This window comes from Mastigoproctus giganteus, chromosome 3 (genome assembly GCF_048544385.1).
Source record: "Mastigoproctus giganteus isolate SK-2022 chromosome 3, ASM4854438v1, whole genome shotgun sequence".
In the NCBI taxonomy this organism is placed as follows: Eukaryota; Metazoa; Arthropoda; class Arachnida; order Uropygi; family Thelyphonidae; genus Mastigoproctus; species Mastigoproctus giganteus.
The window spans coordinates 194,610,117-194,682,205 of NC_143577.1; the positions used below are offsets into that span (position 1 = coordinate 194,610,117).

Here is a 72,089-nt window from a genome sequence, read left to right on the forward strand (position 1 = left end):
CTTATCCGGCATTAAGACGTTTCAGTCCTCTAACATTAAGATTTCTTTGAATTTAACTTTTAAAAATCAAAATAAGTTTTTGACGCTTGCAGCAGCTGTTTAAAGTCGTCCACCTATCTCTGTATATCACACCACATTACTGACTGGTGGACGTAGTTCCTTCAAATCTACATTCCATATCCATTGCACGAGGAATACATGTTATCCTTCCCTGAGGAGAAGGTTAGGCACCACTGCTAGATAGATTGCCAAAGATCATCTTTAAGACATCCTCCTTTATCCTTGGGATACGCGTGGTCCTTCAATCATCTGTACTATGCATCGTTCGCTACATCATACCAATTTCTGGAAGTCCCAGAAGTAGTAAAATACGGTTCTTAAAGGAAAACATTCCTGCTACAGTTGAGCTCTTATGTTGTCATTAGTTTGTAAGATAAACATGGAGAGTTAGAGTTTATGGGAAATTTTTGTGATTTGGGAATAAATTATTCTATGATATGGTAAATCCTTGATATGGAAAGGTAATTTTTGACATTTAAGTGATGCATATATGAGAAGGATACTGAATTTAGAAATAAGAGGTTATAGATGTGGAAATTGAATAGCAGTCAAATGGACGAAAAAGTAAATGCAATTTACAGGTACTGAAATTGCAGATGTGTGGAAAAGGGGTGAACTGTGAGTAAACAAAAACAGCCGCCCGTACTAGGGCAGGAGTGGTGATTAGCGAACGGGCGGAAAAGCGTTACTAGAAACAAAACAATGGGACAGTGAAATGCGGGTGATTAAGAAACGTGTGATCTATGCGGCATCTGGACATAAGTCCCATGGGCTGGCATTTGTGTCGGAAAAGACAGTCACTGTGGCGACTTTTTGGCATTGTTTAGCAAGTTGACATTTCGCAAAGGTAAAAATACTAAAATGGCTATCCTGGGAGACATGAAAAGTTTGTGCTGCCCTGAGAACTAAAGAAAAAGGCTTGATTTGCACATGGGGCAAAAAGGTTATGGTAATTTTAACAAATATAAAAGAGGGAAAGTTAGAATTCTCGGGATTAGTAGAGTCCTGTGGGAGGAGGTTCTAACGAGGGCGAAAAAGTAGAAAGTCATGAGTTGCGGAGTGGAAGTGGAGTTCACATCTCGTGATAGCAAAAGGGAAAAGAAGAAAAATGGGTGAGAGAAAGGGGTAGTGAGGCATAGGGGGCGCGAGTAACTGCAGACTGAAAGAGATGTTTTTTTGGAAGTATGAAAGAGTGGGAAAAATGTGTTGAAAAGTTTAACGTTAAGGTAAAAATGAAAGAAAGCCTGTCCGGCACAGAAGGCAGTCATCGGGTGATCGGAGTGGCCAACAACGAAATCGCAAGCTGTACCTGCGAAGTTATGTCGTGTAAGAGACTACACTTGTATCTAAGGTCCGGCCTGTTGAGAAATAGCCAGCTGTGCAGACATGTGAGCAAAGAAAAGAAAAAGCCTGTCCGCGACTAAGGAAAACAGAGTGCCCAAGAAATGGAAGGCAGCCATTGGGTCATCGGCGTTCCTAGCAACGAAATCGCAAGCTGCACCTCCGAAGTTATGTCGTGTAAGAGCCCTACACTTGTGTCTAGGGTCCGGCCCGTTGAGAAATGGCCAGTTGGTCAGACATGAGCCAAGAGTTCTGGAAAATTATCTGAAACAGATTCAGGAGAAAGCAGATAATGGAAAGCCCTAGATGACTGGAGAGCCTCCCTGGAGAAGAGAAGATAAGATAAAGGTAGGCGAGCAATATATTAAATACATTCTAAATTAACAAGGACTGCTAGTAAAATAGTACGGTAATTAATGAGAGTGGGTAGCACTAGAAAGTAAAGCGAAAGATAAGTTCTCTGAGGTAGATATACTAACATGAGTTTATGTTAAAAAGGGATTAGTGTATAATGCAAGGGAAACGAAGGAATGAGTAATAGATGAAATTGATGTAGAGATAGTTGTGTTAGAAGGGAAGTAAAAGGGTTTAAAGAAAGACGAGAACACCTCAATCGCTGCTGAGACTGAATCGGTAGAGTACCTTATCCCATTGCGCTGCTGTGCAGTCCTTGTGTTCGATGCACCACTAAACGGTGTCTCCGACGGCCGGTGTTAAAGGGACACAGCACACTATCCGTCAGGCAAACAGGCGACCTTTATGGAGTCGCCCGGCCACAGTAAACCGTGATATCTTGCGTCCTGTGCAGCTGGGTTGCAATGGATCCCGCTGTCTGGTGTCGGTCCCTCTTGGCCTCTAGGAGTATATAGCTGTCATCATTGGGCGTTATTTTTCGTGGACGACCACCACTGGTTCTTCGAACAGCTGTACTCTTTCTGAAGGCTGATCACGCACGTGAGACGATGCAGAACTCTGCAGCCACACTCCTCGCATTCGACCCCGGGTAAAGTGATCCAGCGTTGTTTACTGGCCATTTCGTTGTCTGTAGCACTATATGGAACCAATACAGCCTGTAACAATCGTGCTCACCATTAGGTAATTTGCACATAACTGCTGCTTTTATCTGTTTATGTGAGCCATCTCAACAGATTCAAATTTTTTGCATGTGCACCTGCTTTCTACTGAACGGCTACAGTTATGCAAATCGCCACAGGCTGTTTCGTTTGATTTTGTGGTTGTAACCTTTAGAAAGTGTTGGTCCTTAAGTTTTGCACACCAGTGTATGTGTTAGAAGGGAAGTTTAGGATTCTGACTATGCTTTAAATGATAATTAAATTATATGAGCAAATCTGAATAGTGTCTTCATTGAAGATATGTACAATTATTTTATCTGAATGATTAGTAACAAAGAGGGAAATTAGGATACTGAAGATTTGTCTACAAGTATATTGAGAACAGAGTTGAATGATGAATGTAGCATTTTGATTATGAAAGCATATATGAAACAGGATTGTATCCAGGAGTAAAGAAAATATGTATAGTAAATGTATAAGTGTTAGGAGTTAATTAGATAAGAATGAATCGTGTTTTTTATATTATTGTAAAATCAGATTAACAAGTGAAGAGAAATAGAATAAGAATCTATGCAAGGTATCTCCGAGTCAACTTTGTATATCATGATCATAGTTATTATTTCATCAGTTTATTCCCATAAGGAAATCACTCCGGGACGGCAAAGTGCCAGGAGGGTGCAAATTACATATCAGGGTACGTGATGCTACGTGCAGTGGGTTACATATACTGAACACGTAGTCTCGTCCCGAAATATTATATACATTTTATATAGTATTTACAAATTAAATGATTCTGTACATACATTATACAACTCATATTTACAATTCAGTAATTCCATATATATTTACACAGCTGTTAGGGAAGGTATTTTGCCAGTCAATAGCTTACCAAATTATTGTTATTCTTAAAGTGGAAAGAATAATTTTTACTCAATTCTTTGGAAGTTGTCACTTTGCAGCCGATTCATATTTCGGTAAGTCTGTAAGATCTCTTTTCGGTATGTTGCATCCTCAGTTTTTCGGCATCTATGTGCAGAGAGTTAAATGTTTTTGCTGCATTTGATGGGAAGAATCTTTGCAGAGTACTAAGATTGTTCAGGACTGGACGCAGTGGATGATTTACTCCTCCGCAACGTCTATCAGTGGCACCTGGTTTGACTAGAATATTATCCAGGACTGGAGCATCCACTCTGCCTGTGAGCATTTGTGCGAGAGTATGTATGCTCCTGTTAATTGTCCGCTGCATCCAAGGTGTGATGTTAAGGTTTGAGTAGAGAATGGCCCTTGAGATAGTAAAAGGGTGGCAAGCAACTCTGTTAAGCCATCGCAAGAACAGTACTCGATCCCAAAGACGGACTTACGTGAATCGGGAGCTGAGGACCAGATTTGAGAGGCGTACATTGCAATTGGCAGAACACACATTAAAATGTACTTGGTCGCTAGCTGAGGATCCCTAATTTCTACCAGTTCTTGTCTAGGCCCATAAAGCAGCGAATATTTTTGTATTCATATGGGCGAAGTGTTGAGCAAAGGTGAGTGTCATCCCACTTAAGACCCAGGTCAAGGTGAGCTTGCACTTTTTTCACACTAGGCCCGTTCACAGAGATCGAGATGTTTTTATTCTGTTTGAGTTATGGTCATTTGGGCAGACTTCTGTGCATTATTTCAGAGCCCCATGCAATCAAAATGACTCTCAAATTCTTATTCGCCATCTGACAAATACCTTCTGTTGATTCGTGGTCTTTGGAAGTGAAGAATTTTACATCGTCAGTATGTTATAAAATTGCAATACTGTGCAAGAAACGGCTCTAGGGCGGCCGCAAAGAGGGTAGCCGAAAGGACCCCCTCCCGTGGCACTCCTCGCGAGATAGTAGAGCAAGAATGTAGCTTTATGTATGTAATAAATTTCATGTTTTATTTCCACTTTGAGTCGTGTTATTCTAAATAATACACGCCTTGCTTGCCTAGTTAAAAATTTGCTCTCCCCTGATTTGGCGAGAGAATCCTGGACGTTAGGGGAACAAAGGAAATTGCCCTCATGATCCGGAGAATCTTCCGTGAAATAGTGTATAGCAGTCAGGTGCCTAAAGTGGGCCTTGGAAAGTGAGGGTGCCTAAAAAAAATCTAAGATTACCAATAAAAAGAAATAAATTCTATCCCCCCCACCACAATCAACTCAGTCGGGCGTGTTCATATAAGCTATTTCTTCTAAGCGTACTGCTCCATTTCGCGTGAAGTTATACAACCTGGTAACATCTGCATGAAGGAACTAGCCCTACAGGACCTCACTGTTAGGCCAATATATCATTGGTGTATAGAATGTCCTCGGGTGGAAACAATTCCCGATTGATTCACTTTCCGGTGAGAATTCACCTATGAAATAGGTGAAGAGCTATGACTATGAAATAAATTTCGTATTTTAAAATGTTAAATGACTTCATAAAGATTTCTAAAACCAGTTGTTAGATATAAAGTACACAAGAATTTCGATAACAAAGATATCGAATAATCTTAAACGATTGTTCGCTCTGGGTTGGTGTGTAATAGCTCTGATTTTTATTCGCTTGCGATTTAAGTTTTTTCACCGATTCGAGATCATTCGCATATGTACCTACAAATGCATTTGCTATATTTGTGTCCGCAAAACTTAAACCTCTTGATAGATAACGGAAAACGAGACAGTCACAGGATTTTTGCCTACATAGAAATGAGCTACCTTCAATGTAATAAAAACAGTATATGAAAATTTCTTTCGGGGATTACACAACTTCGCTTTTATACCCGCCTTGAAAAGTTCCGTTTTAAGCAAAAATACTTAATTTTAGTAGAATTAGCTCACTGTCCAGCAATATCACCTGTTGCTTAAGCCAGTGCATAGTTACTGCCGTAGTAACATAGTACAAGGTGAAGAGTAAGAGCTTCCCTAAACGCTTAATAGCAGTCTTTAAGGAGTACCAGTAGGGGAGTTGAGTTTAACGGCTTTGCATATAGCAAATTTCATTTACTACCATAAAATGGAGAGAGTTTCCCTCTTCCATAAAGAGGGAGTCTAATTAGTTTGTTCACAGAGGCCTCTACCAAATGCAAGAAACCCACCGCATCTTCCAAGTCTATCAGAATATTGTATCATTTCCTACAACGTTGATAGATTATATTAATCAAAGATAAATGCAGCTAGCTAGAATTGCTTATTTTCTAAAGCAAGTTCAAAAGACAATCACTGAGATCTTAGTATAACTGTATTCGTGTTTCGAGTGGGAGGAAGACAAGGCTGCATAACATGATTTGTATCAAACTCCTGTCAGTTGCAAGAAAAGGAACTTATCAGTGAATTAATGTTATGTGCCTTTAAAGTTATTTACTGCGACTTAAGAATCTTGAAGATTACTAGGTTTCATTTATAGAAAACCAATCTTCACCTAAATGCTCATAAGCATTTACATACTACAGTTTTCATACCAACATGTCTTGTTTTTGAAAGATTTCCAGCTATCTACCGAAGAGAAACATTTAGCTGGTCTCGTTCACTAAACATCCATTGGTAGTCCAGCTTGCTACTGTGCCTTCCATTCATGCGAACATTAAATAGTTCATTGCATTACACCTAATAGCTCATTAAAATTGCTTGAATAGTAATACACCTAGCCTGCTGTCCTTTGAAACTAAGTTGTGTGCTGATCTGTGTAATAATTTACAATTAAGTGTTCGGAAATTCACTGGAGAACTTCCATTTCGAATAACGATCGATAGACGCTCGACTTGAGCGAGTCAATTCAGTGACTTACAATAGTAAGCGATATCGGAATGTTTATTGACCTTAAGACGAGTGTTTCACTGCTAGATCTTACTTTAAGAGCTAGATTTATTTCGGAAAGGAATACTGAAATACAAATTTCAGTTTCTCCACTCCCTGGACTTACATTTTGAATGAAAGATGTAAAGATTGAGTCTGCTTACATTTAGCATATCAGCAGTAGCTGATATTATATCTGGTAGAAGTGTTACTTTAACTCAATTTGCAAGTTTATAAGAGTAACGTAGAATATTTAACTTGCTTGATTAATCTGAAGAGCTGTACTAATTTCTCAACAGGCAAGTTGAAAACAGCTGTGGTGACAATTGCTGTCATTTTAGCAATATTCTTAATTAATGCTAACCATAATTAGAACCAGTTTAGCTGTATGGAAAAGTTAGGAAAGAAAGATACTTTTAGACTCACTGGGAGAAATCCTGATTAACTATAGCTTCCAGTATAAACAGGCGTACTCCAAGGAGTGTTCTGTCCCCGTTCCTTTTGTGGCATCCCCCAATCCCTTCATGTCACTGCATAAGAGTTTTTGCACGCAGACTGCCCAGATGTTAATCTCCTCACCAGAGAGCTAAAACGCTCTTAACACGCCAGATTAATTAGCTTTGAATTAAATTCCACCAAGTCGAGATATTTTCAAACACAGAAAAAGTCCTAGATGGCCTTTCTGTCAGCGACAGGTTTAGGAGTCACCTGGTACAAGCTTTCTCGTGGAACTTTGCAAATAAAGATGTTTGCAGCCCGCTGGAGAGCAAAGAAAGCTTACTGGTGTTTACCATCATTGCCTTATTAACCTATATCCCGAGATGCTTCCCTGGTTGTACTCTGCACATCTTTGTTCCTCTGCATCGTCCAATCGACTCAAGAGCTTCATTAGCATAGAATACATCCTAATGTGGCCAAACAGGACACTGGAATCTTTCAATCTCAAGAAGTATCCCACCTTTAAGAAATTAATCTTAATCAGACCAATATCATCCTGACAAAACTGCTTACATTCAGAATAGACCAAGCCTTCCGAAATTTCTTCCTCGCAGCCAAAGGGTCGCATACCGAACAGGGGCGATGCTGCTGCGCTCCAGCTATAACCAGCTCAGAAGCCTACAGGGGATGTTCCTACCAATGAGGGTAATCTTATTAACCAACTGGGTATAGATAGTAATTGCAAACAAGACCTACAGAACTGCCCTTTTTCAAACTTAGCAGCTGATGTCTCTGAGCAGCTTCATCAATAGTCATTTATTTTACTGTTGTAAATACAGTGTGCTTAATTTATTGTTCAACTCTGCTGTGAAATTTTTTATTCAGATTTTTACTTATTTAATCCTTTTCTAGCATATACTGCCGTATAGGGATAAAGTTGTATAATTTAAATATAGTAAATAAGTTTGCAGATGAAATTAATGGGATTGGGGACTCCGATTCTTCCAGTTTAATTCAACAAAATGCATAAATTCCTGAAGAACAGTATTCGATAGGAATATTGTAATTAACTTGCAGGGCGAGAAAGTAAAAAGGAACCAAACAGTTAATATTCGGGAACAATTTTGCATCGCAAAGCTTAAGATTGAAGGAATAAATTTTCCCCATAGGGATTACAGAGAATCTAAGGATTAGGTGACACTACAAGTAAATATTGCTTCTTTACCAAAAAAGGCCTTTGCCTCCGAAATTATGGTTAACAGAATTTTAAAATTGAACTGTAGTTATCCGGTACAGTAATGATTTTACCGAACTTTGATAGGAGCTTCCCGTGTTGTATGGGTTTCATTAATGGTTTATGTGTATAGTATTTGAAGTTTTACTTCAAAGGGAGGTGGCAACAGTTTATTCCTAACTTGTAGGTGCCGATAAATGAAATATGGGCAGGTTGTTAATTTCCTACAGGATGAGATACCAACTGGAAGGAATTACCGAATTAAGTCCCCCCGAAATGAACTTTACAAGAGATTAATTACATCTGAATTCAATTAGAAGGAAAATTAGTCATCCATATTTTGGAAAATGTCATTTCCAACAGTGCAGGAAAAATTTACCACCCATCCCGTTGCACAAATGTCTACTTGCCCATGGGGAACGCTTTTTCAATGTGACTGAGCTTCCACTCAACTTTGCCTTAATTTCTCAGTTAATTTATTAAAAGTACCAGATTATGCACGGAAACGAGCATCTACAGTAAAAACCCATTCCATCCATCGCTTTAATAATTTGTCTAATCTAACTTATTCAAACTACCCGTTTCACTTCTTTAATGCTGCCGAATGGCGTTTGCGACTTCGTTTTGATATTGTTCTCTGTCTAGCGCTGCGTGTAGAATTTGTGCTGTTGTCATGTGAAGCCAGGTGTTGATGTTATCTAGCCATGCCATTTTCGGCCTGCCTGGGCGTTTCTTGCCTTCGATCTTTCCCTCCAGGAGGAGTGGTAGTAGGCGATATTTTTGTTGGTTCCTAGCGATGTGACCTAGGTATTTGCATTTCCTGCTGATGATGGTTTTGAGCAGGTCCCGTTCCGTGTGCATGTCCTGCAGGACCTGTGCATTGGTTATCTTGGCTGTCCACGGAATTTTCAGCATTCTTCGGTAGAGCCACATTTCGAAGGCCTGGAGCTTTTTTGTAGTGGCTGATGTTAGAGTCCAGGTTTCTACACCGTAGAGTATTGGCCAGATGTAGCATTTCAATGTGCGTAATTTGAGCATGATGTTCAAGCTTCTGTCGGTGAGGAGAGTTCTCCATTTGGTGAATGCCTGCCTGGCATGTTCAATTCTGCTTTTGATTTCGGCCTCATGGTTCAGCTGGTCATCAATGAGTACTCCGAGATACTTGAAGCGGTGTATTTGCTCTAATTTTTCGTTGTTTAGTTTGATCGTGATTTTGCTTGCAGTCCTGCTGACCTTCATCACCTTTGTTTTCTTTTTGTTGATTCGTAGCCCCCATGCTTGGCTTTCTATGTCCACTTCGTTCAAGATGGTCTGTAAATCTTGTTCTGAATCCGCTATTAGTGCTGTGTCATCGGCATATCTTAAGTTATTGATGTAGTGTCCGTTAACTTTTATGCCGATGTTCTTGTCAGCCAGTGTTTGGTCGAAGATCATTTCCGAATAGATGTTAAAAAGAATGGGAGATAATGGACAGCCTTGCCGGACGCCTTTTTTTTTATTGGAATTGGGTCTGTCAGGTCGTTGTCATAGCGAAGCCGGGTTGTTTGATTCCAGTAGAGAGTTGTAATAAAGTTGATATCATTGTTTTCAAGCCCAAGTTTTCTCAGTCGGTCAATTAGGCGGTCGTGGTCTACTGAACGAAGGCTTTCTCGTAGTCAATAAAACATATATACACGTCTTTTTGATATTCATAGCACCTTTGTAGCAATATTTTGCTACAAAGGTGCTATGAACCGTTTCACAACAGGCGGAAATACACACCAAATGGGATTGAGTGAAAGCAAGTTTTCGCACATCTATTCTGCAGCCATTATTCAATATATCCCAGTGTGTGATCTGAGAAAGACGTCTGTCATCATTTAGTTTACTTAATCCATTAAAGCCTTAAACGCTTCAAATCATGTCTCCTTGCAGGGGTCTAGTTTCCCAAATATAACTTTCAGAAGTGAAGCTTTCTTGGTAAGAGAACCTTGTGCCTGCGAGTAGATCTTTTCCTTTGCACCCATTCCAACAGATCTCCATCCTTAAAGGATGAGATGGAGGACTGCCCGACCCGTATGCAGTTCTCAAAATGCGGTCTCACCATTGCTTTATAAAATAGCATGGTCACTTCGTTGCTGACTAAGTTCTTTTATATTGATGAAAAACCCTCTTGAGTTGTCCTAGTAGCCTGTTTGAAGTATGCCTTCAATATCGTTAAATATTGAAAGTAAAGCAATCTAAAAGCTACTAAATTTTTGTAGTTAAATGGGCCTGTAGTACCGGATTCCATGGCGTTAAATAACTACTGTACGACCCAGAAAGTTTAATAAACGACATCTTTCGGGGTTAAATGGACCTCGAAATTTTTAACGAAGAGTTGTGCTGCAGTGGTTAAACATTCGCCTACTAGGTTGCTGCACAGACGTGTGGATTTGCTACCAGCGTTTATTCAGTTCTAAGATAGGGTGTAGCCTTGTGCCCTTGTAGCGATTCATAGTTCTTAAATTGCACGAGATGTTAAGTGACTAGCCAGAAGCGGTGGCGAAAGTGTCGGGATTGGTCAGTCACTTCGTAATCGCGCCTGGGATTAAGGTTCAAACAGTACAATACTTGTTTACTAAATTTTCTTTATGCTTTGGAGATCATTAATTTAATAGTACTGTTCTGAGAATCTCAGTAAAAGAATCTTTAAGAGAAGCACACGAGTTCCCGACCAGTCGTAAAAATGCCATTGGGACGGTTTAATCTCATTGCTTGTGGAATAGTGTTTTTAAAAAATTTCTCAAATAAAAATAATATGGTTGGGTTTATTAATAAATAAAAACGTTACAACAACTTAAATCAACAAACATTTCGTTATTAGCCAATATACAACAAATTAAACTTAATAGGATTCCTTGAGTCATAGGCAAGGACTAAGCTGTCTTGGATGTAGTCGAGAACCTGAAAAAAAGAAACGCATTAATCAATAACTTAAATTTGAAATATCTTAATTAAATTAGATCGATAGCATACAAGGTTGAATTTGGCTGCTTATTTAACATCCATTACCAAATTATGGAAATTACGCTACAATTGTTGCCAAGTTGTACTGGAAACTGACCAGTAAGTTAGTAGCAAGTGATGATACATCAAGTTTGATTGTTTCAAATTCAAAAAGTGCCACAGAGCATTAGATTATCATCGAATATGGTCAAGATCTGTTTTAGTATATAGAATTAAATTTGGTGAAATAACCTTAGAAGCATTCCATTTAAAAAGCTACCACAAAAAACCTTTGTGCTATAATCTTCAATCTTACGAAGAATCTTCGTAAGATTGAAGAATCTTACGAAGAATCTTCGTAAGATTGAAGAATCTTACGAAGAATCTTCGTAAGATTGAAGAATCTTACGAAGAATCTTCGTAAGATTGAAGAATCTTACGAAGAATCTTCGTAAGATTGAAGAATCTTACGAAGAATCTTCGTAAGATTGAAGAATCTTCGTAAGATTGAAGAATCTTCGTAAGATTGAAGAATCTTCGTAAGATTGAAGAATCTTCGTAAGATTGAAGAATCTTCGTAAGATTGAAGAATCTTCGTAAGATTGAAGAATCTTCGTAAGATTGAAGAATCTTCGTAAGATTGAAGAATCTTCGTAAGATTGAAGAATCTTCGTAAGATTGAAGAATCTTCGTAAGATTGAAGAATCTTACGAAGAATCTTCGTAAGATTGAAGAATCTTACGAAGAATCTTCGTAAGATTGAAGAATCTTACGAAGAATCTTCGTAAGATTGAAGAATCTTACGAAGAATCTTCGTAAGATTGAAGAATCTTACGAAGAATCTTCGTAAGATTGAAGAATCTTACGAAGAATCTTCGTAAGATTGAAGAATCTTACGAAGAATCTTCGTAAGATTGAAGAATCTTACGAAGAATCTTCGTAAGATTGAAGAATCTTACGAAGAATCTTCGTAAGATTGAAGAATCTTACGAAGAATCTTCGTAAGATTGAAGAATCTTACGAAGAATCTTCGTAAGATTGAAGAATCTTACGAAGAATCTTCGTAAGATTGAAGAATCTTACGAAGAATCTTCGTAAGATTGAAGAATCTTACGAAGAATCTTCGTAAGATTGAAGAATCTTACGAAGAATCTTCGTAAGATTGAAGAATCTTACGAAGAATCTTCGTAAGATTGAAGAATCTTACGAAGAATCTTCGTAAGATTGAAGAATCTTACGAAGAATCTTCGTAAGATTGAAGAATCTTACGAAGAATCTTCGTAAGATTGAAGAATCTTACGAAGAATCTTCGTAAGATTGAAGAATCTTACGAAGAATCTTCGTAAGATTGAAGAATCTTACGAAGAATCTTCGTAAGATTGAAGAATCTTACGAAGAATCTTCGTAAGATTGAAGAATCTTACGAAGAATCTTCGTAAGATTGAAGAATCTTACGAAGAATCTTCGTAAGATTGAAGAATCTTACGAAGAATCTTCGTAAGATTGAAGAATCTTACGAAGAATCTTCGTAAGATTGAAGAATCTTACGAAGAATCTTCGTAAGATTGAAGAATCTTACGAAGAATCTTCGTAAGATTGAAGAATCTTACGAAGAATCTTCGTAAGATTGAAGAATCTTACGAAGAATCTTCGTAAGATTGAAGAATCTTACGAAGATCTTCGTAAGATTGAAGAATCTTACGAAGATCTTCGTAAGATTGAAGAATCTTACGAAGATCTTCGTAAGATTGAAGAATCTTACGAAGATCTTCGTAAGATTGAAGAATCTTACGTAGATCTTCGTAAGATTGAAGAATCTTACGAAGATCTTCGTAAGATTGAAGAATCTTACGAAGATCTTCGTAAGATTGAAGAATCTTACGTAGATCTTCGTAAGATTGAAGAATCTTACGAAGATCTTCGTAAGATTGAAGAATCTTACGTAGATCTTCGTAAGATTGAAGAATCTTACGAAGAATCTTCGTAAGATTGAAGAATCTTACGAAGAATCTTCGTAAGATTGAAGAATCTTACGAAGAATCTTCGTAAGATTGAAGAATCTTACGAAGAATCTTCGTAAGATTGAAGAATCTTACGAAGAATCTTCGTAAGATTGAAGAATCTTACGAAGAATCTTCGTAAGATTGAAGAATCTTACGAAGAATCTTCGTAAGATTGAAGAATCTTACGAAGAATCTTCGTAAGATTGAAGAATCTTACGAAGATCTTCGTAAGATTGAAGAATCTTACGAAGATCTTCGTAAGATTGAAGAATCTTACGAAGATCTTCGTAAGATTGAAGAATCTTACGAAGATCTTCGTAAGATTGAAGAATCTTACGTAGATCTTCGTAAGATTGAAGAATCTTACGAAGATCTTCGTAAGATTGAAGAATCTTACGTAGATCTTCGTAAGATTGAAGAATCTTACGTGGGATTCAAGTGGGATAATTCAAGAAAATTTGGTTCTAAACTGAATTCAGCTCAGATTCTTAACACTAGCTACTGGCCGATTTTGGCAAGTTATTAGATTAAACGTAGAGAAACATTTTAGAAAAACGAAATATTTCTATACCTATTTCGAGCAAGAGTGCTAACTATGCTCATTAAAACAGAATGAGTTAAATGTCAGATATAAGAGACTCAGCTTCCCTTATGTTCTGAGGAGGGTACCTCAGAATTTAAGCCTGGAAATGTAAAATTTTAATGCCGGTTTAAAAAGAATTTTAAACACCATCGCAATTAGTGTTCATGCAATATGAATTACAGGCAGGAAACTTTCACTACTAGGAAAAGTCTTCATGAAGATTTGCTCTTCGTGATTTTCTCGAAATTCATGAACTTTTACTAATCGAATGACCAGTTATTCAGACACTAATAGACTGAACATTTACTAAAGACTTCCGAAGTAGAAGAGCTTCACTCACCTTTCGGAATTCCTCTGAAGACTATTGACTCCTTTGCTTCCGATCCTTGTGCAACCATAAGAAAGAGCTCATCGTTTATCTTTAATGGCATGCTCTTTACTGCATCCTTGACGTATAGGGCAAGACTCGTTCTAAATCCACTTGCTCCCTCAAAACGGAATATCTGCACAACTGAACTGTTGGTAGCGACAAGGTAGAAGTCGGGAAGATTTCCGAAGCTGAAGGTGGCCAAGTGTTTGCCATTGTCGAATGGAAGTTTTTGTATGAGCTTGAAGGGAATGTCTGGCGAGCCAGTCTCTTGATAGACCTGCAAGTTCAGAATAACTTTTATAAAAAGAGGCTACATTAGCTGAATAGAAATTTGTGTTTAACAGTTAAACTCCGATAATGTTTAACTAAAGATGTACTCTTAAGAGGCCAACTTAAAACTGGATAAACCGCCATAATCGATAGAGCTAAATTAGGGTCAAACACTCGTAGGGACTATTGCTTTCCCAACTTTAATGTCGAATTTCTTCAAGCATACAATCTCGGCGAGTCAGCTACTAAAGAAGTTACGTTAAAGTTCCTGATGAAACCAGGAAAATGGAAAAGTTTAGCATATTAACGATTTATGTCAAAGGATTCCAAAATAAGCTGTAATATTTGACCAAATGGTGGCCAAATTTGGAATTTTCCGCAGAAAGTTGAACATACTAATTGTATCGGAAAGAAGTCTACAATAACAGTTTGCATGTTAAATTTAACTAACATTTTTTAATCCAGACTACTTATCGATGCGAGTCTGGTACATTGAAAAAATATGAATGAGGATCATTTGTCCAGATTTCTTGCCTCTGGTCTTTCGAGATCGCCTGTAAGGATTAGTGCTGATTTATTAGCCCAGAGATAATCAATACCAACTTTTGCACAATGTTGAAGCAAGTGAATTTCACATAAACAATTGAAGGAAATTACTTTCTCATGATGTACAAGAATTAAACATTTCTTAAGAAAATCTTTATACTTCAAGAAGATATCGAAATCTCATGTACGATTAGAACTGGAAAGTTTTATGGTATAATAAACCAAGTTAAAATTTAGTTTCGAAAGCGCTAAGAGAAAGATTCATAATCCAGAAGCTGAAATATGGGTCAGTGGCAATAAGTCAACTGAATATTAACAGACCAATTACTTTTCACGAGTTATTTTCAAAAATTGAATTTCTGATGGATGTTACTTACTGCAGAAACTCAAGTTATCATTAAAAGGACGTTGGAAAAACTCCATAATTCAGGAGTAAGCCCTCGGCATGAAGTAAGCTGATGTTTCTTTAGTCGACTTCAATGTAGAAAAAAGTTATTCCATATGAACAGGTGGCAGAAAAAACCAAAAACTTACATTTTGGAAACGCCGGTTATGGAAGGGTAAAGATTAGCCTTCCATAAATAGGTTTGACTGCAGAGCTCGAAGAATCGAGCTCTGCAGTCAAGCTACGAACCTAACTATTAGCAATTTCCCTTTATGATTAAAATCAGGTTTAATTTCGTTTATCCGTATTAAAGAACTGTACAAGAGGAGCGAAGTCATTTAGATCATTTTTCCCAAGCTGTAATGCTCACCCGAATGGTATTTGGTTCCAGGACTTCGTGAACGAGCATTGCATCAGCGAAAGCCAGGTAATGGCGCTCTCTGTATTGGAAGTGAATAACGTCGTTGCTGGCAGGGGCATTTATCTTCTGCACGGATTCAAAGTATTCTCTCTGCTCCCATCGGAATAAGACTGATGATCCTTGGCCATAAGGTGGCGGGAACTTGCACGAGACTGCGATATATACGTCATCTGCTTGAAAGACATCGATTGCTGTCGATTCTGGAAGAAAAGTTAAACTAGCTTCTTTTATTCTGCAAAGTTATGACTATACAAATGCACAGCTGAGCCTATTCACAGGTTAGTACTTTAATCTTCCTAGTTTAATCTTATGGGGTATCAGTTAAATATTATCCAAATTTTAAAATTTAGGGACATTTATAAATATTAGTTAAGACACCTAACCAGTGGAACAAGTTAATAAAAAACTTAACTTGGTTCATTTAGGATCTAGTGATCCATGTACTGCCATTTAAATGTCAAATTCGCTTACTCTGATCCCAGAAAAATTTCTGGGACTTCACCTACCATTCTTAATTATTTCTAGGCATAAGTATTATTTAATCCCTTTAACTTCCTAAACTGCTAATGGTTGCTGTATTGTTAGGAGTAAGGAATTTCGGGACTGCAGACCGTACTATCTTTATGCATTAGGGTAAAGAAATTTCACTTAAATCTTTCTGTAAGATTTAAAATACTATTAAAAACATAACGGCCATAGGATTTAATAAAAAGTGACCGAAAATAAAGTGCTGAAGGAAGAAGTTTGGCATTAAGTTGTTTGGTCAGACGGTACGAGGGATTTCAGATTCTTGCTTACCTTTCGCTACGATGAAGCTGTCAACATGCATTACACTTGACTGACGAGCGGGTCGTTCATCCATCGGCGATATGGAATACACGTAGATACTAGTATCATGAAGGACAGCCAAAATAGCTGTTACACCATCGTTCAGCACCACCACAGCAATGTCTCTTGCTTCGCTGGTTACCGTAGCGAGCAGGCTTCCGTTGCACATCACGTAGACATCTGTAATGAAATTTTGGGCATTACAGTATGCCTAAAAGCTTCGCTTATGAAAGTAGATTTAGTAAAAAATGCAAGCTCTTTATGAGTGCTCCAAAAACTTGAGCGGATTTAAGTTTCACTTAATGTAATGCGGCTCCATCAGACTGACAATGAGGCATTAAAAGTGCAATGTGCTTTAGGTATGAGATGCACAATGGCAAAAGAATAAACTTGATTTCAGCTAGAAATATTTCGTTATTACTTTCATTCAAGTGTGCTTACATAAACTTCACGCAAAGCTTAAAGCTTTCACATTTTAGTTGTGTATCAACCGCTTCTCTCAGTTAAGATATACCCATAAAAGAGGAATGCTATTAATAGAATCACTTAAGAGTGATTAGTACTTGTGCTACGAACAAGTTGGTTCAAGTCCAGGTTTAAGATTTAGAAAATTAGTCTCCCCTGCATAGCTAACTGGAATGTCTAGTTCTTAGCATTTACGTTAGTATAAATTGGCGACTACATTATGCTTTCAAGAGGGATACACTTGGTACAGTAACTAGCTTCATTACTCTTGTCTCAGTTCAATAAATGAACTGATACCGGAGTTGGTTGGTTTAGATTTTATTGGCGCATTAGCAACTAAGGCTATAATGCGCCAAGACCAGGTCATAAAAAATTAAGCTTTCAGTGACCTAATTAGTTAGGTCACCATGTCAAAATATATAAAAGATAAAAATCAATAAATGTAAATTATATACGACCAAAAACGTTTATTGATTTTAAAAAGCTAAAAAACAGAAACATGGTCATTGTCAGATAAAATTGACAATACCGGAGTAATTCTGGTTTTAGCTATGCGAAATCTTTCATTATCCGGCAGAATGAGTATATTGCTGGTATGTCAACAGTCGCGATACTGACCATAAATAATAAAACAAGACAACGCGGACATAGCACTCACTTCTGTCCATTTTACAGAACGCTCATAATATAGATTAGTACACAATTTAATTGACGTTTAAGAGCCATCCTACATAACAAGCAAAAAAATTCCCTTGCATAGCATCCTTAAGTATAGAAACTTGAGCATTTTAAAGAAATAAAATCACTTGCTTCCCTTTGGACTGTTTGACAAGAACCGGTTGCATTTCGCAATATAAAACTAGTCACAATACATACAACCCCGGTTGTACGTATTTTGACTAGTTTGCAGAGTTGCAACCCCGGTTGCTCTTTATGCCTCCGATTTCACATGGGCCCACCAAATAGCTGGGGAACCCCCATCTCCAAGAAAACCTGCCCTCAACTTTTGGAACAATCCCATGGATGTTTATAATTACCACCAGGGACATAGGCGCCCTGCTGAACTTAACGGGAAGGATCGATTCTTCAGACATACATAGACTCAACCAACCTACAACTAGCAGACCAGAGAGCGCAGATACGTCATCAGCTGGGCTGACTGGGTGCATGTAGACATGCACCCAACACTCAAATTTGTCAACGTGGACATTATCTTCGCAATCCTACGACGATAAGTTTTTAAAGAAACCGATGCCAGCTATAATTCTTAAAGTACCAACGCCTAATGAACTTATAGGCTATGATTTGCATATCTATTAACTTATTCAATACAAGAATAAGTTAAATAACCAATTAAGCTTAACTTTTAAAAATGTTAAGCTCTATATTTTAAGACTATGTATGCTGTCTTATAACCTTTGTTGTCCTAGCATATGAATGCCGTGTCAGGACCAATGTAATTTATTGAATAAATATTCAGATATGCAAGCAAACCTCAATTCTACGTTGGGAAACTAGAATAGTTTCGTATAAGAATAAATGAAAACATGGGTTTCAGGATGTAACCGACACCTACCTGTTTCCAGACTGCGAAAAACTACTATAAACCTGTCATACTTCAGTTGAAATGGAAGTTGCTTCGAGTGAATCGATTCACTGATGTATCCAAAGGACTGTTCGAATAACTGGTTGTATTCGTTCCAGTAGAAGTTGTACTTTGCCGCCTCATTTACTTCTGTATTCGCTACGCTGAAGTAGTTTATCTTTTCATGGATTTCATCGCAACTATTGTTCGATAGCCTCTGGTGAAAGACGAATCTATCCAGGACGAAATAGGAATCTAACAAGAGGGGGAAGAAAAGCGTTATGTATAGTCAACTGAAATTGAAAAAAGGTATTAACACACACAATTTCATTTGAAATAACTGTTATATAAACTAAACTGCTTGCCACGTACAGATTTCAAGGGATTAACAATCTAAAACCTGGCTTATAGAAAGGAGGCATTATCCCATACGAGGAAGAATAGTAAACAAGGCCAAGTTTTGTTCAGAAAATTAATGAACAAATAAAAAAGTTCAAACTTAGAAGTTTTAGCACTGTAAATAATTTACATCCCTCCATTGATATACCTCATGGTACCACAACAAAGTGGAGGGATGAAAGGATTTCCTACGTTACAAAGATCAGTTATCCATGGTAAAATTAAGTGTTTGGGATAAAAGCGGCACGGCGATAAAGGTAATTTAAGATATCAAATCTGGAACCCGTGTTTAAGAGAGACCAAACTGAAGGCCATCTTCATTTGGATACTGCAGCAAAATTAAACGTTCATAGAGCATATACAACTTCCAAAATAACATAATTAGCTGTTATTGTTATTTGGTTTTTAGGAGCATTAGCAACTAAGGCCATATTGCTCCGGGGATATGCGGTGGTCATTCCTGACCTTTCCGCATCCTCCGTATTTGGTGGTCACGATCTCAAACTCTGGTCTAATCAAGAAGAGGGCTACGCACTGCTGCTCCTGCCCACGGAGGCGCCAACATGATTAGCCGAAACATCTTACGGAAGAAAATAGGTGGTATTTAAATTCATGAAATTATGTACGCATCAGAAGCGAAATTTGAATCAAGTTTACGTTGAGGAACAAAATTCTACTTTTGGAAGTTAGTTTAGAACTAATCGAGACCAAGTCTTACCTTCTAAAGACTCGTGCAAATATTTGATAAGGTTGCAATGATTAGCAACTGTCTCTTTCATACTTTCTTCTTTAAGTTCCACAGCTGACCAAAATGAGAACACATCCAGCGCGAAGAGGTCCAGATCAACACCGTTGACTGTACTATTCACCATTACATCATAAGCAGCAATAACGTCCCCAAAGGTGAAAGGCTGGTCGATTGTCTGATCCGTATCGAGGTACACTATTTCTGAAGCTGGACCCAGCGTTTCTCCACTGATCTTACCTGCAGAAGAAAGTTAAAGATTGTAGCCCATCATATTGGTGGCGCATATTTGTTATATATACATATTTAAAAATCTGAAGTGTTTAAGTCGTATTCCTAAACTTAAATAGTGTAATGACAGGTTCAACTAAGATTAACGAGTTTCACCGCCTTAGAACATGAAGGTTGATTTAAAACCAAGTGGTATTCCGAAGGTACTTGTTCGAAAAGGTTAAACTGCTTTAGTTTATTTGCATGCAATTTGCTTACCTCGGACATCGAAATCGTTGTCAAAGTGAACACTGTCAACAAAATGAAGGTTAGCCTTTATGTCCTGGTCGGTGTTTAGAGTCACCCAGTCTTCAGGATTCCGTTTGTTAACTGTTCCAACGATTGCATTTCGAAGGACTTGCACGTGACCCTGCAAATGAAAGTACATTCAGATGTGCCGACTTATTTGATCAGCTTAAGTTGAGCTCCAATGATTAGGAAGGATGACTGTTTCCAGCATGGAACTGCTCAGAATAGGAGCAGTGACTATTACACATAGTATAATCAAGGCACTACAAATGGTAATAAAAAGAACTGAATTTCAGGCATGCGCAAGCTGACTAGCATAGATATCTATATCAGGCGAGGGCACAGGATTAAGTTAAGCTGAGAATATTCAGCATGTTAGGAAGGACTCAAAACAAATGCTACTGTAAAAGATTAGACTACCGAACGTCTCACAAAAAAGAACTTTTAGACAAAGATCGTGGAAGATTAATACTATACACAGATTAGGATGAGCTATTGTATTAGAAAGGTTGCTCCTTGATATTGCGTTGGGCAGAACGTTCAACCTATAGAAGAGACAGCTGTATTCAGCTACAGAAAGCTGGCTTAAAATTTGTCAGTTTAGATTTGCGATAAAAATTTATGGTGGTGATTAGTTACGAAGATAGGCAATGGTTTTTCCGAATCTGCAATGAACCGGCTCTCGTCAAATGTCCGAATCTTACATTTGCAGTACCTGCCGGCCACTCTGCATGAGAATCAGAACTGACAGAATTACATTAGAGAAAAACTGCAGTTCATTTATGCACCCTAAAACCATTAGATTTGAACAAGGATTTTAGCCAATTGACTAAGCTCCGAACTGTAGGAGGAAGACAGTTTCAAGAGAGCCAAATTAAAGTTAAATAAGCTATTCGGAGTTGAGCACTAATTCTTGTGCTTAGGTTAAAGTTCGGCACAATTACGAATATCCAAAAGATTCTCCTAGACTTAATTCAAGCTAATGCTAGTGTTGGCTGTGATAGAACAAGACCCGAGGTTAGAGCTTTACTAAAAGCAAACAACCATTGTAGGGAGTATTACTTATTTTAGTTTCAAAATTTAAAAGCTTACTTGTCGATATGAAACATCCTCATACTTACTAATATCTGTTTCGTTCCTGTAATAGTCTGGTCACCATGAAGCATCAATGTATCATTCGCTAACTCAGCGAGTTTATAGCCGTTGACAAATCCTTCTACATCAAAATCCGATTCCAAGAACATATTGGTGAATGTTTTGGTTCCCGTAATGGACTGGAGTGAATCTGGAACAAAAACGACATTCAAGTGACGACTAAAGCAAGGTCGAATTAGCGGCCCACTCTTGTTCAAAAAAATGAAAAATCGCAATAGAAAAAATGTTAAAATTAAAAAATTTCACATTACTAGACAGAATAATTATTTAAAATTGTGTAAGACATTAAGTGGGACTGTCCATTGTCCGTTAAGTATTATGCATTCACGGAATGCATAAGTGACTTGTGTACAACGGAAAGAATGGGATGGGTTGTTGGCGTCGACATTCCCATTGAGAATCCCTGGAACTCAAGTAAGAGTACTTCTTGTACGAGAATCGAACTATGGAAGCATTAAGTGCTGTGAATGGTATATTTTACTTAAATTCCATATTTTTCCAATGGGATTTCTTCTGTGATAGAATTTTGCCGAAGCCTGGGTTTGGACTACCATTGGATGCGGAGTTTAAGAATAATCCAAACTTGAGGCATTCAGTACCAGATTGTGATCCGCCATGGTCCAGGCTTATGTCTCGCCTCGTGGTAGACTGCATTGAGCAGGCTTTCCAGGTAATCGCATTCTGATGGCAAGGTAGCCAGAAACAACTAGACTAAATTTTGATCTTGGCCAAAAGTCCTAAAAGCGATAGAAACAACTAAACTAAGACAATTGCACACTTCTGGCTATTTTAGAGTCCTGTAAATTCAGTGTAACACGAGTTGAACTCTCGTTCTGGTGCCGCCCTACATATGTCGCAATAGTTTGTAAATCCTGGCTTTTATTAGGCTTAATACCAACTGAAGTAAGATTTACTCCTATACAGAGTTGCTATTTTTTGCAGTACAAACGATTAGAGTTAATTCATTTTCTCATGCATTACATGTTTCCTAAATGTAAAGATAGATATTTGATGGAATTTCTCAATCAAGAAATAGAACACTATTCATTGGAAAGAGATCATTTAGATCTACTGAATTCTGCCAACAGCAATCTCTTAATATGTAGTAGATTTGAATTTATTTAGGATGTTACGCACATCCTAGATAAGGAATGTAATAAACATTCCTCCAATATCTTAACTTCTGCAACTTAGTTCTAGCAAAGAGAACTTACCTCCATTTTTACATTCGACAGTGATGACATCGTCAAGTTTAAGACCATTGATTTTTTCAGCAATTAAGTCTCCCTCCACTATTATACCATCCGAGAAAGTCATCTTATCTGGAAGATGAAAGTAATATTAAAGGCGCATTCAGTTTTAGTTATAATATTCCACTGATAGGACAATTCAGTTAAGTTAAAAAAACTTACCCCATATTTCAGTATCCTCATTTAAGAAGAGTGCTTTGTCTCTTAACTCCACAAGATCTACTTCATTAATTAGTCCTAACTGGAGATGGTCAACCTTTACGTCCATGGCCACGACGTCACTAAATTCTGTCCGAGCAGTCACAACCTGCTGAAGAATATTGACATGTGAATAGTTTTACAGCGAAGGATTTAAGATCAGAAAAACCGGGGTGTGTAATAGAACAGATTTACTTCTAAAAGCCCCAAAGACATTATTCATTTCAACAGCGAGTTGATTGAAATGGGGGTTTGTTATCCAGATGATATATCTATGTCAAGTGTTCCAACGTTGATTTGTAAAATGGCAAAAGTTGAAGCTTCGGTAGAAGCCACTTCTATTTGAAATAAATTAGCTTTATGCAAACCAATTAGTTCGAATTTGCATAATTGAAATTATACTCAAGTTTCTGTAGTTTTATTACTACATTCCCATATTTTATTTACAAAGGCTTTGGTCGACCAAATAATACACCTAACAATTCAAGCCACATAACAGAGCATCACACTATCATGGTGGTTATTCGCAGATGAGCTCCCAGTAGCTGTATGTCCCCTGGAGGGGACAAGACTGATATGACCTTCAGGGCTAATGCAGTCAACCCAACAGATCTTAAAAGGGCTGCAGATGTTCTGCACCAGACCCATGTATAAGACAAAAGGATTTAATTCCAAATTTCTCTTCCATCGTTTTAAACTGCTGCTATTACTGTCATATTACCGTCTACCTAGACTTCAACCGGTGACAGGCTGAGTCATAGCCCGATCCAAAAAGCAACACGTCCAGAAGGAACAGGGAGCCATCCAAAACACAGAAGGTCCGATTTTGGGACTCCTTGGGTGTTACGTGGCTCCTTAACAATCCATCCTTTGACTTAAACTATTCTCTAAAATGCTAACCATAGCATCATGACGTTGGATACGAATGTCCTCCTATGACACTTGAGCAATGTGGGCAAGAGATTCGGTTGCCGGACATCTATCCACCCTGAAATTTCTCTCCCAAGTACGCCCCTTTATGTTCTGGGGAGTTGGAAGATCATTGTTCTTACTAAATCTATATAAGCATGTCCGGATAAGTCTGGATCCATCACCCACCGATGCTGGGGGCATTAAGTGAAAAAGTTGAGCCCACTTTAATAAAGCTTGACTACAATTTAATACAGAGTTACTTTGAATTTTAGTGTAAGTATGAGAGGACAGACAAGTCTACATAGACGGATGGAACTTTATGGGAATGCAGTACCGAGAACTATAATTAAACAGTTGGTCTGGAAGACCATGCATTCAAAAACAGTGAAGTGGCGTTAGTGAAAATGTCGAAGCACAAAGGCTTTCTGAATAACTCATTGCTTAAGATGAGAGCTCAGACAACCGATGCAATTCAGCTTTAATTATTGATACCAGCTGCGAGAAGACTCAAACTCAATCTGAGCCAATTTCTTTTCCTAAAAAAGGGAATTGTATTGCCATTCAAAGTTTCTCAGGATTTAAGATTGCTCAAAATATCCCAGACGTGGTTTTCGTATAGTTTAGTGAGCAGACGGGGAAAGCCCCAACAGCTTAATCTGTTAAACTACTCCAGCTGCAAAGTATCAAAGGTTAGCTTTACCCGTGTACCTCTTGGCAGAGGTAGCCAATTGATCCATGTAGATTTATGGACACAGACATTAACCAAAATAAGCTGCGTTACTCAGTAATTTGCAGCTTAAGAATCTTTAAAAGCTGAGGGGAAATTAATGAAATCTATAAATACCTGACAGTACAAAGGAAAAATACGATTTCCATTTACTTCCTACTCAAGTCTGGTAGCAAGTGCCATTTAGGAACAACAATTATGCGCAGCTCTGTAGTGTCTAACACTAACGGAAAAAAAATGTCAAAGATTACAATAAAACTGGTATGATCAACCAAAAGGTCATAGTTAAATTACCACCAAATCACATGCGAAAGAACGGTAAAGAATTAATGCTTGAGGTGCCACAGACTATAATTAAACTAAAAAGAAAAGTTTAGGGCGCAAGAACGACCGCTCTAAGATGAATCCAGTTCCTGGAATTTCTTCCAGCCCCTTCAGTTTCGTTCTTCGATTGTGTAGCCACTTTTACTTAAAGTAAAAGTGGTTCCAAAAATTAAGTGTCTTGTCCTTTAATAAGCATTCAGTTGCATAATGAATAGACTTATTGATGCGGTACAGTGGTTTATAATCACTGTATTCTCATATCCGGAAGACAAGCTTGAAATTAATTACGGAAGGAATTAATGGGTTTTCCACAACATGGCCTAATTAGGCGCTTTGTTTCTTCTAGAAACTTGTCTAGGAAACCAAAGAAAGAATAAGTGGAGTTACAAGTACCATGCGTTGACGTAATTTCTTGAGCTTATCGCAAAATTAGTTCATATTGAGAACTATCTACGTCAAGGACATCTAGGGTCTGTTCGCTTTCCAGAAATAGCGCAGTTGCACTTTTCTGGAAGTGCATCGGATGGACAGTTTGTCATTAAAATACAAAGTTAACTAGATCCCAATTTAGACTTCTTATAGCTAGTGAGAAGTTAATTCGAACAATTTAGGATTTCGTTAATCATTAACGAAATTTATTGGGTTTTATTAAAAAATAAGCATGGTTGAAAGCATCAGTCATTCAAGAATGCGCACCGTTAAAACGTTGCATTAGCATTTCAACCTTTGCTACTGCGTAAGCATTTCGGTGTAGTGCTGAAAATATTTGCTACTGTGCCTAAAGCAAAGTACTTGAATACTGTATTTTCATTTGACCGGTCTAAGAAATCTTCGATCAGTTTTCGAATTTGAAGTGAAGGTCAGTATTACGATTAATAATTAGATAAGTTGCATATATGAATTGCATGACTTGACCATTTTGTTTCTATGTCGTTAGAAGCGTTATTTTGCTCTAACTCCACTACAAAGCAAGTTCAAATTTGCTCTTTCGTACATAAAATCGAATGAAATTTAAGTTTATCATCAACTGCGAGCAGTTGAACTGTTATACTTAAGCGGACAGGTGTTACTCGAATATTGTGATCAGCAAAAGGCATCTGGGGCGAATTTAATTCTCTACCAAAGGATGAGAAACTTGTTCATTGCAATTAGTTATATATTATAAAAAGCGTTTAATGCTCTTGCGGATCTGTCCATGGTTTTAGTCTAAAATTTATATTAGATTAGCCGAAAAGAGAACTGAACCACTTTACTCACATGGTCACCATATATGTATACTATATCCTGAAGGAAGTCTTCAAATTTTATTCCGTTGACCATGTCGAACTCCACGTTTCCATACACCTCAACCGGGCCTTTCAAGACTACATCTTCATTGTAATGTGGGGCGGGTGTACTGGTTTCCTGCCAGTTGATATCATTAATAGCGCCAGTCACCTGAAGTTTCCCAGACACATGAACATTGCCCGTAAAAACTAGGCTTCCATGGATTACATTTTCTCGGTCAAGCCTTGCTACGCCTTCATAGAATTCCGATAAGTTCACGCCATTTACGTTGTTCTCAACGATAACATCTTCCTGAATGTGGAGATTATTGAAGGTATAGATACCTGCGAAGATAAACGATTAATAATCAGTTTGAATTTAAAATCCGAACAATTATTATAGAATTGTCAATATATACCCACTGATCCACTTACCTGTAATATTTTGTTCACCTCTCTTGGTTAGTATTTTGGACTTCAGTTTCATTCCGTTGACGAATTTCGCTTCTATGTCGTTATCAACGTGGAAGCCATTCTCAAAGATGGTGACGCCTCTAACAATCTGATCTCCTTCAATCTTCAAGGCATTTTGATCCAGATCTGTTAAGTTTATATTATTCACCAACCCAACAGTTAAGTTGCCATTAATAATGATGTTCTCAAATGTAAATCGCCTCTTGAAAACGCTGTCCTCATTCAGTTTTATAGCTTGCTTGTTCAGTTCTCCAAAGTTAAATCCGTTGATAGAACGGGTTGTGGTATTGCTTAAGAAATGGACACTGCCTGGAAAAGAAAAGTTAAACCTAGATAAGAGACTGCAGTTTAATCAAGTTATTAAAGGAGTTTGTTCAGCTGTGTTAGTTCTCAAATTCTTTGAGGAAGTGATGCATTGCGGCACATGTCTGAAACACTTGATTAAATTAGCACTTATTTATATTCTGGCACGACCACCAGGTCAGAGGTTACAATAAGTGATAAATACAATCATTAATCGTATTAAATAGTCAGCGGCGTGAAGCCGACCGGGCTAGCCGGGTGGGTAAAGTGCCTGCCTGGCCACCCAAAGGTCGTGAGTTCGAATCCCCTCGGGCTTGGATATTACGATGGTACAGTACTCTCCGGTTGGACCTCACGGCCACGATAAAACTGGTATTGCTCACATCATACGATAAAAAACGGCTTGAGCCACATTTCTTTGAGTGCAATGTGGTAGTGCCTTAAGCAACTTAGAACGAGGTAGCACTACTTATGAAATGTACAGGCTTCAACAGCATGATTAAAGTTTTTCATATACGTGCAAAGAACGTTTCCAGAAGACTGCAACCAAAGACCAGATAACTATTGCTTCACGAGGCTTTGGAATTAATCCAGCCTGCTGCCTTCCCCATTATCCGGTGCGTCATTTAGTCTGCTACCACATTTAAGTTAAGTGCCACTACAAGAAGTTGGTTGCTTTTAATGACTTAAGTGTACCTAGGAAATAGTTTATCAACGTTAAAAAACTGTCGCTCCAAAAAGTTAGTTTAATTATCGAAATTGCTAAATAACTTCTTTAAAACCGACATATTTCAGCACACGAGCCTTTTACGTCAGGGTTGCACCATGTGCAAGGACTTATGTATACAGAACTGGCAACAGAATCTGTTAGAAAGAATCTGAGGATGTGTTCAGTTTGAACTAGCAGCAGTGATGGCAAGCCAAGGTTTATACATAGATGGACTAAGCTTATATCAGCTAAAAGAAACGCAAGTTAATGTTTAAGCAGAGAATCCTTAAATGAATTCCATCAAAAACTATTTTCACGGGTTAAAATAGGCATCTTATATGAAAAGAAAGATGCCTGATGTACAATTCAATTAATATTTCAGATTCTTGATTATATTAGGGAGATATAGAAAGAATCTTACCTTCAAATGTCTTTGATCCGGTTATTACTTGCGGCTTTGAGAGAGACATGATGGCATCAAAGTCATGAGAACTCCATCCGTTTATCAAACCATTCACTACGACTCTACCTGCTTCAACGTGCCCAGCAAGTACCATGTCTCCTTCAAATTCCTGGTCGCCTGACAACGTTGCTCGTTGGCTGATAAATTCGTTTAGCTGAACTCCGTCGATAGAATCCCGAACGGTTACATTTCCTTGAATGTTAACTGAAGAAGCAGACAATCCATGCAAGAAAGTCTTCTTGACCATTTTTTGAGGTACGGAATGTAGAACTATGTCATTGGGGATAGCTAGACTATTTATTTTGCCTCTTACTTCTAAGCTACCCACTTCAAGCAGGTTAGTGAAGTAAGCTGAACTATCTAGGACGCTGTCGAAAGCAAGAGGAATGCTGTTATTGAGAAACTCCCTTATGTTGACACCATCTATAACACCATTAGCTGTAAGAGAATATGCAAGGTTAGACAGGATATTGTTAGCGCCACGTTAACAATTAAATTGCATTTCAGATTTTAGTTCGATCTAAGTTAAAACTCACTTCGGGAAAATATTTCGGTGGCCTTGCACCTCCTCCTGATATACAGGGATCAGTTGCATAAGTAACATAGTTTGATCCAAGTGGCAGATTCAGTGCAGTTAGTGAGTTTCTTTCAGAAAGAGCGGTTCCCATCAACAAAGTGGAGGAGAAATTGTTGAAGTTAAACATAAGAAAGGCACCTGGGGTGGATGGGATCTATCCAGTTATTTTAAAGGAGGCGGCAAAGCAACTAAGCAAACCCTTAGCCATAATTATGAGAGCATCCTTGGACTCAGGGGAGGTTCCCATGGACTGGAGATGTGCAAATGTGTCCCCAATTCACAAAGGTGGATCGAAGGGTGACACGAGTAATTACAGACCAGTTAGTTTAACTTCTGTTCCGGGTAAAATAATGGAGTCACTGGTTAAAGATGCATTGCAGGATCATCTAGACAAGACTGCAGCAATAATTCAAACACAGCATGGGTTTGTTAAGGGAAAGTCTTGTCTGACAAATTTGATTGGTTATTATGATGTGGTCACAAAGGAACTGGATGCGAAAAATAATTTTGATATCATATACTTGGATTTCAGGAAAGCTTTTGACACTGTTGCGCATGGAAGACTACTGTACAAATTGGAGCACAATGGTATTAAGGGTAAGTTGCTACAATGGATAAAAGGATGGTTAAGTGGGAGAAGACAGAGGGTGGTAATCAATGGGTGCTGCTCTTCGTGGACTAATGTTATTAGTGGAGTCCCACAGGGTTCGGTGTTGGGTCCACTGTTGTTTTGTGTATTTATCAATGATATTGATGAAGGTATATCAGGCTTAATGTCGAAGTTTGCAGATGACACAAAGGTTGGCAGGGTTGTTAATGACAGTAATGGCAGTGTGCTACTGCAACAGGATCTAGATAATTTGGGCAGATGGGCTAAGAAGTGGCAACTGAAGTTCAACCTTGACAAATGCAAAGTACTGCATATGGGTAGAAGTAACCCCAGAGAAACGTACCAACTGTGTGGTACTACACTTAAGGTGGTAGAAAATGAAAAAGACCTTGGAGTAATTGTGCAGTCAGATATGAAGTTTTCTGAGCAATGCAGACAGGCTGCTAGGGCAGGTCATGGGGTTTTGTCAATGATATATAGGAATTTTGCTAGCAGGGAAAAGGAGGTGATTGTCCCTCTGTATAAGGCAATGGTCAGGCCACGCCTTGAGTATTGCGTACAAGTCTGGAGGCCTCATTTTAGGAAGGATGTAGATTTGCTTGAGCGTGTACAGAGAAGAGCAACACGATTGGTGAGTGGAATGAAGGGATTCTCTTACCAAGAGAGGCTTAAGTTCTGCAAATTGCAGTGGCTGGAGACTAGGCACCTGCGCGGTGATCTGATTGAGGTCTATAAGGCCTTGAATGGGTTGAGCACGCTGAATTCTGATGGGATCCTTCCACTTGTTCAGATTACGAACCTACGGGGACATAAGTTCAAATTAAGAAAGGATAGATGTAGAATAGATGTGCGGAAATTTGCCTTTAGCCAGCGGGTGGTTAATTGCTGGAACAAACTTCCATCTGTCGTTGTGGAAGTTGATAGGTTAAATAAATTTAAGGAGGAACTGGACAGGCATTTGGAGGGAATGGTGTGATGATTTTTTTTTTTGGCTGATGCTGCATAAGCTCCTACACTTTCTTTCTTGCATCATGTGCCACTACTACTACATACTGTAGTTAATTGGAGCATTTCTGCCTACAAGCCGTTATTTAAGAAAGCCAAGTAGTTTTTGGTTCATTAGTGCTTTAGTGCCCCTAAAAAGGGGCAAAGGAATTTAGTTTGCCCTAGTGACTTCAACTTCGTTTTATAAAAAACGAAAAGCAGCACGATATCCTGACACTTTAAAGATATTCCACTCCGAATAGTAGGTTAGGCCGACCAGTTATGCATTGATTCAAGTTAGTTCAAATATTAGCAGAGAAATTAGTTTTATCAAAAGAAAAAAAAAAAGATAATGACTGAAACCATATGGGCTGCTGGAAAGAGCAAAATCCAGAAGATATGAAGCGGGAGAAGTGAGGAACAAGTTGAGAGATTTGGCAAAGTCGATGGGAGACTTCGAATAAAGGAAACAAGATTTACCAGATGTAAGAAAGAATGTTTTAGATGGTTTCAGGCAGACTTCTATAGTTCATTTCTCATGACGCGTCATGGATCTTTGAAATGTTGAATAAGTTTGGAGAATAAGGTGTTTGTGGGGTAGTGTAAACGTGTTTTGTACGCTTGAAGAGTACATGGAGTTGAAATTTAGTGCTCCACGTATGAATAGAGGTTCAAATGGTTAAAACCAAGGATTTAGTGGTGTTTAAAGAAGTTGCGACATTTTTAAAAAAGTTTTAGAAAATGAGCAACAAGACTGATCAAATCTATAAATGGAACGGAAAAGAGAACGAAAGAGGGCAAGCGTAGGAAGAGGCAACTTCGTTCTGTAATTGGTGGAAGCTTGCCCTGGAACAGCATACTAATCACTGCATTGTATGATATTCGAAATTTTATCAATCCAGGATGTTCATTTTGTAATATTGAACTTCATTTTGCGGGACATCAGATATACTTGTCTAGCAATGGATAGCTTGCTAGATATGTTATAAAAATACTATTTAAAAGAACTTAAATGTTTAAAAATAATCTTACCGATAGTAAGATTTCCTGAAATGTTCAATGAAGAACGGAATGTCTTGTTTCCTGAAAGAAACAAGGATTTGTTAGCAATGGATATTTTCATGATTAATAATATCAAGATCAAGCATCAGGATGACAAGTTAACTTACCTCCGATTATCTGGTCTCCAGAAACGAACATGAAGTCATTTCGTATATCATACCCAGAAATGAGTCCTCCTAGCGTCATAGAATGTACAGTGACCTCTCCAAAGAAGTATTTCTTTCCAGTAATAGCTGCAGTTTCACCCTTCAAGACAATATCACTTAGGATATCATCGGGGACAAGTCCATTCATGAAGCCGCTAACGAATAAGTTCCGTACTGTTAGCTTACCAATTATCTCGCCGCGTAAGGCCTTTGAAGTTATTTTCACGGCATCTTGTGCAAACTGAGATATGTCTACTTCGTCTACGGTTCCACCAACTATCACATTTTTAAGCACATGAATTCCATTACGGAACCTCTTAGAACCAATCTTCTCGTTTCTTGTCAAAGTTACGATATCATCAGGTAACTTGAGTCCATTAACCAGCCCTTCTACATGTGCATCAGCAATAGTCATGGTAATGAAGTGTTTTTTACCAGTAACTTCTTGATCAGTGTCTGGTGTTAATAGATCCTGCGGGATGTGTAATCCATTGATAGTGCCATATAGAACCAAATCCTTTTCCATTTTAACATCGTCTAGGAAAATCTTCTTGCCAGAGATAACTGTTGCCACATCAGTTCTAACCACATTAGAACTGAGTTCTTGCAGATCTACGTCATTGATCTTACCTCCGCATATAATATCTGTAGTCTTTAAGTTTTCAAAAACACTTGTACCAGAAATTGTTTGGTTTCTAGTAAGGGACATTGCCATTTTGCTCAGTGCAGTAATGTCAACGTTGTCGACTGTCTCAGCCTGGAGACGATCTACAGAGAGATTGCGGAAGTTCTTCCACTTAGTAATTTCGTGATCGGCGTATAGGGTTACAATATTGCTGATATTTATGCCATTTAGGAATCCGTCTACGGTGAGATTACCCATGATATTTAGTGGAGATGAGAACCATAGGGGTCCTGCAAGAAATCAAAGTTCAGATTACGTTCGGTTTGGAACAGAAAACTCAAAAATGCATACTTAACATTTAAGTGAAGACTTCCACTTGAGCAAGATATCGCAAGCTATTTATTTTTACTGAAGAACTAGGTAAAATTTAGTACTTTGCTATTGGCATAAGTTCCTGATTGTGAAGTCTGGTATTAACCCGATTAAGGCTGCTGTACCTTCAGAATGGTACATCACTGAAGGCCCTCTGAGCCAGATTCTAATGGAATCAGTGAAAGTTGCATCTGCCTTTAAAGTATATTGTGAGAAGTCACTTCACCGGATTTTAATATTTATATCAAAAATAAGTTGAAAAAACTTATGACGTTGTAGAATGATAGCTAATAACAGCTATGACTTCTTCAGCTGGCTTCATGCTGCGCGATTAGCAGCAATACAAAAACTCTGGAAGGCATGGCTAATAGAAACGTTTAAAGCTAGTTTTTTCGGCAAGAGACTTGGCATGATACAAAGGAATTTTCGATAAGAAAATTAAGTAGTCATCAAAACATCTAAGTTACTTTTAAGCTAGTTAAACCAAATAACGCAAGAGGTAGTCTGGTGGGCTCATTCTCTGGAGCAGATTAACCCAGTTCAAAGGATGTTTTAAGTCAGGAAAGCAAGTTGCTCAAGGATATCGGAATCCGAAGTTTTTTAAAAGAAACAGAACTATGAACGAATTTTGCTTGAGTGGCAAAACTTCAATTAGTGACTACATGGTAAAAAATCCACTCATCTTACCTGTTATGACTTGGTTTGTACTCTTCGTTACCACATCTTTTGCAAAGTTAATGTTGTTTACTGTTCTGGCATTAACCGATCCTTTAACAGTGAGAGACTTGGAGAAAGTCACATTTTTGATCATTTGGGGTTTGTCGAGCCTGAAAAAAAAAAAGCGTTAAGCAATTATAATTTGCTTAATTTAGTTAAACACTTAATAAATTTTGTTGAAGTAAAAGGATCAGATAACTGACATTTGCTAGTAGTTCGGTATACATAAATCTTCAGGATGCCTACATAAATCATATGCTGAACCACCAGTAGATTTTAGTTACCCTACGACGACTGGTAAGGGTTATCCATACACTCCTCGCATCTTGTTTGGGGAAAACTTGCGTTTAGTATTGTATCAATCAAATGTCTAAAGTTTAAAATTGGTTATAAACTCCATTCTTTGAATAGCTTTATAGCGTCTGAAAGGCCGCACGTGAGAATTTTTCTACTACGGAAAAGATCTACCTTAAAAATTTAATCTGCATTCAACCAACAAAACTACCCGACCTAGCTCAACTTTTACTATGCATATACATCAAGTGGGCTATCATTCTGAAGAAACAACCCCATTTAAGTAAATCTATGAAAAACTAGACGAAGCCTTAACCTTCACATTTTGAGTAGCATATAGGGTAGGCATTAGATGAGCGGCAAGATCTTATCTACCTGTGTCTCATTAGAAATGATACAGGCTTATTTAGATAAGCCTTTATTGCAATAAGAAATACAAATGGATACATTGCAATATTGCCCTTCACGGCCACAGGTTAACAGTAATACTGTATGTAAGGGAAATAAATTAAGTGGATGAATAAAAGGATATACAGCTCAATTAAGTATAATTGCAATTATATACAATGGTACAAAATATATAGGTGGAAAAACTGAAAAGTTAGTAAGCCATCTTCATATCATATTGCTGGCTTGCGGCATTAGGGAGAGCTTCGAAGAGAAGGATCAGGGAAGTACAGTTTAAGGATGCAGCGTCTATATTCCCTGCACAAGAAAACTTGGTCAGCATCCAAAGACTGGGAGCATGAAATGGCAGAAGCCTATCGGATAGGTGGAAATGGGGGCACAGTTGAAGTCGCTCTGAGGAACTCCAAGAGCACAAATGGTGCCGAAATCTTTCCCGTGATCATTTTGCAGTCGTGGTAAGGAGTTCACCCTATTTTAGCTCACTTGAGCTAAAATTCTGCCGAATTTTAGCTCAAGTGAGCTATCAAGTATAAGATACTAGTTCCCAGAATTACGTTGGACAACACCGTTTCTCACACTAGTAGAGAATTCTTGTAAGTTGAAGTTAGATTGAGAAAAATCTCAGATACAGGCAAGGCGCATGGGTTACCAAGGGTGAACTAGGTCATTCTTACTTTATTCATTTGTTAGTTACTATAGCCACTATTGACTAACGCCTAGAGTAGTTAGGAATTCCAGGCTCATGTTTGTACCGTCTTCAGCTACGTTAAGATCTTATTTCAATATAGTCGGTCAATATTATTGTAGTTTTTCTAATTATCTTAATTTGTTGGTCCTGTTCTTTCCCTTATAAGAACATACTGCAATATCGGTGTTTCAACATGTACTAGTGAAGATGAGCTTTAAACCTAGCATTGCACAATTCAGAGCTATCAGTTTTCTACAGAACTGGATTCTTCCCGTCACGGACTGGATTTAAGTGCTATAGTACGCGATAATTGATAAATTATCTAAATAAGTTGCTTACCTGTAGATCTCTCTTTGGAGGGTTGGAATATGGGCTCCATTAATCGTTTCTATATTTAGAGATTCAGCAGAAAGCGAGTTAATGATTACACGACCATAAATCGTGGTTTGCTGTGTGATCTCTGCCGATTCATCCACCATTGCAATATCTAAAAATTAAGATTGTTGTTAGCTCAATTGAATTACATTAAGCAGAGCAGCTACTGCTTAGATGGGATTAAGTGCACAGGAAAAGATTTAAACCAAAAAGCCACTGTGGTAAATATTTAGGCACAACGTAAACATTGAGTCAGTTTGCCGAGCAAGTTGAGCTTCTATTTATGAATCTAAACGACCACATAACGTGGTAGTTTAGACTGATTAAATTTCTTACATTAAACTTCTTACACAATCATTTAAATATTATTAACCGTATTTGGCGTTCACTTAGTACTTCACTTCTGGGTTGGCCAAGTTAACCTCTAAGATCTATTAAAATTAGCACAAAACAAGTTTGTGCTTCGACCTAACTTAATTTAAATTTACCCTACTTAAGTTAAATCCGTCGATTACCCATAGAATGCTATGGTTCTTAACCCGAAAATCATGCTCATTTATTAAGTCTTACCTTTAATGTTTTCTTCTAAATATCCAACCAAGACCTCTAGTGATGAAACTTGCTCTTGTATGTCACGTAGAGTTCCTTGAGATGCCTGCCAAACTACATTACCTAATATGGAGGCATTTTTTACTAATGTATCATACGCAACCCGTAGGTTTCTAATAGACTGTTCTGCTAGAATTGGAAGTCCTCCTGGATGCACTGCATCTTCAATTGCTTGAGATATTTCATGTAGCATGGCCGTCTGATCGTCAAACTTTTTCTGAAAAGTAGTTCATTAGTAACATTAAAGATTCATTTAAAGTTTTTCTTATTAGACACAGTAACTACGAAAAAATGATTCTACTATAATAGAAAGCAATCTGTGTATAATTGCAAACTTACCTTCATATCTTGAATAATTGTTTGCACTTCTCCAGTATGGACAATGACAGGATCTGGTACTTTGTATAGCGAGGTGTGGATGGAGTAAACTTTGGCATCATACGAATATCTGTCCGTTGATATAGTGAACACCGTCTCATTGAAAGTAAACGATGCTAGAGTTGAGGGTTTTGGTTGGAAGTCATCAGGAACCACTGAAAAAGAAGTGCGGTGATCACAGACAGCACTTAAGTTCTATATAGTCAGAATTGAGAAAAACAGCGGAAGTTGACCTAGTTTAAATGTAGCGGGTGCAAGTTGTCCTAAAAGCGAGTTTCAAAAGGGAACCATGGCACTTCACCTTTAAGCAGAACTTATTTCATCGGAAAAGTGCCTACAGAACCCGATTCTTCCCGTCACGGAATGGGTTTGCAAGGGGTTTGCAAGTGCTCTCGATTGTAGTACTATAGTACGCGGCACAAAGTATTGATCGTTTGGAATAGCAAACGATCTTTTCTAAATCATCTATCAGTATTCTTTAATAAACTTCTTCGCAGAGTGAAGGTAATTGTTAGTTGAATGCCGTCAGATGGCAAGGATAGGTTGTAAAATTGGGGGTAGTGGTCAGTATGTCAGCGAATTTTATCAAAGTGTTATTAGGAGTTAATTTCTGGCACCGAGCATAAATGATAGTCATATCGGTAAGCTCTACGTCAAAGGCCAGGAAGCCGAACGAAGTTAGTTCGGTTCTCCCCGTTGTAATAAAAAGCTGCTTTAAACTAAAAAGCTTTAATTAATTCGCAGTCTGTAATTGATACCTTCAAAATGAAGTGCTTGAAAGGGATTCAAACATGCTTATTTTCCCTACAAATATTAAAAAAATTTCCTTGAAAGCAGAGATAAATAGGATATAATTACAAATAGGATTAATTCTAAATATAGTTCGGAATACATGAAATCAAACTTGCTGGCAATATTCCTTGCAATATTCCCAAGTTGACACCGAATCCAGTCCTTCGTTTGGATTCTGGAACACTTTCATCAAAGAATAGTTTCATGTTGTAAACTAGTCTGATTTTCTGCAGGCGAGTTAGATATGTAAGAAAGGTTGTATATCAGGTGAACCTTTTACTCCACAAACAGAGCAAGTGCCACGTGATCGTGGCTATCTACATCTCAAAATGTAATGGGATCTATAGATTTTACCCTATCGCTAGACTTTCCTTAAACGAGCTAACTGCAATCCAATCATTGGTACTAAAATCTGCCGATACATTGAAAATTTTAAAGAATAACCTTACCATTTTCTAGTTTAATGAATCTCCCCTCACGCCAGATGAAGAGCACTACTCCTTGACTTGTAATAAGCAGGAGGACTACGTCATCTCTACAGTCAACCAGACTAGCAGCATGCCACTGCAGAGCGTTATAAACGTTAAATTCGTAAGTACGTAGGAACCCGTTGTTAGTCCATCTATGCAGCGACTGGTGGTCTCGCTCTGTTACTGCCAGGAAGTCTTCGAATCCAAACCGAAAACTTTCTAAATCGACGATGTCTACTCCATGAAGACTGAAAAGAAATAAAAAAGGTAAAATGAACTGGCAGATACTTTCTAGGAAATCTTTCCTAAACAAAGTATAGCAAGGAAATCACTATGCATATTAACGTGACGAGTCGAATACGGCAGTTTCTTGTAAGTTTAGAATCAAATTAAGATATAGTGTCTTACCTGTCGAACAAGGATGTACTTTGAGCAAACTCATCCAGTCGAAAGATCTCGCACACTGAAGCATTGGTAACAGCAATGTAGCCATATCCATTGATGGTTGATGTTACTAGGTCAACTGGAGATGAGGCATGAACCTCCACATATTTTCCAGAGTAGCTTTTTCCTGGGGAAAAAGAGAATGGCAAATACTTAAGTCAAGTTGGTAATTACCTTAATAGAACAGAATGGTTAAGCTTGAAGACTTAGAAAATGGATTGGACGAATTCAGATGACATTAACCATTCCCACTAATACATCCTTGGGATGAATACCGGTTCTCCAATGCCGCTGTACTGTCAGAGGAATAATGCTTGTCAGTTCTCGGTAGACAAATTATCAAAACAAATTGTACACTTCGTATCCTACTGTTGCAAAGGATATTGAGAAGCCCTGTACAAGCCGAGTGTTTCCTTATAAAAGGCTTGAGCTGTATTTAACTGTGCACAGATTCTTGCTTCACTTTACCCGGCTAGTTTCCTTCTCCATGAGAAGAGAAAGCTTTCTGAAGTTTTTGGAAGCAAAAGCCAATTTTTATTATTTATTGTTGTGTGCTCGTCTGTGGACTCTTCGTCGGTTTCTGTTATAACCTACTTGTCCAGGTTATTGTGCTGTAGCTGAAGGGATGACTATTGCACAGTATAGTTGATTTGTAGTGTGAAATTTGTGTACTGTACCATTTCTATGGTATGGCGGATTCGCCAGATTTTGCTAGGGGCCGCTTTACTTAATAAATGAAGCGTGTGCAGCCCCAACCAAACTCTCGCAACTCAGCATGTTTTGCGTAGTTACTGATAAAGGCTAGTTGACGTAGTGGTGTAAGTGCAGCGCAGTGTAATGTCCGGTTGTTTTGTGCAACTGACCACTGCCGTCTACCACAAGGTGCAGGCTAGTTTCCATCCCTGGCACGTGGATGCCGGGCAATGGATTTGTTTAGCACCCATAATGCATACTCTCCGATACGAAAACTACAGTAGCGAGCGTAGAAAATTGAAGAGCATGAAGGAACGCGCAAGCTAGGATAGAAGGAACTAAAAAGCAGCTAAGATAAACTGAAAAAAACAAGTGTAGAAGTAGTAGTTCAATATTCCTTTTCTTCGTATTCAGTTTGCCCTGTTAGAATCTTGCGTTCACCGCAAAAAACTAATCAGAAAATTTAGTCCATGGTTTCACATGCAGTGTAGCTTAGAAGAAAAAACCAACTCATAACTAAAAACAGCATCCATATTTATGGACAGACGCCATGGAGCCAGCAGCATTATGAATCTTTCCTCGATAACATTGTACACCGGGGAGACCAAGCCATTCTTCCTTCATTGTGCACTATTAACATCCCACGACTCCTAGGCTGAAGCATGATCGACTCCCAGTACTTGGAAGTCGGCACTGCAGCACAATGACCCTGGTAACACTGCTGGGATGAAGTCATCAGCTGGGAAGAGTGCAAAAACAGTAACATAGCTTGGAATCAGAATTGACAGGCGTATGAGGTTTGTCTGATAAGTTTTGACAACGCTTTGAACATGATTGCAAGAATCGCTGGATGTGAAAAGGAATTCTTGGCTCTATGATTGTGTGTAAAGCCATGCCCTTTACCTGTATGCTATTTTTAACCAAAAAAATCAATTCAATTTAAGGTGTGCGACAATGAATTGACAAGTTTGCTTCGCAATAGTATACACAGCTATCTCTGATGATCAGATAAGCAAGAGCAAATAAAAACACGATCTACAACAGCGTGTATGCAGTATCAATATGCAATTGAGAAGTTTGTCACGTTCATGCGGCCGTCGAACAAAGGTTATGTTCATAAAATTGAACTGTTCTTGAGGTCTGGGATATTACTTGTTTAAAGTAAGATTTGGTATCAGTTTGGAGGCCGTTTTCGTGGACATCACTGGGCTCCAATCTCCATGGAACACATCCTCACTGCCAGATCCTGCTTCTGACATTGGTGCAGGAAGTTTTAGCAGCATCTGCTTGTGAGATGACAGGTATAATCTTCATTTTGAGCTGGTAAGCAGTCGATCCTTCGCTAGGAGGATCAACGCGATCCTCCTTCCCATCTATGAAAACCAGATTGGCGCACACTTTATTTTAAGTTAGGCGTATGAGATGTCTAGTGAGGAGAGATTTGTCACCTCTAGTGCGACATTGAAATCAAGTCGAATGGTTTTATTCATAGCTTAAGTTGTAGAAGGTTTAGATTCACAATATTAACACTCGTTTTACCATGTGTCTGAAGTTTCCCAGAATTAATTCTGGGAAGAATACTTAATTCTTATGCAGAAACAGAAGACTCACTTTCAACCAATGGGAAGTGGCATCGTAGAACGACTTGGCACTTGTTAAAAAAAATTACGATATGAATAGGGCCCGCTGCTAATACTACATTTAGCAGTTCATTACCTTTTATTCCGGTTTAAAGAAATATTAGTAACACTAAGGCCAATGATGTTTAGTCTAATTGAATGATTGCAACGCGTCGAGAGATTGGCCTGTCCAAAGAGGGCTGGTGGAGTTGGACGATTACGCAATATTAAACACTTTACGAGAAATTAAAGTGCGAGTTAAGTCTTCGCTTGGATTTTTCTCTTGTTATCCTCTTAGGATTTTCTGTAGCAGTCGCGCACGTAGACGATGCTCTGTACTATGTCATTACTGAAAATATAACTAGCGCTTTCTTCAGTTATCGTAGCAGAAAGGATTCTAATTATAAAGTTCCGGTTAGGAAATTCTCTAGACTCCACAAACAATGACTGCAAGCATCAATTGAAGTTAATTTCTTTTTCTTTGCTAAAGTAGGTGTACTAAATTACATGTTAACAAGATATTTCGTTTATCTTTCCATACACGTTTCACTTAGCAACTGGAAGTGCTGAGTAATCGATTTCCTGCAGGTAACCATGATGGCCTCAATGTTTGAGTATCGCAAGGAAATGAGGATCAAGGAGAGAGAAGTCTAAGCTTGCCTCTCCTGCATAGCGAGGAGATGCAGTGAGTTAGGCCTTTTGTTTCTTTTTACAATGGGGAGAAATTCCTTAATAAACTCTGGAGTCTTTGAGCTAGGGAATCTTGTAACTTAAGTGATTGTGCTAGGATAGTACTTCCTGCCTGTCGGCATCTTTGAATAGTTCGCAGCGCTGTCTTTACTTTGCTCAGTACTTGACAGAAAGGTAAAGTCCGCCTTTTTAGACGGATCCAATGAGCTAAGGAGGCAGAATTTTTCAGCAGCTTAAAAATACAGCTGATGAACTTTCTTCCCGTTCTGAAAGTACTCTTAAGTTGGAGTAGATGATAGCTTATTACGGTTTGAAGTAGAACTTAATTTTTTCTTCCTTTGAAGATTGTTAGTTGAACTTAAAAGCAAATTGGAAGTTAAAGTAGCTTTGTCCTTACCTTTCTGAACGACACGCATTTTAGTTTGTGCAACGTCGTCAGCAAACAGAATGACCACAGCACCACCATGTTGGGATTCCACATGAGCCAACTGGACAGCAGATGGTCCCACTTCGAATACAGTCACCTGTACAAATGAAATAATTAGCATTTAGAGAACTTACTAAGTGGAAGCGCTCATACCAAATGAAATCTTAAGGTCACTCTGAAGAAAAAACTAGATTGTGGATAGTATTTTAGAAATAGGATGTGTGCGTGTGTGGGAAGGGTATATTATTAAAATTTGTTCCGTTCCATACCAGATATTCACGTTGGGGTAAATACTAAGACAATGAAATTGCTGTTCGAGACCAACTCGGAAACAAGTCTTTAGGTTAATGTGAGTGGAATTTAGGTTGTTTGTACTATAGCAACTGGTCTGGAGGCAGCAATACGGAATTGAAGTTGTTTGATCATCAAGATCCTTATGAAGAAGTGTATTCAATAATTTCAACCGATGAAAATGCTACTTTAGAATGCATGAGTAAGTTCTGAATTATCCAAAGCTGTCCGTCTCGAAACAGTATAGAACTACGGAAAATAATCCACCAAATCACACGATGTTAGCTAGAATTGGGCTACTTGTAGAAGTAGTAAGGCCTACTGAAAACAAGTCGAGCTATTATATTTCGGAATAAAACCAGCGTCTTGTATGCTTAACGTTTTACCTTCCAGAATGCTGCTATAAACGTCAGGAATGGGCGCTTTTTGCGTCGATATTTCACTTAAGAAAATTAATCCGAAGCGTTATTTCAATACAAGTGCAAAAAAAATAATTCTGTCGAGCATGCATAGCGGAAGTCAAGTGAAACTTCCCTGAGGCGAACATATCACTTGACAGAGGATCCCGTATTGACCGTATGAATGCCGCAAGCAACGAATCTGCATGGATGGGAGCCTCGGAAATAAGAGACGTTACCAAATCTAGTTTCGGCAAGTGCCGTGGCATCGGATGATATTTAAAACCATTTGACTTCGATAGAGCCGGAATCACTTTGTTCTTGATTTATATCCTCATTTGGAAATGTTTGAAGAAAGTAATCTCTAGCTGCTAGAAACGTCACCGTTCTTGAACCAAAGCCAATCACACGGAACAGATTATTATCCAGAAATGTACATTTAAAAACTGCGTGGGTGCTTCGGTGTTAAAATCGTTACTGCTCCGGCAGTGTATTACATGTTGAGTGATTTGATGGAGTTACTTCTGGAAGTTGTTTTGGCTCCATCGGTTTTCGTTTACGACTGGGCTTCGAGGACTCATTGGTTTCATTTGCAGTATCAACTTCCATGACTCCAAGTTCACTTCAACATTTCTGGGGAGATAGACTGAAGATGTGGATGGACCATCTCCGTCTTCAATTCCATCGCATGCTGCAATTTCTTCCGCTGTCGAAATAGCTTTGATCTTTGTATTCAATGGAAGTGGTTATAGTGCATGTACTCTATACTCCTTAGAACACGTCACTATTAGTCTTAGACATGCTGAATTAAGTTTTCCGTCAATTTATTAAATATGGTTGAGAATGACGAAAGAAATAGGATGACGCAATCAGTATGGGTACTGATTGAGTCATGCGTCGCTCGTGCCTGGTGAAGGATGAATCTGTCTGTTGTCAATCCAAGGAAGCATTGCTTATACGTCCACTATACTCCTTACAACGCTCACTACAATGGAGCCTGCTTTACGATTGGTTCCGTGTACGATAAAATCACTTTATGAGGGACAACTCCATAGCACAATACCGTTCCCTATACAATAGGTAGTAAGCGCGCCGGTCACTGTGATTACCTTTTACGAATCGAATTCGTTCAATTAATGGCGATTCTAATAAGAGAAAACAGGAGGAATATTATCCCCAGGCTATAAAAAGTAAAGAAATAAAGCACAGATTTATACTTTACCTTATCAATTAACAGATACATGAAAATCTGAAGAATTTCACAGGTTAACAAAAAAGGCAAAAAACTATACTGGTATTCCCAGCTGTTCACCCTCCCAATTACTACTAACCAGGACTAACGCCGCTTAACTCTGATCATACGAGAACCGCGACATTTATCCAAGTACGATAGTTGGCTGTTCAGAATGCCTGTAATGCGTTTACTTATGGCAACATTTTCGTTAATCCACGAACGCAAGTTACTCCCATCTGAAAACTGTCTAGAGCGCGCGCCTAAAGAAGTTTCACTTCAAAAAGTGCGATTTTATTGGAATTAGGGCAAACACGATTTGTGAAGTAGCGTGGCGCTATAGTCATCCAGCTGATTTTGAGCACTGTAGTGGCATAAGTCACTTTTCACTGAAGTTTCTTCAGTGAAAAGGTGAAGTGAACGTTAGTCAAATCAAGCAGAAGCGATCGAGCTAGTTCAATATGAACTTTGGGAAACAAGTTCATGAAATTGGCAAACTTCGTTTAAAGAAAGTAAAAAAGGTAAATCTAGCCAGTAGCAATGATACCCTCGCTGAACTAAGCCTGCCTTGAGTTTTTCTTACCACCCTTCGGGATCCTCGAACGGAAGTTTCCATAAGATATGGCGGGATATATTAGCATCTATACAGTTTAAGTGTTATGAATATCTATCCTTTAGAGCTGCGCGACATTCAACCCTAACTTCAGGCTCGAATTACCATCGGATTAGTATTTACCAGAAGCAAATGAATTAAGTTATTAGAAGACTAAAAATGTTAGTGCGAATTTAGAAAAAACTTTGAATGTTCCCTAAAACGATGTAACTGTCCTAGAGTTAAACGATTTGGGGAATATGCAAATAGCGTTGCTCTGAAAGCAAAGTGTTCAAGATTAGTTGAATGAAAAAGCTAGTTGAGCGATGGTCTAAGTGATTATACGAAGTTTAGAAGTCTAAAATATGCTTCAATTCATTACTGAAGCGATACCCAAACATCAGCTTGAAAATATGGATGACTCAGAAATGGACCTATAACAAATTGTTAGCTGTGCCCAGGTCATTTTTCATATTTAAAAAATCCTTTCCGCCTTATGTATTATTTAGCAAAGGAACATTTAATACAGGTACATGCCTAACTTTAGGTTCTCTACTAAAATAGTAATTTAGATAGTGATACTTTGTCTTATTTGCATGTGGCTATTTAATGAATTACGTTAAATTTGAAATCTAATGATGGTAGTTAGGATTTATGGATTACAAATGCATGGCCATTGATAATCGACTGTTCTATATGGCTAACGGCAAGGACATGAATATAAGTCGCTTTTGTTGTTAATGTCATTGACCAACGTGTTACGATTGGCAGGTTGGTCCCGCCAATTCTCCTACCGCTCAATAACATACCTCCAAGCATTCTTCCTCCGTTACTTCGTGAACTTTAACATCTGTTCCTTTCTTGCCCACGGAGAGAACAGCCAGGTAGAGTCCTTGCACATGCTTGTAATACCGGGTGAATAAAATAGCATCGACGAAGCGTCCTAGGAAGGAAAGGGATGATAGTTAAGCAAATACAAATTGATAAATAAGTATGCTTTAATATCATGCAGATGAAACGTCAGAATAGCAAGTTTGCGCACCTGCGAACTAATAAACTGCTACAGTCAATAAACTTCCATTGAAATTAGTTGTAGGATTAGCTGGGTTCAGAAGGATACCCTTCAGCTACTTAGGGCTTCTTGAGTCTAATCTAATCGCCCAAATTGCTACTTAGTTGACTCCTAGTAGGAGAAGTACCTTGGGTTACGAAAGTTTATTCGCATTTTTTCGATCTCCAGTTGAGGACCGGTCCTAGTGCCACCTCTGAAGGTGGCAAGACAATTTTGCAATAATTCCGTTTGTTACTATTGCGATTAATGTTATCTGGACTGGCTAAAATTATGTATTGAGGTCTGTAGGCAAAATCAGATTGTGACCATGGTAAGAACTGAAATATGGTGTTCAGATTTAACGAAAGGAACTATACATTGCATGGGTTTTCTTTGATTTCTGCATTTGGTAGCATATACCATTTACTTTGATTCCAACCATGCCTAGAATATGACGTTTATGGAACCATCAAACAATAACGTAGAATTAGTTGTGCTGATTAAATATACTATTGTTTCATTGAGAAATTCAGTAGCAAAAAAGTAGGATTAAAAAGTTAGTATTAAATTTAAGTACTTTGTATATTAAATTAAGATAATTTTTTGCTATTTAATTTTTCTATCGCACTGCTATAAAAGTCTTCATTGAGTTTAGTTCGGAGAGATTAACCATAAGTTGGCGTTTTATTTTAAAAAAATAATTTTAGTGTATCCACTATTAAATAGAAATGCTTTCTCACACTTACACTAGACTTAAAGCAGCTTCTTTAGCTTAGTGGTGTTTAGTTCAATACCGAGCTGTCGTAGATGAGCAAGCGAATGGCTACGTTATCATTAGACTACTATGGTGGTATGTTCTGAAATGTTGTATCCAGAGTTTAGGATGCAGCCATCTTTCAAGGGCCGGCAACTTATCTGCCGAGATAAGTGACTTTCATACTGTTAAGAACAAAGATTAAAGGATACTTGCCTTCATAATAAGAATCGTAGGAACATGAAGCAGTTTCTGCATCCCAAGTGAAGGTAGATGTACTTCCGAACTTTAATCTCCATAAAATGATTTTTTCCTTTTGGATTGCCAGGATATAATCGGAATTCCTAAAATGAACGTAACGCCATCTGTCGATATGGATATTCACAAGTGCGGTTTCTTGTCGAATATAGTCGATCGTCAATTCTGTAATGAAATCAAGCGCATACTATAACTGGTGGGAAAATTCTTATTACTAAAGGGGTAGAGATCAGTATTAAACTCCTCGTAAATACTAATAGGAAGTAACCATATACTAAAGAAAGTCACGTTTCATATAGACTAGTTGCTAATAGAAGTCTACGAGTTACTTAAAGTAACTGACTACAGTCTACTGACGTTTCCCAAAAATAACATTTTAGAGAACACTACTCCTGAAAATGATAATACATTATTCCTTAACATAAAGGTAGAGACAAACTGTCGAAGTTAAATAGGAAAACGCAGTTTGTTAGATTAATTTCTCGTGGAGAAAAGCAAGGGCTTATGAATGTCAAGTTTAGAGTAGCCTACTGCAGAGTACCCCGGAAGTTTTCGGTCGAAATTTGAATTAGTTTAAGCTGTTTCGTAAGTTGAAGAGTACTTTATGGTGCTCTAGTTTAGATTAAGAGTTGCCTTATTTGAAGTAAGTTTCGAGATTGTCTGAACAGTCTGTCTTGCTGGCCAGGCTAACTGAAGTAAAGTTCTACTTAAGTATCTTGGCAGAGATTTCCCTTGGCAAATTCTAGGACCGTAGCCGAGTGGCCACAATCATGCAAGTTGCAGGGTTATGCATGTCTCGTGTTCTACTCGCCGTTATACCAAGAAATGCGCTCTTTCGTAGTACAGTCTATAAAATTATTTGAATATGAAGATCGATTAAAATTATTGTAATAGGCATCTTAAAATGGTTTGTTACCGTTATCAAAGCAACTAGAGTTCCTCATGCGGTTGGCAGCCTTAATCCCAGAAAACATTGCGACAGTACAGCATTAAAACGGCGACAGTTCAGAGAAAGCAATGTGCGTGTTGTGGAATACCCAATCTCCAATAGCTGTAGAGATTCTACAACGGGAATTGCAGAAAGGTTCACCTACAGAACAGTCAATGAGGCGATGGTTGAAACAGTTAAATTGACAGTGTACTGCGCACCAGAAAAGGGCAGGTAGGCCTAGTGTATCTGCAGATAGTTTCGGAAATTCAAGCCGAAGTACTACAAAAGCTATCCGCCGGGCAAGCCTGCAGCTACAAATACTATGAGTAAACATAGCACAGGGTGGTTGCAAAGAGTATAACTTTAAAATGTAAATCGTCCAGAAAATTAAGCCTCACGGCAAACCACAAAAGAAATTCGCTGTCACATTCTCAACCTTATAGACTAAGATGAACACTTTCTGGAAAAAGTGGAGTATTCCACCTGTTCGGTAAAAGTAGGAATTGTCGTATATGGGAATCTGAAATATTCCACTCGTTTCGTGAACACTGAGCGTGATATTCCTAAGGTTGATTAGGGAATTTCTTCCACGAAAACGCTGAACTCCACAAATAACTAGATATGCTCGAATTATGCTGCACCTCAGCTAGAAGCTATGCGTGTTATATCTGATACTGACTTTCATACCTATCAGGAATAGAGGCGGCACCATCACCACACTGGAGCTTGCATGTGCACGATTTCTCAATAAACACTTCCTAACCGATGGATCGGCCGGGATGGCCTCCCTCTATGGCTTCCTTCGTTCCCCAGATATCACACCTATGGATTTTTGTATGGAGCAACGTAAAGACAAGGTGTATGCAAAAACGTTTGCATGAGAGTTAACTCATGCAAACTTTTTTGCACGAGACTTAAGACTAGATTGAAGAGGCAGCGACTTCAATTTCTCAAGATTCTGCAAAACACTTAAGGCTGCTACTGTCTTGACGTTCTTCCAAAGGTTTCCATGTGGAGGTTTACTGAAATCAGATTGTAAAATAAGAAATTGAGTTGCTTTGTTAAATGCAGCAAACCGTTACAATTTTAATCGAGCTTCATAATCAGTTGAATGATTTATAGACACCAGCATGTCCTTGTAAATAAAATTCACATTTCACTTGTTCTATTTGAACAAGAGAAGAAGCACTAAACAATGCATCAGTTTCAATATTAACTAATTGAATTTGTACCTCTACGTGTTTCTCACCGATGGTGAGCGATCTTCAGAGTAATTTTGATAGAAAGCAAATTGTTTTCTTATTTAATGGATTAAAAAAAACTTAATTCAATTAGCATTTGCAGAGACAGTTTTGACACATTTTTCTGACATTACCTCGGCTTTGTAAATAACATTAAACTAAACTTGTCTTTTAAGCATAACGTCATCCACGAAACATTTTATAGAAGTTAGTACGATTCTTTAACTCACTGATTCTTTCCACCCCCCCCCCACTTTAAAAGTATTTATATGAAGGTGAAGCACTTACCTTCCCTATTAGCCACACCAGAGTCCGGCAGGTACGAGCGCATGAATTTTGCACTATATCCTAGAGTCGGGAGAGGGACCAGAGATTCATCGAAATTCATACTGAAATCGTAATCATTCATGTGTTGGTTGATGACATCAAGAGCAGCCTCCTGCAGTCTTGCCTCAAAGTCTGAGAGAGACTTTGAGTGTCCATGGTGCTGCAATGCAGTTCAATAAAAACAAGTTGAGATACCGAAGTACAAGAATTACTTAAACTGAATTTCTAAAGGTTATACGAAAATTTCTGTACTACGGAAGCTTATTCCAACGTCACACTATTTTCCCAGCTTAGAGTTTAAATGCCTAAACATCTAAACGAGTCGGTCTTGGGGGGAGGAAAAAAAAAAAAAAAAAAAAAAAAAAACACACCGTAATAACAGTACAAAAAAAAATAAATTAACTTACCCCATGCAAATTATCCTTGAGGTGGGGGATAATACTCATATGAAACTGCTTGATTAACCGCAAAGGAAGTGGTAAGGACCTTCTCCACATCAGTTCTGATTAGTGAAGGCCAGCGGTCGTTAAAATAACAAAGGGCAATTCAATAACCATCGGTTAACTGTTTTTGCCAAATAAGGCAGGGAAGACAAGAGAAAAATCTCACTTTGCCAACTACAGATTTTAAGGGTGGGAAAATCGCTTAAACAGAGCTAGTTTATCAAGGGTGTCGAAGTAATAAAAGGGTACTTACCGTCAAGGAAGCGACAAGCGGAAGCAGTATAAGAAGCCACATCTGAAATACATTAAAACATCCTGTAAGTTCCTTTTTTGCTGTGAAGTATTCATGAATATTTGAACAAAATAACAAATGTTATCACCACTAAAGTATTTAATAATGCACTATTTCTTAGTGTTCCTAGAAGAAATTAACCCATAAACCCAAGCACCTTACAAGCGTCAAGTTGTGTGGTGTTAAAGAAGTGATTAGCTGTTGGAATTAGTTAGCCTAGAAACTGCCCTCTGTTTAAAGGTTACTAGGTAGAGGATCTCCTTCAGATGGGACAATAAAAATTATTAAAAAAAAACGCCCCAAAACTGCTTTTGACATTTATGAAAATAATCGCAGACAAATCTTACAGAACAATTGCATTAACATACTCTCACTTACCAGGTATATGCAGTAGTCCTGCCTAACCCAAGGAATCACTGGCTACCGCTTTATCAGAATCTTTTATACTGTTGCTTCGACAAAATTGCGCAGATGCACATCGAACCACATGTCTGTGACGCGTGAACATAAAGATCCAACGTAAATTAGTCCGATTATAACAATACTGGAGATATTCAAAGTCTAGATTTTTTGTTTGTTTTTTGTGTTAAATTCCAGTTACAGATGCTTTTATTACGCTAATTCCCAATTTAACCAAAAGGCAGTGAAAATAATCATCAAGCAATGCTCTCGTAGTCATAATGTCAATTTTTCTCAATGACACGTGGTTAAAATCGTGAAAGGGCTGAGGACTATAGGAAGATAGGCAGTCATTTCCAGATTTCAATCCATTCGTGGGAACTGGAAAAGCAAATTTATGTATTTTTATGAAATTTTCTTCGAAATGAAAGATGAATAACGAAAATATTCTTTTAAATCCAAATGTAAAAAGTAATTGCAAAAACAGAAGAATGGATCACTTCTTGTCGAATATTTCAGGGAGTAGAAATAAGAAAAAAAGCTACCAGGAAATAAAAAGATCATGAAAATCTTTGGAAAGAATTTACAAGAGTTTCATCTGGAATTTAGATGCTGTCTGACATCGGTAGCCAAGTGTTTTAACACGGAGAATATAATAGTACACGCCTGTACCATATTCCCCGCATTTACCACTCAAACGCGTGTGCCATAATAGTGGTACAAGTTCTAGCTAAATATATATATATTTTTTAAAATAAATTTCATATTTATACTCCGAGTCCTACACATATGACCTGCAATTGCAAACTAGAAAATGAAAAGGTGTTATATAGATAATTTTATATGAAAATTTCAACAAAAACTGATCAAAGTGCATTATCATATGGAAATTACTGAAGCCTAAGAATTGCAGCCACCATTAACCTGCATTATTTTAAGATTATCTCTTATGAAGGAATAACCTTAAGGTAATGCCTGTCTTGCTTCTCCAATATGCCATTTGAAAGCACATTGGCGATCACCGTGACTTTTCTGATGAGTCTAAATCAATCTGAAATAAAATCCCAAGAATTTTTGACATTTAGCAGAAATTTATATTCGTGGTTTCGCACTTTGTAGTTTTATTAGTGCGTATTCGCCTCTTTTCTTTGAACGTGTAGCAATACTATTTTAATTGCCAAAACTACACAATAATTTAAAAGAAAAGAAAATATGAAGGTGCTTTTCTTACAATAATGTGCTATTGCCTATTATCCCCTTAAAATTTTGTTCTAACGACATTTTCCAGGTGAACAGCTGTTTTGGGAGATTTTTTACTTCATCGACCACCTTGATCAGTACATCGATTCATAAATACTATTTGATTTATTGTGTGTGTGTGTGTGTGTGTGTGTCCGTGTTCACAGGCTGATTTTTAAATAGTGCGGATTGAAATGTTGAAATATCTGGAGTAACTCATAGGAGGGAATTCCACTCCTTAGGCCTGACATCAGTTAGCTACAATTTTATAATTTAAGATACATCCTCCTCCTCCGGTCTCTCACTGGATTTGAATCCAGACCTCATACGAATCAAAAGTTGATACTCTCTATATTCTGATCATTATGTACAATGGCACTAATTCTGAAAGGTAAATTGTTATTATTTTTTTCTAGCACTTCTGGAAGCTAAGATATAAGCGATTGTGTATCGAGTGGGCTGCATGGAGACAGAAAGGCTGATAGATTTTTGTTATTTACTACTCTGAAACATGGAAGGGAAAATTTTGAAGGCGAGTTAGAAATATATTTATTTTTTGTCGATCACAATATTTTATTATTGAGAACAATAATAAGAAATGATATTTTATATTTTCGATCAACCAGGAAATCTAAAAACCAGAAATTCGAGGCTGAAAATTTTTCCTGATTCGTACTGTCTCTCAGTAAATAGTTTTGCACTCGTAATAAAAGAAATTCAGAACTAATGACAGAGAAAATATAAAATTGATACGAAACATTTTTCAGATCCTCACGATCTGCAAAATGCTGCATCGTCTACAGATGGTTTTCTTGATCTGCTGGATGAAAATCTCGAGACTGGCTAAGTCAGAAAAAAGGAAAGAGATCGACTAAGAGAAGGCGATAGAAACTATTACAAATGGTTATTAGTCAACATTTCAACAGCCTTATGAAATACGGACGACTTATTAGACATTCGTCTAATAAGTAGTCCAGAACTAGTACCACACCTCAGTTCCGAGGCCATTAGATAAGGCTGTTGAAAGGTTGACTAATAACCATTTGTAAAAAAAAAAACACGAACCTTTGTATTAAGACAGTCTCACACAGAATAAATGCGAATAGATGCAAAGAAAACTCTGACGTGGGCTGATGACGTGTTGCCTCCTTGAGTACAATGATTGCACAGGCTGTTAGATTGCAATAATTTGAAGACAGAATGGGGAAAACGCATATTCTCTCAGACTTTGAAAAATGTCTTATCATGGGTGCATGTTTAACAGGAACCACGATACAATAAACGAAATACATAACTGGATCTCAGAAGCATCCATCTCAAAAGTTTTTAACAACTGGAAAAAAAATGGTTCTTCCGCATCTGAAAGGCGTAAATGTGTCAGAAAAACAATATTTCAAGAGGGAAGTCGCCGTACTTAGATCTAAGGGGGAACTGTACAGAAAAATAAGAAGTGCAACGTGCAGCAAATGACATCTGAATTCAGCCCAGAAATGTGGTATTTAATTCATATCACGCGCAGGGAATTGAAGAAATTGGGTATTGCCAGTCGTCTGCCTATTTGGAATTCATTTGTTTTAGAGAAAAAGAGAAAAATCCCCTTGCATAGGTGCTGTGAACGTCGTGATTGGACAGTGAAACAATGGAAGAAAGTCATGTGGTCAGACGAATAATAATACAGCTTGTTTTGCACTGATGGTAGGCAGAGAGTGTGGCAAGAACTTCAAGAAGTGATGGACCCTGCTTTCCTTGTTAAGGCAAGGCAAGCAGGACATCTGGAATTGGTATCATGGTATGGCGATTGTTTTGTTAGCACGGGCAGCTTTCTTTAATACCGGTGGAAGGTCAGATGTCATCCAGGGAGTACCTGAATTTTGTATCAGATCTACTTCACCTTGTAATGTTACACTTTTAACTTGAAGGCGATGGCCACTTTATGGATGACAACGAAACAACGCATCGTGCCAGAATCATTCACAATGGTTCTGAGAACATGACACGGATTTTCACCATCTGACATGGTCTCCACATTTACCTGCTCTCAATCCTATTGAGAATGTGTCAATCCTATTGAGAGTGTCTGATCCTATTAAGAATGCCTATTGAGAAGCTATTCGGCAATGAATCCTCATGCTTCAACTTTGTCGCAGCTATGCGATATTTTGGAAGAATCATGGTTACATTTAGACCAAAACTCACTAAAACACCGCGCCACACACTTGCTGCTATTCAAAACAAAGGCGACCCGATTCGATATTGAATTAAGTTTGGTATTTACTCATAACCTTTAAATTACGACACTGTCGCGCTGCATTCATGTAATTTAAGCTATGCACGAAATTCCCATATTCTTTATGTTCCTTTGTATAGTGTGTTAAATCTGTTTTATATATGAAAGAATAAGTCACTGATGATTTTAACCAGTAGTAGTGCCAAAATACACATTTTTATTTTTTTATTATTACATATACACTGTGCCGCGACTTTATTAGTTACACCTACCTCGTAGCGTGTTGAGCCTCCTTTGGCCTTCAAAACAGCCTCAATTCATCTAGGTATGGATTGAACAAGATGCTGAAAACGTTGTGCAGGAATGGAGTATCATGCAGACATGAGTGTGTCACGCAGTTCCTTGAGATTCGACGGAGGTTGAATCTCAAGGAACCTGCAGCGAACAGCTGCAGGTTCCTTGAGCCTGCAGCGAACAGCCCTTTCCAGCTCATTCCAAAGATAGTCAATGGGATTGAGATTCGTGGACTGAGAGGGCCACTGCAGCAAAGAAAGGTCATTGTAATGTTCCTTGAACTATTCCATAGTAATTCAGCCTTTGTGCACCGGCGCATTATCCTGCTGGAAGTAACCATCTGACTAGGGATTAAACTGTCAACATGAACGGATGCACTTGGTCAGCAACGATGTTTAGGTACGATGCGGAGATGGGGGAAACCCCTGGTGCCGTTAGACACAACACACTATACACTATATATTACGATGCGGCATTGAGACGTAAATTTATGGGTGTCAATGGACCCAACGTGTGCCAAGAAAACATTCCCCACACCATAACACTGCCCCCACCACCTTGCACAGTAGTCGTCAGACATGACGACTTGGTCCATGGATTCATGTTGTTTTCGCCAAATTCTGAGCCTTCCATCAACATAATGTACCAGAAACTTCAGCTCGTCAGACCAACCAACTGTTTTCCAATCCTCGATAGTCCAGTGCTGGTGTTGCTGTGCCCACAGGAGGCGTGCTCTCTTGTTCTTCATTGATAACAAAGGTGCGCGATGTGGCTGTCGGCTATTGTAGCCCATTCGTGACAAAGTGCCACTAGGTGGTCTGTTGCGATATTTTGTTCTGCGCACCAAGGTTGTATTCTGACGTTGTGTGCGACATTGTGGCCCGCCTGTTTGCTTGCACAATCCTCCTCTAACCTTAATATGCTTTTTGTGAATTAACGATGAACAGATACAATTTGGCCTTAGTAGCCCTTGTGTTGTTAAACTGAATAATAACAACAACAATCTCTGACCTCTCTCATCAACAAGCGATTTTCTTCCACAGGAGTACCGTTCATTTGGTGTTTTCTGTTCGTTGCGCCATTCTCGATACACCCTTGAAACTGTGATGCGTGAAAAGTTCAGGAGAACTGCAGTTTCAGAGCTGCTTTGTTTATTAAGTCTTGCACCTCATACCATGCCACGTTCGTAGCCCATTAGATCACTCCTTTTCCCCATTCTTGCTACTATTTGTACGCTTAACTGATACTAGATAGATTGTTCTGCTGCATTTATGTCCACAACTGTGGTCATGTGACTTGCAACGTTGTGGGACGAACCATTTGTGTGTTATAAAGGTACCTAATAAAATGGCAGTCTCAAAAATATTGGTACAAACGTTTAGAGGAGGTAGGTAACATCTAAAGAAATGTGAATCGCATAGGAACCCATAACCGGAAACGTCACGGGGAAAGTAGAAGCAGAAATGACACAAGACAGTAATTAGTGGCAAACATTTATTTGACATAATATTAACAATGGAGTATGAGATGGATGCATTTCATGATGTTACAACAGATGCTCGAAGGTTCCACCATGAGACGCGATGGATGCGTGACACCGACGCAGCATGGATTGGCGGACACGGTCGAACAACACCTGGAGTTTCTTTGACAGTAGCGCAGACGAGTCTCGCCACGAGATCCATTTCCATCTCCACAAGCTATTCATACACGATATATTTGAGCTCCCCCCCCCACAGAAAGAAATTGAGGCTCGATAAATCAGGTGAGCGTGGGGGCCAAGCAACGGGTCCACCCCGGGCAATCTATCGACGCCCAAAACGCCTGTTCAAATGGTCACGAACACACCTTCCATAATGGGCAGGCGCCCCGTCATGTTGAAACCAAATGTTGCGTCTCACATTTGCTGGAATATCGTCAAGTAACCCTGGTAGAACTTGTTCAAGAAAGATCCGATATTTTGCGGAGTTCATGCGGGATGGAAACAGGTATGGGCTGACTAAGCAGTCACCGACCATACCTGCCCACACATTTATTGCGAAGCGATGTTGTGCCGCATGGGGACGCACGCACACTGTGTGGTTGTCGTGAGCCCACACATGAGCACATTGTGCTCATGTGTGGGCAGTTCAAGTCTTGTTGAACACTTTCTTGGAGAAACCACTGCGCAAAAGCCACACGTGCAGGATGATCTTGGGGGAGCAGTAACTGAACCCTTTGGAGATGAAAGGGGTGTAAGGAATCGTCTTGCCAGACAACTGTACACTTCAACGAGACACTCCTAAACCAGAGGCAACGGCACGTGTGCTGGTAGTAGGATTATTCTGGACGGCATTCAACACACTTTCTTCCATGGCGGGAGCTCGCGTCGAACGTGGTCTGCCCGCACTACTCCTGTTACCTCTAAATGACCTATAATCGCACAAATTTTGATGCACACGCGCAAACAAACGGTTATCCGGTACATATCTGTCTGGGAAGCGTTCTCCATAAATTCGTTGAGCGGCTCGTCCATTGCCCTCTGCTAATCCACACACTAGGTGCATGTCTGCCAGCTCACAGTTCGTATATCGATGCATGCTCTTCGTGCGGCGACTACTGTTTGAATGAGTAAACCAGAAATTTTCCCTCTCGGGAACTGATGAACAGCGCCGTCTACCGACTTACGGTGACGTTTCCGGTTATGGGTTCCTATGCGATTCACATTCCTTTAGATGTTACCTACCTCCCCTAAACGTTTGTACCAATATTTTTGAGACACCCTTGTTTATACCGTGTCCCGACTCGCTAACACGCCGTAGTTCACCTGCAGTTGCTTCGATTTGCGTAACAACTCGCTGGCCATAATGTTTTGGCTCATCGGTGTATGTCATGTGATATATTTTCGAGCATATGGTATCGACTTCTGTAACATTACCTTTTTGGTAATTCTTATACTATAACCCCATAACTGTATATGTATATATATATATATATATATATATATATATATATATTATTATTATTTTTTTTTTTTTTAGAAAATCGATTTTTCACAATACTCATATCAGCTGGAGGTCAGTAGGATCTCTCATTTCAAGTTTATCTCGGTATGATAGAGATGAAAAGTTTTTTATTTATTTATTTTTAATAAATTACGTGTTATTCATTAGAATAAACACTAACAAAGGCATATAATATTAAAAACTGGAGCCATTCGTGCCTTGGCACACACACACACACTCTAGTCATCCATCGACCTAAGAGAAGAGTTCTAAACCGTCAGCTGTACTCATTCGCGGATTGTTTGCTAATTTTAAACTTGAAGGCCAGTTTTGAGAACCAGTTTTCAGAGATTCATTTTCAGCCTGACGTGTGCTTCGTTCTAATGACTTACAAACAGGACTACATTATGTAACATTTAATCATTTCCTATTCAGACGGCCGTTTTATGTGGACGATTTTCCAATAAGACGCATTCCTGTTGAAAACTAAATGATAAATTCTTATGGATGAAACAGTACAATTTTTCATCTTGTCATCCATAGGCATCGGAAAGGGTAGCGGAATAATAGAATATTCTCCAGATAGGAACTGCTGCTCCACATAAAACTGGTTTTCAATACCTTCATATTAAAGTCCAACAAATATTATCAGGATATTTTGACCCACTGAAATGTTAGTGAAATCATGGATGGAACCCTAACAAGAAACCTGATGAAGTGAGTTATACAGGATCTTTCAAAAGTCGCCCAACCAAACCCTATATACACTGCTCTACAAAATTAACAGAATACGTAGAAAACGTGGTGTGGTGTAACCAGGGGCGGACTGGCCATAAGACTTACCGGGGAAACCCCGCTGGGACGGAAGCCAAAGCCCGATGGAGGCCAGTGCGGTTTTGCCATAAACAATACGGCCATAAACACTAGTTTGACGCCACTACAGGTTTTCTCCGGAAAGAATTTTTGAATCAGTCAGCCTCTGGGTGCAGCTGGTGCTTGCGATGTAGCAGGAAAATTTGGTACGGTTGTGTACCATAAAATAACGGTGAAATGAGGAGAGAGCGAGAAACTTCGGACAGGTATAAGGGACGTTCATGGGGTTGTATAAGAATTACCAAAAAGGTAACGTTACAGAAGTCGATACCATATGCTCGAAAATATATCACATGACATACACCGATGAGCCAAAACATTATGACCAGCGAGTCGTTACGCGAATCGAAGCAACTGCAGGTGAACTACGGCGTGTTAGCGAGTCGGGAGACGGTATAAACAACACCCGATACTGAGCTACGTTAATCAGTGTTACTCTTGTTCTTCAGATGGGAAAGACAGCGGACTTAATCGAGTTTGAATGGCCAAATTGTAATGACCAGACTGGGTCAGAGCATATCCAAAAAAATACCAAAAAAAAACCAAACTATTATATTTAGGTCACCCGAATAATTAAGTTCATCTGCCGTGTTGTGTCTTCTGTCTGTTAATTGTGTGTGTTCTATGGTCGATTTGTTTGTTTGCTGGACGAAAAACCCCAATTTCCGGGTTAAAAAATCTTGATATCTACGCCTGAGACCGCCTAACTCAGCCACAGAGTGAAAAAAGCCCATTAAAGTTCCTCGCGTCATCGACGAGATTCGAACCCGGTGTGGGGAGGACGGTGAGGATACCACTGTGCTAATCGCGCAGATGGGCAGAGCATATCCGAAACGGCACGGCTGGTGGGATACTCACGGTCAGCCGTGGTTAGTACCTACCGAGAGTAGTCCAAGGAGAGAAAACCCACGAACCGCCGACGAGGAGTTGGACGACCACGCCTCATCGAGGTCAGCGAAGGCTCTCCCGGATGGTACGTGGCAACAGAAGGGCGACTGTGGCGCAACTCGTCGGTAATTGGAATGCTGGTGATGGGAGTAGCGTGTCACAGAAACCTCCAGCACGCACATCCGGAAGAAGAACCCGCCAACTTGATCATTCCCAAGTTCAAGACGAAAGCCATAACAGGAAATACTTACCACTGGGTCGTGGAGTTGTCACCAGCTGCCTGGGGCACGCTTAGACAGACCGACAAAGTGTTTATAAATTGGGGCAGTCACCGCTTTAGGGAGCACGTAGCTGTCCCTAAGCGTTTCACATGTTGCCGATTTGGGCATACAACTCATACCTGTGCCCAAACCCAATCCACTTGTAGCCACTGTGTAGAACGTGGCCACGACTTCAACACGTGTCCGAATAAAGACAAGCCAATTGCAAATTCCATAAACTACCAGCATAGCAATTAGGAACAGCGAATGTCCAGTGTACTGTAAAACAAAAAACACTTTTCAAATGAGACTAGATTATGGCCACACACCATAAATCCTATAACATTAACAGGGTAAAATTCATACAACTGAACGCACAATGGTCGATAATAGTAGCGGCGCAACTCACAAAGAAGGCGAACGAGGCAAATATCGATATATTCCTCATCCAGGAGCCATATGCATATCGGAAGGAGGTCAAGGGCTACCCCCCTGGCCTTCCTGCACGCCAGGGGGGGGGTTGCTGCCACCTTCCAGGATTTCATAATTGACCCAGCGAGTAGTACAAAAACAGAAAAAGTCCGATTACAGGCCTACCTACTTCGGGAGTGGAAACAAAGATGGACCGATACAACAAAAGGAGAATCACAAGAAAATTCCTCCCCGACCTCTGCAAAATTTACTCCAAGCAACCGGCCTGGTACTTTCCGGGGAAGCACTTGACTTCGTTCCTTACTGGTCATGGTCTCTTTGAGGAGAAGCTGCTTGGGTTCGGCCTTGTTCAGGACCCCAACTGCACGTGTGGGGAGATCGAGAACTGGAACCACTTGGTCTACGACTGCCCAGAATACGAAGATCTCAGAGGCATCCTGATCACAAAGATACACTACCTTCCGAAAGGACTGGAATCCCACTTCTTTGACACAGAAGAGGAATACAGAGCACTTTCTCAATATGCGCAGGACCTCTTCGAGAGGAGAAAACTGCTAATTACCATAAATCGTGTCTGACGAAAGACCACCACAAGTTAAACTGTACAAGACCATAAAATACTATCCAGTGGAGTTACTACAGAGAAAAACCCTCAGACAAGAAAGTGAAAATCACAAGGACGGGGCTTACCCCATGAGCGACTGGACTGAAATCGACTCAACATTGAAGAAAAGAGACTTAACGCAGCACAGCTGCCAAACGCCATTTGGCGACTTATTATTATTATTATTATTATTATTTTAGGGTTACCCGTAATTAAATACATTAACCCGTATTTGTGTCTGTAAATTGCGTATGTTCTATGGTTGATTTGCCTGTTTTGCTGGACGAAAAAACCCCAGTTACTGGGGCAAAAAACCTTGCTATCTACGCCTGAGACCAACTAACTCAGCCACGGAGTGAAAAAAGCCCATTAAAGTTCCTCGCGTCATTGACGGGATTCGAACCCAGGCCTTTTCCACCCGCTGAGGGGAGGACGGTGACGATATCACTGTGCTACCCGTGCAGACCCATTTGGCGACTTGAAGAGAGTACCCTAGCCACCTTCATCTTTAATACCCATATCCCCGGTGGGGGGGAGACGGTCTTACTGTCTCCTCCCCTTCTCGCCGTTCCCACTTTCCCTTCTGGTGACTCGGGGTTTCCTTCTCTCTCGACTCCATACTTCTGTCATTTCCTCCCCAGACTTCAGTCTCCCAACCCACTCTACCTGCACATACGCAAGCGAATGCCCTACACGTCGGAATTGATTTAATCATCTCCAAATTACGTTTTTTGCCCTTACACTCGGCCTTTCAAAAATTTAGCGTTGTTCCTCATCGAATTTACCAAAAAAAAAATATATATATATATATATATATTTTTTTTTTTTTTTTCTCTCTTTTTTTTTTTTTTTTTTTAGGTCCTAGCCGCCGAAATCTCAGGAAATTAAGCGGCAGGACCTGCAAGAGTAAATCTTAGTCTACTGGTGTTTCCTGATCTACCTCCACGGGGCGAAAGTTGGGCAACGTTGGGCCTCAGTAGGGGTCCAGCGGCTAAACGACCAGATGAACAATGGTACATAACACTATACATATACAATATCCATACACTTTTAAATCTCTGGCATTTCCCAGCGAACTGGTTCACCCACAATGAAAGCAACGCGGAGATGGAGGAAACCCCTGGTGCCGTTTGACCCGAAACACACTTTACACTTTACCCCCTGGCCTATAAGATAGTGCAGGATACCAGAGAAACACTCTGGGTCTGCATATCGATTCGGAATCCAAATATAACAGCAACAAAACTAACCAACTACTGCACATCTTGGGCTGCATTTGCCCATATTATTACGCCCCTGGGCGAATTTTATGCGGTATCGCTATACTGTCACCCAGATTAAAATATACTACCAGTAACCAGATATCTGAGGAGCCTCCAGGCAGACTTCCCAAACAGTAAGATTGTCGTGGGAGGGGATGTGAATTGCAGGTCCCCAGCGTGGTTCAGCGAGACCACGGATAGACGTGGAGTACAGAACGGGCAACGACTTGAAGATTACTCAGCGAATAGTCCGTACACAGTCTTCAACCAACCAAACAATCTAGCAACATTCTCTAGTTCGACGGGGGAGGCCACAATCGATGTCTCACTGGCTACCAGATCCCTCCCTGTCCACTTTAACATCGTGGACCGTCCAAGAAAGCTGGACCACGTCGGACCATAGGGCCATCACGTTTGAGCTCCAACGCTCCCTTAGTCGACACCAAGCAGTGAGGCAGGCACAGCCAAGATATGCCATAGAGAAGGCAGACTGGCCACTCTTCCAAGCCACACTGACCACAACTGCCCAATCGCTGAACACCATTAGACTCAGCCCGGATCAGCACTAGAAGACGGTCGCTGGTCTCATCACTGAAGCTGCCAACACCTCTATTAAAAAGAAAAACCCAACCCCAGGGCTGCACCCTTGTGGTCTCCAGAGCTACAGAGGCTTAGGCAGGAGGTGCACAGAAGAAGGAAACTCTTCCAGCGGACAAGGAGCTCCCAGCTGGCAGCGGAAGTGGAGGCACTAAGACAGAACTTCCGAGACGCAAGGAACCTGTACACTTCAACCACACGCCAGCGTAAGATGCGCAGTTGGGAACACCTTGTTTTTACCACTGGGAATGATAACCTCTGGGGTGTGGTATACAGAGTAACCATGAAAAAAAACTCCCCAGGGGTGAGACCATACCAGCGACGTGGACACAGTAGGGTACTTATACCCGGACCTGGCATTAAACAATTATTAACATCATGGATACCATGTTTCAAGACCATCTTGCCCCCTCTAACCCAGAGCCCCTCTGTGCGGACAATGAAACCTACTGCACGACTGCAACAGAAGACCCTTTCACCAAACTTGAACTGGAAACAGCTGCCATGAGAATTAGAAACAAATAACCCCAGAAAGCCCATAGGGAACTAGCTCTATCGCTCTAAGGGCATTTCAGCACCTGACCGTTTCCCCCCTATAGTGATAGAGGGGGGACAGCCCATATCTTCAAACGCACACCAGTGACCACCAAATACACCCACGAACTTGTGGCGAGCATTATTTGCCAGTATTTTACAAACCCCAGCCAACCCTATCAATAGTTTCTCGTTCATTCGAACAGTCTCGCTAATCCGATCTGTAACAGAAACGGCACGGCAAAGGACCACTAATGGATAAAGACCTAATTTTTCAACAACAGCTCACCAGACCTGTCCCGGCAGCATCATCCTCAGCAGCCAGTAATAGCCAGAACTCCAGCCAAATTAAATTACGCATCATACAGATAAACGCTCATCGTTCCCGCACAGTTTCAGATAAAATAAGACAGGCAGCTGAGACTCACCAAATCGACATAACTGCAATACAGGAGCCATACACCATCAAAGTCCCAGCAGAAAACACGCACAAGATAGTGGGCTATTCAATGCAGACAAGACATGCAGCCAGCTAGCACTGACCCTAAGACCTGCATAGTTGTACTCAACAAGCAAATTGATGTCCTTGTAATTCACGGGCTCTGCACAAAGTTTGCTACTTGCATCCAGGTTAGGTTCTTTTCAATCACACTATATATCATCTCCCTCTACTGTCCACCTTCCAAGGATATAGATGACTTCCTAAGATATATTGAGTTCGCCATTGACCTTCTTAACTCTAACAGTATACTTATAACAGCAGACGTTAATGCCAAATCCCCATTATGGTTCTCAACTTCCTTGGATGCACGTGGGCGACCTCTAGAGGAATTAATTCTGAACAGAAATTTAACCATCCATAACCTACCCAACAATCTTCCGACATATTGTAACACCACTGGACGATCTAATATTGATGTCACACTAACCACCAATGACATACGGACATGCGTCCGGGATTGGGTCACAATACCGGACTGGACGATAAGTGACCATCGGGTCATCTATTTTCACATTGGGACCAGGCGCCTGCCGACAACTACTAAGGAAAGAGTGACAGAATTAGTAAAGTTTTCCCTAAGAACAATCGGCTGGGATGCCTTCGACTTCTCCATCAATAGAGACTTTCCAACACATGACCCTCTCCAATATGAAGAAGCAACACCAGAAGAATACAGTGAAGTAATACAAACAGCAATTACCAGAGCCTCGTATAGAGCAACAAGGAAGAAAATCCCATGCAACAGACCTTGTGCATGGTGGAACACGGAACTTATGACACTAAGAAGGGAAGTCCACCGCGCACGAAAGCAGTATCAGAACCGATGAAACAGGCCAGCAGCAGACGTCGAAAGGCTACACAGGGAATACTTGAATAAAAAGAATACATACACCAAGGCAATAGCAACTAGAAAGTGAGAAACCTGGGCTACATTCGTCCTAGAATCTGGAAATTCAAACCCCTGGGGGTTACTGTATAAAATCACACGGGGGAAAACCTTCACAACAGATATCTCTGGCACTGTCCTGGCTGATCAAAATGAAACTACCAACTGGACTGACTCTGTCAGTGCCATCATAAATAAGCTCTTCCCGGACGACAACTCTCAGAATGACTTGCCGGAACACAAAAGTATCCGGAAGAAGAATGCCGAATATATCACACAGACCCAAGCTGAACCCTTCACCAGTCTGGAATTGAATCAGGTCCTCAAAAAAGTAAATACCAACAAGTGCCCGGGACTGGATTTAATTGAATATGCCTTCATCATTAGATTTCACAAATTAAAGCCAGAACATCTTCTATTATTGCACAATACATGCCACCAAAAATCAAAGTTCCCCTAGCCCTGGAAGGTTGCACTTCTCCGCCTAATACCAAAACCAAATAAACCAATAACCAACCCTCGTTCGTACAGACCAATTGCCCTGCTGGCAAAGCTGGGCAAGACCTTGGAAAGACTAATGGCCATCCGAATCACGAATCTCTTTCTCTCCAAAGGTATGATTTCACCAGCCCAATATGGATTCACCCAGGGCAGATCATGTGAAGATGCCCTCTCTGATTTGATCCTGCATCTGGAAACTTCGCTGTCCAAATATGAACTCGCTCTGTTTATTGACTTCGAGGGGGCCTTCGATAATGTATGGTGGGAAAGTGCACTGGAAACTCTTCGCACAGCAGAATGTCCAAACAATCTTTACTGGCTGTTCAGAAGCTACTTCTCACAACGTACAATAGTAGTTAAGTCAAAATATCGCCAAGTCCTTAAACCCATCCACCGTGGGTGTCCCCAGGGCTCTGTCCTAGGGCCCTTGGTGTGGAATATGGTGCTCCAGAGCTGGCTCAGTAACAGCTTTGAAAAAACGAAAATCATAGCATTCGCCGACGACCTCACCATCGTGGTCGCTGGTCATTCCAGAGCAGCCCTCGAATCCATATCACAGCGAGTACTCAACCATCTTTCTCTCTACCTGGACAACAATCAACAAATTGCAAATTAACCCTGCCAAAACTAAGATGATGGTGTTTAACAACCAACTCGACTTTCGAAGGCCTCCCCAAGTCAAAATCAATGGAACCCAGCTAACCTTCATAGAACAGACAAAAGTCCCAATAGCAACCTATGCTGCTGGGGTCTGGTTTCACAGGGTTCCCATCATTAAGATGAAAGAAAAGCTAAACTCTATACAAAGAGCTATGTTACTGGCAACCCATCGAATCTACCGTACAGTCTCTACAGCAGCTCTCCAAGATATAGCAGGCACCCTCCCTCTCGACCTTTATACAATCTACAAGGGCTCTGCTATCGAATTAAAAAAGGTGTTCCGGCAACGATCCTGGATATAGAACTCTCACTAACTACGGATATAAAGCAGGAGAAATCTTGATGTCTCAATAAACTCTTCAATGTATGGCAGACCAGATGCGATTCTTCTACTGTAGGGGTTGTAACTCGGAGTTTTCTTCCGGAGGTAACCTTTGCAACCACTAAAAATAACGCCCGATGGTTCTCCCTCAGCCTCGAATCTTCCTTTCTCATTACACGGTTCTCTAAATGAGAAACTGCATACACTGGGACTCATTGACACTCCCTACTGCTTTTGCAGACAAAGTGAAAGTTGGAAACACTTGCTTCTGGAGTGTGTACATCAGAGACCGTCTCCAGAATAAGATCCAGGACTTCCCACCAGCAGATCTGCATCAACTGATATGTACCCAGAACAACCTCGAAGCCTTCTAGACCTTTGCAGCTGAGGTATTTGTTTGGAGGAGGACACTGATTGCCAATCACCGACGTGGAAATGCCGATCATTAACAATTCCACTGCCAACTGAAAGCCACTCCTTCTACTGACTGTGCTTTTTTTTTTTTTTTTTCTAACCTCCGTTCTGCACTGTTTCAGGGTCCTACCCTAGAACTAGGAGCAGCCTTGGCTCACCTTTTCTTCTTTCTCACTCTGTGCAAGATAGATAACCACTCTCCCATTTTTTTTTTTTTTTTTTTTCTTTTTCTTACTCTCTCTCTCTCTGCTGGCACCCCGACTTACGTCTTCCTCTTCACTGTGGGATTAAAATTATTTATTTATTCTGTGATTATTATTATTATTATTATTTTAATTTACTTAGCTTCATTTTTTTTTTTTTTTTTTTTACTGGCGCTCTGTTCTGACACCTGGGATTTGGGCTGTCATTGGTGCCAGACAGCTCTCTCTTTCTTTTCTTTTTTTATCACAGGGAATTTATTTATTTATTTTATTTTTTATTATTATTATTTATTTATTATTTTTATTTATTTTTTATTTTTATTTATTTAATATATTTTCTTTTTCACCACGGGGAATTATTATAATTAATTATTATTTATTTATTTTTTTTTTTTTTTTTTGCACCACGGGAAATATATTTTGTTTTTAGTTTATTTATTTATTTACTTTTTATTTATTATTTATTATTATTATTATTTTTTTTTCCTCTCTGGAGTGGACCCCCAGAGAAATCTGGCCCACCTTTTGGCAACATCAGGTGGTTCAGAGTCTCGTATCGAGACAGTACGTGCTCCATTGGGACTGGCCCATCTCCCCGTGGTGTGGACGAGTACCCAGAATCATCTGTCCAGGTGACTGATGTTTCTGGGTGGCCAAGAGGCCAGAACAGAACAACAGAACACACACATAATACACACAAACCGACGTCACACACACGTCTGGCCCGTTTGTAGTGATAAAGTTCTTCACAGAGATACGAGGCGAAGATGAACTCACGTTCTAGGAGCCGCCTTTACAAAAACACATGTCCACATGTAACGGAATGGGAATAGTCGAACTACCTCCACCATGGCTCTTCAGGTTTTGCTTGGGAAACTACCTGTCCATTTTGAAGTTCAGTACCGCTACCTTAATTATCACCTTATGAAGAAAATACCATTGACCTATGATGGCATCCGATTATATCTAAGTGCTCCCATTAAGACTGAGAAGACAAGATTAAGGCAAATGTTTATTGCAAAATGGCAGCAGAAGCAGTCTTCATCTGATATTGGTGCAGTCACAAGGGATTTCAGTCTGTAGCAAGGGAAATTAAAAAGGAGGAGTTAAAGTGGTTTTCGCCGGGCTTATATGGTATGTTTATATATTTACTGGCCACGGAAGTATAAGTACTAAACTTCACAAACTGGGACTTTCACCAACGACATCTTGTTTGTGTGGCCAGGAAGAAACTGTTAACCATATTCTTCATCAATGTCATTATTATAACGATCTTCGACGTGACCTACTTAGTGTAGTTCCTAACTTAGACTCCAGCAACAATAAAATTCTGGTTGAATCTCAGACAGCTTTTAATGCTTTGAATGTGTTTGCTTCTCGTGCATTTAAAAGAAGAACCGAAATTAGGTCCTAGTTTTACTGTTCCTGTGATTGAATCCTTCATTGAATTAGGAAAGAAATATCTCTCATTTTTTATTGGATTCTATAGTTGCAACTGATTAGTATCATTAGGTGCTACACTTTCCTGGATTTTATAATAGACTTGTTCTTGATGTGGAACTGTTTTCAGCAGAATAGGTATTTACTGTATAAGGAATTTTGCTCTACTCATCGAGATACTATTTGGCCCTTAGCGTTTTAGAGTTTTTGGAATTAATATTTCTTTGTGAGTGAATACCACTGTGACATTTCATATTAGAAACATTTCCTAGTAACTCTGTTATTAACTGTCTTGGATGATTATCTTAGACTTTTTGGGCTCTCTTAGAACTGGTATTTAGGCAAGAACTTTTTAAAACATCATAATTTTGAACCCTGCCTAATGTGATCTCGTCTAGGATTCGGACATGTATATTACTTTTGCGTTAACCCTGAAACGTTTTATTTATTGGGCCAGGTATTACCCAGGCATTACCCTGGCATTACATTGGACGTATCTGTACATAGTGTATATTCTACTGTGTTCCTGAAGAGGATATTGTACATATTGCACATATTGTCTTTCTGTGGAGCTGTTCAGAATTCGTGGAATTTGCTTTCACTGTGTTTTTTGTTAGAAGATCAATTATTTCTTCAACAACTGAAGACGTTCTGCCTACAAGGGGTTAGGCAAACTGTAAATTAAGATGTTTTGCTGATCCTAGTTCCTAGGATAAGATTTTCCATGGGATAGGTTCCCATGGGTAGAGAAGTCAGTCCACTTCTTCCTACTTTATTCTTGCTTTACTTCTTCTCACTTCTAATCATTGGAGAGTCCCTCTGTTGATTCTCCTCTATTCTATCCATTTACCTCCCCAGATCCCAAACTTCTCCCTCTGTATTCCTCCTTTTCCACTTCATTCTCTTTTCGGGCACTCTCAGGTGTTATGCCCTGGACTTTCTCAGCAAGAGATAGTTGATCCTGGCCTCCTCCACGAGGCGGGGATGGGGGTGGGGGGTGGGACGTAGTGACCAGGTGTTACTGCTTCTAAACTGCTAAGAGCCAGGCACCAGCCGATAACATAACAACACAACGTCTGGTCTCAGCAGAGGCCTGGCGGCTAAATGGCCAGAAGAACAACGGTACACAACACTACTCATGTACAATATACATACACTTTTAAATCTCTGGCCTTTACAGCGTACTGTATCTGACAATGTAAACTACGCGGAGATGGGGGAAACCCCTGGTGCCGTTTGACCCCAAACACAGTTTGCACTTTACACTTTACAACAGAACACATCATAACACTGACACGTCCAACACACTACATACAAATTGCCGGTTTTGGCATAAGCTTCAACACAAGAAGTGTAATAGCGGCTTATGGGGGAAACCCTGGGATCAGCCAAAACAACACACGAATATCCCTGTAACGGAATGGAAATTCCCTGCGGGCGAATTATACATTTATGTTGTGTTTGTATAAGCTCCTCAAAAGTTCATTCAAATTCTGGATTACTTTTGGAATTAGCGATTTTCAAGTAGTGTCGTCTACTCCATATTAGTTGGTGAGTTGGTGCATGTATTTTTGTGACTAAATTTTAAGGGAGTGAGAAGTTATTTACGTTTTTCTAATTGTGCTTTGTGCAAACATGCTACCTCGTTGTTTTTTGTATGTGATGGCTGTCCCCACTCTAGTACTGCTATGGTATGTCTTGTATTGATTTTTATAGTGACAGTTAATACTGTTCCTGTCGTTTGTTAGTTTGATTAACTGTACTTTTGGAACACTGGGCAAATTTTTATTATTTCTATGTAATTTCTACTCATCACTAAGAAAACTATGGGGTTCTTAGTATTGTTGCCCGGTGTTAGCGACAAATTAAGTAGCAAATAGTCGGCCATTGCTTCGTCCGGAAACAAGTCACATGAACAGTGCTTTCTCCTGTGATTGGCCCCTGGAATTCCTGGATTTGAGAACTGCCATGAACCTATATTTTAATTATGCTGTTACTTATTTCCTTAAATTTATAATCCCTTTATTTCATAATGCGTTATACAGTATAATGAGTGGAATTAATTTAATTGTCTCCACAATTAGTATAGTTAATTAGTTCCTTGGAAACTTGATCAAAACCTTCAGATCGTAACAGCGCGCTATTCGCAGCGCTCCCTAGCAACTGTGCTGCGAACTTGCTCCTGAAGTGCAAATTAAACATTATCTCCTCAGACAGCCCAACCCACAGCCCAACAAGCTGCTGGTTTTCGTCATTGCTGCATTTCATCGCTACACTTGTGCTTTGCTTTTCATCCTGACATGATCGGGAGCGAAAGTTCCAGTTCTGGTAGTGAGGAGGAGCCTGAAACAGTTCCGGAGAATCCCCCTCCAACTAGTACCCCGCCAAAGACCCAGCTCAAGAGCGGATATCTCTCGACGAAAAAAGAAAAGAAAAAGAAGGCCAACAAGAAAACTAAGGAGACCATGGAGGCATGGGCTGCTCTCCTCTGCTTGGAGTTAGTGACCCAAGATGAAGGGCAACCACTGGTATTAACCCCTGACCAAAGCCCTGTTGCTGAACCCACTGATGCTGCTCCTACTACTGGGGTAATGGCCTCCACCCATATATGGGTTAAAAGCGTCGCCCAAGCTATCACATCAACAGCCCTTGCCAACGCTATCGCAGCTGGGTTAAAATCCTCTCCTAGACTGGGGATACCTCCTCAACCTAGTGTCCCAGAAGGTGGACCCACTTCAGAGCAGCTACCCTTCACCAAAGAATCGCTCGACTTCGTAGGCAGTTGATCGCATTCCTAAACCACGACTCCAGTCGCTTCACCAGAAGTGCAGATAACCGTGTGCAGGAGTTGTGGTCCACCCTTGAGTCAATTACAACTGAGCTCCTCATTGAAAATGAGAGGCTCAAAGCTGTGAATGAAGAACTTCGGTCCAAAACTGTAGTCCTGGAAAAGGTCATTGATGCTATTGGCAGGTCCCAAAATTGTACTAACGCTGACCCTGACTATATTGAGACTCTGTTACCCCCTAGGCATCCTACGGGTGTCACTTCCTATGCTGCTGTTGCTGTTGTGAAGTCTGGACAGGAGTCCCTTGCCCATGGTATGATACAAACTTTCCATATGCACCACCCAGAGAAGAAGCCACAGCATATACTACAGTTGAGAGCAAGTGATACCTCAGAGCTCAAGACTAGCAATGACATCAAAGATCTGGTGCAAAGCACTTTAAGGGCTGATTATAAGAATCTAAAAGTGAAATCCCTGAGATCCATTAGGAACAAAGGAGTCCTACTGGAGACCGCAACAAAAGAAGACCTCACAAGTATTGTCACATGTGGTACTTCCACAAATGCAGGAATGGTCATAGCTCCTCCTAAAAAGTCAAATCCGTCAATCGTAGTGTACGATGTTCCAAAGCATAGTTCCAACGATGAATTACTTGAGGATCTGTTCCACAGAAACCTACTAGACCGCGGTTTCTCCTGGGAGGAAGTTAAGGCTGAGACCACTTTTAGGTTTGCAACAAAATCAAAATCCAGCTCTATAGAACGCAAAGTAATTAGCTTCTCCCCACGGATTTATAGAACCGTCCTCTCTACAGAAAGATTATTCCTTGGTTTCAGCACACACTGGTTTCGTCCGTTTACAATTGTCACAAGGTGTTTCCTATGTCTGGGCTATGGGCATACCTCCCAATGCTGTTCCCACAAATTCTCATCGTGCGGGCATTGTACCAGGAGTGGGCATATCCAAGCAGAATGTCCCCACTGTGATGAAGAGTCCACTTGTGTGAATTGTAAAATGAACAGGTGAACACTTAACCATTCTCTACGCGATGTTTTATGCCCAGAACACCAAAGGGTTCTGGAACTCGTAAGACTAACAACTGTTGATGCCTAAACCAACAAGAAATACCGGTTGTGTCCCCGCTCCAGTCCTGCCCACTCTTCCTGGAAGCCTAAGAGGAGCCCCCATATCTCAAACTAAATACCTGCGAATGATGCAAATAAATGGACAAAGGTCCCGCACAGTTGCAGATAAAATATGCCAGGCCACTGAGGAGCATTCAGTTGAAGTTGTTGTGATTCAAGACCCGTATGCTGCAAGAATACCTCATCCAACCTCTAAAATTACTGGCTTTTCCATACACACTCGAGTCATTCAACCTGTCCCAGTGGACCCTAAAACATGTATAGCAGTCATAAATAGGGATCTCTAGGTCCTGGTTATCCAGGGCCTCTGCAATCAGTTCTCCACCTGTATTCAGATTACATATACAGATCAATCATTCTATCTGATGTCACTCTACAGCCCTCCATCAGGTAACATCAATGAAACATTAAACTTTTTGAAATTCACCCTGAATTTTATTGGCTCCAAACAACTCCTCGTTGCATCTGACTTGAATGCAAAATCCTCCTTCTGGCAGAGTGCGGTTGCCGCTGGCTGTGGCTAGCTTCTTGAAGATTTCGTCATCAGCCTAATTCTTATTATCCATAACCAGCCTAGCCAGTTCACTACTTACTCTAGCTCCACTGGTGAATCTAATATTGACTTAACCCTCTCTGCAAAAGACCTGCATCAGTCAGTTAGCTGCTGGGAGGTAACTCCGGATCTCACTGTAAGGGATCGTAGAGCTATACTGTTCCATCTTAACTTGATTCCACCGAGAAACAACAACGGAGTAAGGGCAACTGACTTAATCAGATTCTCTTTGAGAAACGTCAATTGGGAAACATATGACAGCTCCAAAGAACTGGACTTTTCAAATACAGACCCATCACAGATGGACTCGCTAAATGCAGAGGACTTGACCACCTTTATCCAGCACTCCATACTCAGAGCCTCAAGGAAGAAGGTGTTCCGCCCGGCATCTGCCCGTGGTGGACCTGGGAACTTACCATCCTTTGCAACTCAGTCCACACTGCACACAGAAACTACCGACACCGTGATTGGCCAGCTTCTTATGTCGAACGCCTTCATAGGGATTAAATAACCAAAAACAATGAGTATACCAAGGCAATTGCAACCAGAAAGAGAGAGAAACTCGGGTAAATTTCGTTAAAGAAACCAACCGTACAAATCTATGGGGCCTGGCATATAAGATCTTGATAGAGAAAACCTCCCCGGAAATATTCAACACTGTTTCAGTAGACGCTCAGGAAACTAAGTATTGACAGAATTCTGCCAACCTTATTCTAGACAAACTGTTTCCACCTGATGATATCTCTGAGGATCACCCAGAACATTCAGCAATTAGAGCTGCCAACAGCAATTATATAGCAAAAGAGTAAGCGGGCCCATTCATAGAAGAACTGGGAGCCGTCCTTAAAAACATTAATATCAAAAAGTGTCCGGGCCTCTTCACCTAATAGAATACATCTTCATCATCTGCTTGCACAAACTGTGGCCGCACCATCTACTCCTTCTCTTCAATAAATGCTTGGATGAAGGATGCTTCCCAGAAGAATGGAAGTTGGCCCTCTTTCGCCTCATCAAGAAACCTCAAAAATCACTAAACCTCCGCAGCTTCCAGCCTATTGCCTTGCTGGCTAACCTTGGTAAGGTCCTTGAGCGACTCATGGCTCTCAGGGTTGTCTCCCTGCTACAGATGCATGACTTGGTGTCACCGTGCCAGTATGGCTTCACCCGTGGAAGGTCGTGTGAAGAAGCTCTTTTCGATTTGGTCTCACATATTGAAAGTTCTCAAGAAAAATTCGAATTGGCCATCTTAATTGACTTCAAGGGAGCCTTCGACACCATCTGGTGGGATAGTGCCCTGGCACGCCTTCGAACTGCTGCTTGCCCCTGGCAATTATACAGCCTCCTCCAGAATTATTTTTCCGATCGAGCAGTTATTCCTAAGTCAAAATTCCAGCAAATCACCAGATCAGTAAATCGAGGTTGTCCCCAAGGGTCAGTCCTGGGACCCCACATTTGGAATATAGTCCTCCAAGACTGGCTCTCCCGCAC

At 39.7% G+C, this 72,089-nt stretch overlaps 1 protein-coding gene across 1 annotated transcript; it reads right to left on the reverse strand.

The window, feature by feature from the left end:
- Positions 1–10,708: 10,708 nt before the first annotated feature.
- LOC150088542 (uncharacterized) lies at positions 10,709–48,014 on the reverse strand. The gene is made up of 25 exons (XM_090370224.1): positions 47,821–48,014; positions 45,319–45,525; positions 44,107–44,240; positions 40,756–40,882; positions 37,321–37,483; positions 36,892–37,160; positions 35,612–35,805; positions 35,234–35,489; positions 34,628–34,775; positions 32,869–33,008; positions 31,146–32,099; positions 31,009–31,059; positions 27,764–28,243; positions 26,292–26,639; positions 25,849–26,201; positions 22,593–22,737; positions 22,395–22,502; positions 21,147–21,310; positions 19,996–20,146; positions 19,480–19,746; positions 18,354–18,617; positions 16,283–16,492; positions 15,434–15,684; positions 13,833–14,139; positions 10,709–10,864 (listed from the first exon to the last, which is right to left on the reverse strand). Exons 1-25 carry the CDS (start codon positions 47,939–47,941, stop codon positions 10,824–10,826), a joined length of 5,853 nt encoding a protein of 1,950 aa, XP_090226350.1. The 5' UTR covers positions 47,942–48,014; the 3' UTR covers positions 10,709–10,823.
- Between the last annotated feature and the right edge of the window lie 24,075 nt (positions 48,015–72,089).

What these genes read in the sequence shown, in the direction of transcription:
- LOC150088542 (XM_090370224.1), bottom strand. Translation starts at nt 47,941, where the DNA reads ATGAATGATTACGATTTCAGTATGAATTTCGATGAATCTCTGGTCCCT. An exon ending in TGGTGTGGCTAATAGGGAAG is followed by an intron (nt 45,526 to 47,820) that starts GTAAGTGCTTCA and finishes ATTTCATTACAG; the next exon opens with AATTGACGATCGACTATATT. An exon ending in TGGAGACCAGATAATCGGAG is followed by an intron (nt 31,060 to 31,145) that starts GTAAGTTAACTT and finishes TGTTTCTTTCAG; the next exon opens with GAAACAAGACATTCCGTTCT.